This window comes from Pelophylax lessonae (assembly GCF_965119305.1).
Source record: "Pelophylax lessonae genome assembly, chromosome: 11".
Lineage (NCBI taxonomy): Eukaryota > Metazoa > Chordata > Amphibia > Anura > Ranidae > Pelophylax > Pelophylax lessonae.
The window spans coordinates 34,693,337-34,759,000 of NC_138778.1; the positions used below are offsets into that span (position 1 = coordinate 34,693,337).

General features: G+C 38.6%; 2 protein-coding genes across 2 annotated transcripts in view; both read left to right on the forward strand.

Moving 5' to 3' along the window:
* BPIFB2 (BPI fold containing family B member 2) overlaps positions 1-2,401 on the forward strand; it is a 45,004-nt gene extending 42,603 nt beyond the window's left edge. Inside the window, exon 16 of the mRNA XM_082272500.1 lies at positions 2,295-2,401. Coding sequence (XP_082128626.1) covers positions 2,295-2,336 — 42 coding nt within the window. The 3' untranslated portion in view covers positions 2,337-2,401. The remainder of the gene's footprint in view (positions 1-2,294) is intronic.
* Positions 2,402-24,702: 22,301 nt separating this feature from the next.
* BPIFB6 (BPI fold containing family B member 6) lies at positions 24,703-59,690 on the forward strand (the record flags this gene model as incomplete). The annotated part of the gene is made up of 15 exons (XM_082272501.1): positions 24,703-24,808; positions 27,034-27,148; positions 27,580-27,684; positions 27,766-27,912; positions 32,742-32,805; positions 34,004-34,064; positions 39,980-40,071; positions 42,656-42,832; positions 43,822-43,875; positions 48,352-48,513; positions 50,454-50,521; positions 53,549-53,591; positions 57,489-57,552; positions 58,502-58,587; positions 59,561-59,690. The coding sequence occupies 15 exons, from the start codon at positions 24,703-24,705 to the stop codon at positions 59,597-59,599; spliced, it is 1,383 nt and encodes a 460-aa protein (XP_082128627.1). The 3' UTR covers positions 59,600-59,690.
* Between the last annotated feature and the right edge of the window lie 5,974 nt (positions 59,691-65,664).

Sequence of the window (65,664 nt, forward strand, 5' to 3'; positions counted from 1 at the left end):
TTCTGTATATGTTCCTCTACTCTCTTTTTCAGTGTACGTTTGGTACGCCCAATGTACATAAGATTACATGGGCATATAAGTGCATAGACAACATACATTGTGTCACAAATGATTAGCAGATTAATATCATAGTCATAGATGGTGATTGAAAAGATTTACGTCTCCTCATGTTGGTTCTTGCATAGTAACATGCCTTACATCTCCCACATGCCAGAAAGACTTTCCTATCTGGAAAAAAGGTTGTCTTAGGAGGTCTAAGACCTTCTTGACAACCCTTTCCCCCACATTAGGAGCTCTCCTATATATCCAATATATATCTCCTCAAAACAGAATATTTCCTCAGGATAGTTCCTAATAAGGATGTATACAGTTTTCCTTATCAGGTCAATGACATATTAGAGGCATAAAAGGGGCAGGGAGGTTTTCCCCTTAGCCATCAGCATTGTTATCAGCAGTATCTCCATTGTGAACCCAATATTGCAGCGCTGCTTATACGCTAAATCAATAGGTTATAGATAAAACTGAAAAAATTAGTGCAAATATGTGAACTAGTGCAAATGTGCAAACATGTGCAAAGTATACTGTGCAAATCTCACAAAATCACGCAATAAATATACTCCAAATTCATAAATACAATATCAAATTCATATATATTAAATCATATAGTCCATATAAAGTGTCCATCAAGTGCAGATAAGGTGCTCCTGTGCTTCACTGTATGCATAAGTGGGGGTGATCCCCTCCCCTTGTGGTTTTCTACTTACCACAATACGCTCGGTATGAGGCATTCAGTAATATCCTGCAGTGTAGTCACAGCCTTTCTGGCAGCCTGGAATTCACACTTATGTAGGAGAGGTCCTTATTGCTGGTCCTTTAAACATATCCCGAGTCCCCTCATGGAAAAGAAAGGCCATCCATAGTGAAAGTACGTTTAAGTAAAATTTATTGTAGACAAAAGAAACTACTTACAAACATATTAAAACATAGGCAAATGGGTCACGGCTCGGTGGTTCGCTGCTCCCGCAGCGTGCGCTTCACCGCCCGGAAGTGACGTCAAGTCCGCTCAGCCAATCGCTAGACACGTTTCACCGTCCAATCACGGCGTCTTCTGTAGCTGACGTACTGAGCGTACTAGGATCATTTTATTCACACAAGCCACTCCTCCTTCCTTGCCTAGCCCCGATCAGCTGCAATCGCTGGCTGCTGTCTTTCCAGATATTTAATATCTCGTGGTTGTTAATTGCTTCATTTGAAATTAAAATAAATAAAAAGCTAAATAAATAAATAAACCGAATTAGCTACATAAATAGGACTTGCGGCCCATGTTAATTCAACTGAGGTGTTCCCACCATGGGACCTGGTGTTACTTTGGGGGAGGGAGCATGGGATCTCTTTAAGCAAGAACTTTCTTTATTGGAAACCCAGTGCACACTGTACTAATATTGAACTGATAAGTAGACTTAACAGTTCATTACCAAATAATAGACACGTGCAATTAATTTCGGTCCGAATATAAATTTGGACTCATTTTTGGTTATTCTGAGATTCGGGTGTATTTCATGAAATTAATTTAATTTAGTTTCATATATTCATTTTCTAACAAACTCCAAAATTTCAGAACAATTCCAATTCCAATCAATCTAACAATGATCAACCGATTCAAATTCTGTATGAAGATTAGAATAGCTGGTTGTTAAAGGAGCGTCTGGAAAGCCGGCTGCTACGTCCTAAACAACCGATGACTCATCAGTTTTCAGTGGGCTTCCCCGCTGACAGAAGAAATGTAAACAAAAGAATGCTGGCAATGAAAAATGCAGAAAAAAAATGGCGTGAGACCCTTATCCGAGCATGTAGCCTGGCAGACCCCCTCCTGAACCATATCAGGTCACATGCCCTCGACAGCGGGAATCAGTTGTTAAGGACACAGCAGCCAGCTTCCCGGCCCACTACCAGCTAGTCTTCACACAGAATTCAAATTGGTCAATCATTTTTCGACTGATCAGAATTCAAATCCTGACAAAAATTTCAAATTCATTAGAAAATGAATAAATAAAATGACGCTAAACAAAACGAAACAAAACAAATTCTGAAATGAATCAACAAAACAAATTTAGTAACATAATGAATCTATCTGAAACAAAACACATTTTTTCATTCTGCACATGTTTAACAAATAATCACTAGGCATACTCATCATCTCTAACTCCTAATACTTTTTAAAACCCCCCATAATACACAAGCATACTTATATTTTCTGAAAATAATTGATTTCTTTCTGTATTTGTTTTTTACAGGAATACGCAGTTGTGTCTTGCGATCTCCAGTATGTCAAGTAAAATCAAGCTGTGAAGTGTAGTCACTGTTTATGTGTATCAAAATCATGGATGAAGAGCCTTACATCAATAACCATTAATTAAAAAAATATATGTCTTTAATTTTTTTGCATATCTGCATTCTCAATAACTGATTTAATCATTTTTTAAATAAAACTACCTGCACTTGTTTTTTCCTCCTATTTCAATTTGAAAGTGTCATGTCTTTGTAGGTACTATGTGATTCTGGTGCCCTATGGTGATCATAGGATTCAGTAACCTAGGATCCCACACAGAACTTTCTACAAGATTATGTTTATATAATAAAGAAGTGAAAAAAGGTGACCACAGCTGATTTTTTTTTGGTTTTGATAAGCTTAGTAAAAGATAAAAAAAAAACCCACAGGCAAGAGATGAATGGTTATTAAAAAAGAATAGCGCACACATGCAAAAGAAATGACTATCAAATATGGAGACAATCCATAAATAAAAATGGGGATTTAGTCCCACCATATGGCCATATCGTGCTCAAGCCCACCACTGCGTCAAAGTACCCAATTATCAGTGGGTCCTACACTATCCATAAAAAAGGGGTGGATCCAGCCTCTCTAACCCTTGGAGACAACACTCCTTGCTGGGAAAGATGTGCTAATGCACTACAAGGGACTCCTCCTATATCTACTTGATAGTGGACACTGATAGAGTACAGGTGTGTGTGGGGGATGGGATGCTCAACCTCAGAAGTCTGGTCAGACCGAATACATAATAAACAAGCAACAAATTGGGGGAGCAAACCCTGAACATGTATATCTAAAGCCGGTGCAGCTATGGACCAAGCAACATGTATATTAAAAAAGAATAGCGCACACATGCAAAAGAAATGACTATCAAATATGGAGACAATCCATAAATAAAAAAAAATGTCCACTATCAAGTAGATATAGGAGGAGTCCCCTGTAGTGCATTAGCACATCTTTCCCACATCTTTCCCACATCTTTCCCAGCAAGGAGTGTTGTCTCCAAGGGTTAGAGAGGCTGGATTCACCCCTTTTTTATGGATAGTGTAGGACCCACTGATAATGGGGTACTTTGACGTAGTGGTGGGCTTGAGCACGATATGGCCATATGGTGGGACTAAATCCCCATTTTTATTTAAGGATTGTCTCCATATTTAATAGTCATTTCTTTTGCATGTGTGCGCTATTCTTTTTTAATATACATGTTGCTTGGTCCATAGCTGCACTGGCTTTAGATATACATGTTCAGGGTTTGCTCCCCCAATTTTTTGCTTGTTTATTATGTATTCGGTCTGACCAGACTTCTGAGGTTGAGCATCCCATCCCCCACACACACCTGTACTCCATCGGTGTCCACTATCAAGTAGATATAGGAGGAGTCCCCTGTAGTGCATTAGCACATCTTTCCCAGCAAGGAGTGTTGTCTCCAAGGGTTAGAGAGGCTGGATTCACCCCTTTTTTATGGATAGTGTAGGACCCACTGATAATGGGGTACTTTGACGTAGTGGTGGGCTTGAGCACGATATGGCCATATGGTGGGACTAAACCCCCATTTTTATTTATGGATTGTCTCCATATTTAATAGTCATTTCTTTTGCATGTGTGCGCTATTCTTTTTTAATATACATGTTGCTTGGTCCATAGCTGCACTGGCTTTAGATATACATGTTCAGGGTTTGCTCCCCCAATTTTTTGCTTGTTTAAGAGATGAATGGTGCCAAATTTGATTACAGTCAGATTCTAAGATGCTGCCTGTTGGTACATTGCGTCATCCACAGACACTCTGGCAGTTTGATCTCATCAGAATAACTGTTTCTTTAGTATTACATTTCCCAGATGACCGCAAAGTTCCCCAGAGATAAGGCAGTGTGTCAGCTGTGTTTGCTCAGAGCTCAGTCCAAATGGCCATATATGATTGTGTCATGGTCATTTTGCAGCACAATTGTGTGGCAGTCAAAAGTTCCATTACAAGCACAATTACTATGGGGGCAGAAATCTACTCATATAGGTTTCGATATCGACGCCTGGGACGCCAGGACGCTGCCGCTCTGCAGATTACCAACCCTGAAAGAACACAGGAACATGCCACAAAACTGAACACTCCAAAGGTGAACACCACCTGGTGGCCAAAACTAATACTACACTTAAACTGTTTCATTAGCATAACTAAAGAACCAGGACGGAGGATTACCCCATTACTGGCACTTTTTCAAGCGCCATACTAGCTAGACCAGTGCCCACCTTCAATTTCTGTGTGGAGATACAAGGACCAAGGACAAAGTTTTTATGGCAGCAACTCTTTCAAAAATACGGTGAAAAAATTTCCTTGACAAAGACGCAAAGCCGAAATGCGTAGGAACTAAGGATATCTCTCCCTACAGACTTCACGCCATGCAAGCGTGAAGAATAGAGAGACATACCTATTGTCACCTATCACATATGTCACCTCTTCTTTCTTATCTCTCACCAATCACAATGGGTCTATAACCCACACCCCATGTGATTATTGTACACATGTAATTGTTATTATTTTATTATTTATTTTTTTCTTTGAATAAAACGTTTACTTTATTTAAATTGACTCTATACTAGCCCATAAAGTCCCAAACCATTGGTCTGAGGTACCAAAACCACCCATATCAGGTTTCGATATCAACATCCCATATTGCATTAAAATTCTAATAGTATCTGAAAAGTGCCTCATCTGTACATGTTTGGCAGTCAGAACATTCAACAAAAGTAGCCATAGCACAAAAGAACCTCTGCATTCATAGGATTTCACTTCACATTTGCAGACTTGGGGCATGATTTACCAAAGGCATATACAGTAGATAAGGAACAGGTGCAGCGTTCACAACACGGAAACCACTATATAAATCTGGAAAGAAATCCAAAGGTGGGTGCTCTGGCTCCAAGGTCCTCCAAGCATCAGTAGTACTTGAATCGAATGATAGAGCCAGCAACTCGGAAATCCATATAAATTCTTTTATATTGCTTACATGGTGTAGAGTATAAAAAGGACTAACTAAGGGCAGGGTATGTATTTTGGGTTTGCTGGCTCTATTATTCGATTCATATACAGTAGACTTATCACTTTGCAAGAAAAGTTGCACTTAGCAAGGGAATTTGCCCCAGATGTTACTGAATGTGGTTAATTTTCACTTTGCAAAGAACACCCACAGGAAAATGAAAAAAAAAAAAAAAAAAAAAACCTTTCTTTTTGCTTGCAAATGATTGGGTAGTAGAAGTCAACAGAGGTTCACCTCATTCACTAAACTATGTCTATGTCTTTAGTAAATCAACACCTTGGTGTATGAATGGCCACGATATTTCTTCGACAGGTGGAAAGGTAGAAGATTGGAAGCCTTTTTGTTTTACAGTGGGGTTTATATAAAAAAATAACAACTGTGTACAGAAGATGATTTCTAATAAGTAGCTACAAAATTATGCTTTTTGCCCTATTTAATTGAAAACCTATTAAAGAGAACTACTCACAAGGGGGCTTAAGAAATGGTATGAATTATCATTAGGCTGAACCTTAGTCGGCACTAAAAACATAAGTTTGCAGTTCCACCCCCCCCCCCTTTTCTGACCCACATAGCAAGGGCAGAGGCGTAACTAGAACCTTCAGGGCCCCGATGCAAGAAACCATGAAGGGCCCCCCAGACCCCTGGCCGGGGCCCTTCCCTTCAAGCCCGGGGCTCTTCCCACTAATCCTGGGGCTCTTTACTCTCGTTGCATGGCATTTTATTACGGTCCCGCAGCAGGATCCTTTCACAAGTTTTGCAGTGGGCCCCCTTCCTGCAATCTTGGGGCCTCCCCACAGTGGTGCAATGCCAGGGCCCGGTCGCAAGTGTGACCTTTGAGATCCTGGAAGTTCACCCACTGCTTTGCTCCTGGGCCCCCTTGAGCATGGGGCCCGGTAGCAATTGCAACCCCTGCAACCCCTGTAGTTACGCCCCTGAGCAAGGGTTTAATGTTCGCTCCTCTTCACTGGTTATGCAGTCATGGCCTCTGATGTCCTCACGTACAACTGGGGACCACCCACATATCAGGAGTGGAGGAGAGAGCCAGTTACATGAATAACAAGGAATAAAATATTTCTGCTTATTCTATGCCCTTTAGCACAATCCTTTTATGAGTCTTAGGTCCATGACCCACTAGCAATTCTGCCAGCAATAGGATCTACAGTAGAAATGTCAACCATCACTGCTCCCACAGTAGTGATCAACATTCTGCATATTTATGTCAACAAAGTAGAAGTTTCTATTAAGAAAAATAGTGGCTGGGTGCAGGAGATAATGCCTGCTGCCAGGTTTCACCAGTAACAGGATCAGTCTTATGGTTTGTGTAGATGGGCTTTGATGGGCCAATGTAGCTTGCTTTTGACATCAGTTTAGGATACTTCTGAGATCTTTCAGTATTCAAGGGGTTTAAAAATGTATCATCATTATTCAATCTACTGTAAAATCATACAATGAAATACAGTCGTAGCACATCTCCCCTACCATACTTTAAAAAAACCAGCAAACAAAACGATTATGTATATATAAAACACATTTACATCAGGATTTTAAAATAAATAAATAAATACAATATAAAAAGCTGTTAAGACATTGTTGTTTCCCTTATCAGCAATCTAATATTATCCATTAGGCATTTTATTCAGCTTCAAGACTTACCCATCTATTCTATAGAAGGTAATAGGCAGAGTTTAGCAATCTTATGGCACAGATGACCTATCTACTACTTTAAATATTAATACTCCTATACCTCCTTCCTGATAACAGCAAATTTAAGGGCCTGGAGTTTGGATGGGTACCATAAGCCTTCTGAAGGCACCTCCATTCTCCACTATCTTTAACCACTTTACTGCTGCTCACTAGAGCTCTACTGCGGCAAAGTGGTTCGATAACGTCTGGCGACGTAGACCTACGTCGCCAGAAATACCCCTCCCTCGTCGGCGCGCGCGCTCCCACTGTATTCAGTCACAGCGGGAGTCGGGCCAGGGGAGGAGTGTCGGCGATCGCCGCTGCTCTTCCCCGATCGTCTGGGAATCGAGTCTGGAGATCTGCCTGCTTGTGTAAACAAAGCGGGCGGATCTCCTAAGTGCCAGGCAGTGTCAGATTGCAGGGTTCAGCATAGCTGAACCTGTGATCTGTCCCTGTGTCACTCAGTCACCTCCCCCCACACATGTCAGTAAGCACCAGGCATACATTAACCCCTCCCTCTCTAATAAAAATAACCTCTTCCCTGCCAGTGTCATTTTTACAGTAACAGTGCATATTTATAGCACCGATTACTGTAGTAATGTCACTGGTACCCCCAAAAGTGTCAAAAATGTCAGTCAAGGGTCCGATCTGTCCGCCGCAATGTCGCAGTCCCGCAAAAAAAACGCAGATCGCCGCCATTACTCGTTAAAAAAAAAACACCAAAAACGACAGAAATCTTTCCCTTAGTTAGTAAACGCAATAACTTTTGCGCAAACCAATAAAAATACGCTTATTGTGGTTTTTTTTTTTTTTTACCAGAAATATTTAGCAGAAAACAAATTTGCCTAAAATGATAAAAAATTTTGATTTTTACATTTTTTTGGGGAGAAGGTCATATAAAAATAAAGTGAAAAATAATGTTATTTTTTCAAAATTGTCGCTCTTTTTTTTGTTTAAAGCGCAAAAAGTAAAAATCGCACAGGTGATCAAATACCAGCAAAAGAAAGCTCTGTTTGTGGGAAAAAAAGGACATACATTTAGTTTGGGTACGGCGTTGCATGACCGCGCAATTGTCAGTTAAAGTCGCACAGTGCCGAATCGCAAAAAGTGGCCCAGACGTAAGACAGCAAAATCCTCCGGTGGTAAAGTGGTTAAAACTTGGTATTCTGACACCTGTGATGTCTTGTGGGGTGCTCACTACTCTCTGCAGGTCTATTACCTCCTGAGCTGTACGCATGCACTGTCATAATATAACATAGTAAGTCGATATATACTCTCTATCGCACCCATATAAAAACTAAGGAATACTTGTTCTGAAATTCAGCCCTCCCTAATTTCCTCATGAAATAAAGGGTGCTTTGCCTTACTTACAGTATCAAAGCGGCCATGTGTGATTGCCATGAAAGTTCATCTATGATACAGTGGGTACGGAAAGTATTCAGACCCCCTTAAATTTTTCACTCTTTGTTATATTGCAGCCATTTGCTAAAATCATTTAAGTTCATTCTTCTTCCTCATGAATGTACACATAGCACCCCATACTGACAGAAAAACACAGAATTGTTGACATTGTTGCAGATTTATTAAAAAAGAAAAACTGAAATATCACATGGTCCTAAGTATTCAGACCCTTTGCTGTGACACTCATATATTTAACTCAGGTGCTTTCCATTTCTTCTGATCATCCTTGAGATGGTTCTACACCTTCATTTGAGTCCAGCTGTGTTTGATTATACTGATTGGACTTGATTAGGAAAGCCACACACCTGTCTATATAAGACCTTCCAGATCACAATGCATGTCAGAGCAAATGAGAATCATGAGGTCAAAGGAACTGCCTGAAGAGCTCAGAGACAGAATTGTGGCAAGGCACAGATCTGGCCAAGGTTACAAAAAGATTTCTGCTGCACTTAAGGTTCCTAAGAGCACAGTGGCCTCCATAATCCTCAAATGGAAGACGTTTGGGAAACTCCTGTACTTAAAAAAAGTAGATGTAGCAGGATTTCCAGGCATTGGGCCTGATGTGGGTCTGCCATGGTTACCGTTAACACCAACAGCATATTTAGGCTGATTGCCCAAGTGTGAGATCTGAGACAGTGAACAGTCTTGCATCTTTGGTTTTTTGTTTTTATTTTATATGGGGATGGCAGAAGGGAATGAGTGGGATACTCCTCTGGCTCAACTAGGTACAAATTGGGACACTTGAGAAAAAAATGTAGTTTAGCGCTGTCTTGACGCCGGCTGAATGCCGACCAACGCTTGCTGGCGCTTGTAGATACTGACTTACTGTCACTGAACTGAAAACTGACTTCGGACACTCTGGTTAGCTCAAAAGTCCTTTACACTGCTTCCTCCAGTCCTTCCTGACTGAGGTAGACACTGCTGCAACTCTCAACACTGTAACACTGTACAGGGCCCAACCTCTGGCACCCTCTATACTCTTCAGGGTTAACACTGGCACCCTCTTTACTCTATTCCTACACCGGCTAGCTAGCTCCTGGATCCCTATGACCTTCTCCAGAGTGGTCCCCTCTGACTAGGCAGACCCCCAGGGACAGTTCACAGTACTTACGACTCAGAATGCTTTCCTGGAACTCGATCCCCCACAACTCTGCTGGTCCTCAGCACTCTGGATCCTTCCTGCAGCTCAGCTCAGCCCTGTATCCCCTCAGGCCAGCCGCCTGGGATACCCGATTCTTCCTGACAGGAGGAGAGACAGCCGTACCCTCCCTCCTGGGACTCTGCTTCCCACCAAAGACGCTGCGTCATGTGCTCCCCTCAAACTTATACCCTTCCCCAGAATGCTGTGTGGCATAATCTGCCCTCCTGGGATAGATACAAGCCTGGGTGTGCCATTGACCGGGTTTCCTCCACTGTCCAATGAGAGCTCTCATTGAGCACAGTGGGGAGACTCCCCGGTCTCAACAGCCCCACCTGGGAACCATGACAATCTAACTGAAAATCATGGCCCTGCTGATAAGCAGTCAAGGCCTACTAGACTTTATCTAGCACCTACCTTGTAGGGTGCTACATACAGAAAAGATCTTTGCGTCAATTTTAATTATTTGCATCTTATTTGAACAAGTTTCATTATGTAGCACATTGTGCATGGGTAGTTCTTTGGTAGACATGTGCAGAAAGGAAAGATGTGTTTATTTTCATTTCAGATAGATTGTTTTGTTACTAAATTTGTTTAGTTGATTATTTTCTGAATTTGTTTTGTTTAGTTTCGTTGTTTTGTTTAATTTAGTTTCATTTATACATTTTTGGAACGATTCGAATTCAGCTGTCAGTGGGCATCACCGATGAGAGCTAAAATGTAAACACAAGAATGCTGGCAATAGAATATTCTGAAAAAAACAGCATGGGGTTCCCCCAATCCATACCAGGCCCTTCGGGTCTGGCATGGATTTTAAAGGGGTACTCCACCCCAAAATTGAAAAAAAAAATGTTGTGCGGTCCCCCTTAAATCCAAACACGACCCTTATCTGAGCAGGCAGCCCAGCAGGCCATGAAAGGGGGGGATGAATGAGTGCCCCCTCCTGAACCATACGTCCACGTTGTTATTAAGATTCTACTGTTTTTACAACACTCTTACTTTTGTCCATATACGACTCCTTACCGGCTATGTGATGTTTCTTTTTCTGACATTTTGTCTGTATGACACACATGCATTCTTTTATATCAATATCCAGTACTCTGTAGTTACTGGTAATGTGTTTTGTGGTTGTACGTACTATAAATGCTCACATAAATAAATAATAAAGGGATTATAAAAAATAATTGACGTCACCAGAAACCAGAAGTCATTGGCTGGGATCCACGGACATGCTAAATAATAATGTATTATTATTTTTTTAATTTATCTTGGAATCAATATTTTACAATTTCTTGGCATGGTAATATATTTTTAACTCATTCTAATTATAATTTATTGTGTATGAAATCATGTCATTTTATGTATGCTTTTATGAATGGATAGGAATGTTTTTTGCATTATTTTTTGTCTGCAGTAGTTTTATTTTTTTTCATAATTTTTTTATACTTATGGCCACTTTTTCTTGTTTTTAATTTTATTTTTTAGCATATTCCACATAATTTGAGCTTTTACTGTTTCAATACTCTTTTGCCCTTTGCACACCACATTTATGGCATTTTGATATGTGTATGCCTTTAATTGTGTCAATTCCCAGTGCTAGGGTGTTTAAACTTTACTGTCATTCTCCACCTCGGTGGTGAGGTATAGTGATGTGCTATTACCCTTATTACACAAAAATTAATAGGTATTGAGTTTTAAACCATACATTAGGAAACAACTTCAATGTATAAAAGTGCAACCGTGCTTTCTCAAGTTCAGTCAAGATGTGCAAAATACGATGGATCCCAAAGTGCATATAATGTGCAGAGGATGATACTCAAGTATGTTACTCATACAAACATTTTTTTTTGTAACCACTTTACCACCGGAGGATTTTGCTCTCTTACGTCTGGGCCACTTTTTGCGATTCAGCGGTTTGAAAAAAAATCGGTTTGAAAAAAAATCGAGCGAAAAAAAAATCGGTTTGAAAAAAAATCGACCAAAAAAAATAGGTTTTGAAAAAAATCAGTTTGAAAAAAAAATTGGTTTTAAAAAAATCGACCGAAAAAAAAATCAGTTTAAAAAAAATCGACCGAAAAAAAAATCGGTTTTAAAAAATAAATCGGTTTAAAAAAAGTCGGTTTAAAAAAAAAAATCGGTTTTAAAAAAAATCGCTTTGAAAAAAATCGGGCGAATAAAAAATTGGTTTAAAAAAAAAATCGGTTTTAAGAAAAAAATCGACCGAAAAAAAAAATCGGTTTTAAAAAAAATCGACCGAAAAAAAATCGGTTTTAAAAAAAATCCACCGAAAAAAAATCGGTTTTAAAAAAAATCGACCGAAAAAAAATCAGTTTAAAAAAAATCGACCGAAGAAAAATCGGTTTTTAAAAAAAAATCGGTTTAAAAAAAATCAGTTTGAAAAAAAACGGGCGAAAAAAAAAATCAAATCGTTTTAAAAAAAAATGGTTTTAAAAAAAATCGACCGAAAAAAAATCGGTTTTAAAAAAATCGGTTTTAAAAAAAATCGGTTTTAAAAAAATCGGTTTTAGAAAAAATCGGTTTTAAAAAAAATCGGTTTTAAAAAAAATCGACCGAAAAAAAAATCGGTTTAAAAAAAAATCGGTTTTAAAAAAAAATCGGTTTAAATAAAATCGGTTTGAAAAAAAATGGGCGAAAAAAAATCAAATCGTTTTAAAAAAAAATGGTTTTAAAAAAAAATCGACCGAAAAAAAATCGGTTTTAAAAAAAATCGGTTTTAAAAAAAGAATCGATTTTAAAAAAAATCGACCGAAAAAAAATCGGTTTAAAAAAAATCGGTTTAAAAAAAAAATCGTTTTTTTAAAAAAAAATCGTTTTTTTAAAAAAAAATCGGTTTAAAAAAAAATCAGTTTTTAAAAAAATTGGTTTGTAAAAAAAATCGACCGAAAAAAAATCTGTTTTAAAAAAAATCTGTTTTTAAAAATATCGGTTTGTAAAATAAATCGGTTTGAAAAAAAAATCGGGCGAAAAAAAAATCGGTTTAAAAAAAAAATCGGTTTAAAAAAAAATCGGTTTAAAAAAAATCGGTTTAAAAGAAATCGGTTTTAAAAAAAATCAACCAAAAAAAAATTGGTTTTAAAAAAAAAATCGTTTTTAAAAAAAATTGACCGAAAAAAAAAATCGGTATGAAAAAAAATCGGTTTTAAAAAAAATCGTTTTTTAAAAAAAAATCGGTTTAAAAAAAAATCGGTTTAAAAAAAATCAGTTTTAAAAAAAATTGACCGAAAAAAAATCGGTTTTAAAAAAAATCAGTTTTTAAAAAAATTGGTTTGTAAAAAAAATCGACCGAAAAAAAATCTGTTTTAAAAAAAATCTGTTTTAAAAAAAATCTGTTTTTAAAAATATCGGTTTGTAAAATAAATCGGTTTGAAAAAAAAATCGGGCGAAAAAAAAATCGGTTTAAAAAAAAAATCGGTTTAAAAAAAAATCGGTTTAAAAAAAATCGGTTTTAAAAAAAATCAACCAAAAAAAAATTGGTTTTAAAAAAAAAATCGTTTTTAAAAAAAATTGACCGAAAAAAAAATCGGTATGAAAAAAAATCGGTTTTAAAAAAAATCGACCGAAAAAAAAAATCGGTTTAAAAAAAAAATCGGTTTAAAAAAAATCGGTTTAAAAAAAATCGGTTTAAAAAAAATCGGTTTAAAAAAAATCGGTTTTAAAAAAAATCGACCAAAAAAAAATTGGTTTTAAAAAAAAATCGTTTTTAAAAAAAATTGACCGAAAAAAAAAATCGGTATGAAAAAAAATCGGTTTTAAAAAAAATCGACCGAAAAAAAAAATCGGTTTTAAAAAAATCGACCGAAAAAAAAAATCGGTTTTAAAAAAAATCGACCGAAAAAAAATCATTTAAAAAAAAAATCGGTTTTAAAAAAAATGGACCGAAAAAAAATCGGTTTTAAAAAAAAATCGGTTTAAAAAAAAATCGGTTTTAAAAAAAATCGACCGAAAAAAAAAATCGGTTTGAAAAAAAAATCGGTTTTAAAAAAAATTGACCGAAAAAAAAATTGGTTTTAAAAAAAATCGACCGAAAAAAAAATCGGTTTTAAAAAAAATCGGTTTTAAATAAAAAATCGGTTTTAAAAAAAAAAAATCGGTTTAAAAAAAATAGACCGAAAAAAAAATCGGTTTGAAAAAAAAACGGTTTAAAAAAAAATCGATAGAAATTTTTTTTTTTTTTTAAAAATCGGTTTTAAAAAAATTGCCCGAAAAAAAAAAATCGGTTTTAAAAAAAATCGGTTTTAAATAAAAAATCGGTTTTAAAAAAAAAAAATCGGTTTAAAAAAAATAGACCGAAAAAAAAATCGGTTTGAAAAAAAAACGGTTTAAAAAAAAATCGATAGAAATTTTTTTTTTTTTTTAAAAATCGGTTTTAAAAAAATTGCCCGAAAAAAAAAAATCGGTTTTAAAAAAAATCGGTTTTTAAAAAAAATCGGTTTTAAAAAAAAATCGACCGAACAAAAATCGGTTTTAAAAAAAATTGACCGAAAAAAAAAATCGGTATTAAAAACAAATGACCGAAAAAAATCGGTTTTAAAAAAAATCGGTTTTAAAAAAAATCGGTTTGAAAAAAAATCGGTTTTAAAAAAAATCGACCGATTTTCGGTCGTTTTTTTTTTTAAACGATTTTTTTTCAAACCGATTTTTTTTAAAACCAATTTTTTTTTCGGTCAATTTTTTTTTTCAAACCGATTTTTTTTACAACCGATTTTTTTTAAAACCAATTTTTTTCAAACTGATTTTTTCTAAAACCGATTTTTTTTAAAACCGATTTTTTTTAAAACCGATTTTTTTTTCGGTCGATTTTTTTTAAAACCGATTTTTTTCAAACCGATTTTTTTAAAAAACGATTTTTTTTAAAACCGATTTTACCCCATTTCTGACCAGGACATATTTTGTGATTCGGCACTGCGTTACTTTAATGGACAATTGCGCGGTTGTGCGACGCTGTACCTAAATTAATTTGACGTCCTTTTTTCCCCACAAATAGAGCTTTTATTTGGTGGTATTTGATCACCTGTGCGATTTTTACTTTTTGCGCTATAAACAAAAAAAGAGCGACAATTTTGAAAAAAAAAAAACAATATTTTTCACATATTTTTATATGAAATGCCCCCCCCCCCCCCCCCCAAATGTAAAAATCAAAATTTTTTAACATTTTAGGCCAATTTGTTTTCTGCTACATATGTTTGGTAAAAAAAAATTGCAATAAGCGTATTTTGATTGGTTTGTGCAAAAGTTATCGCAGCTACTAACTACGGGACATTTATGTCATTTTTATTGTTTTTTTTTTTAACTAGTAATGGCGGCGATCTGTGATTTTTTTTTTGCGGGACTGCGACATTGCTGCAGACAGATCGGACCCTTGACTGACATTTTTGACACTTTTGGGGGTACCAGTGACATTACTACAGTAATCAGTGCTATAAATATGCACTGTTACTGTAAAAATGACACTGGCAGGGAAGGGGTTAACTTTTATTGGTGATTAAGGGGTTAATGTATGCCTGGTGCTTACTGACGTGTGTGGGGGGAGGTGACTGTGTGACACAGGGACAGATCGCAGGTTCAGCTATGCTGAATCCTGCAATCTGACCCTGCCTGTCACTTAGGAGATCCGCCCGCTTTGTTTACACAAGCAGGCGGATCTCCACACTCGATCCCCGATGATCGGGGAAGAGCAGCTGTGATCACCGCCTCTCTTCCCCTGGCCCGACTCCCGCTGTGACTGAAAACAGCGGGAGCGAGTCTCTGGCGGCGCGCGCGCGCCGCCGAGAGAGGGGAATGTCTGGTGACGTAGGTCTACGTCACCAGACAATAATGAGCCACTGTGCCGCAGTAGCAGCACAGTGAGCAGTGTTAAAGTGGTTAAGGTTCAAATAAACATGTGCATAAATTCATGAGAATTATGGCATTGTGCAATTGTGAGTGCAAAATTTGCAGATAACAATGAATTCAAAAGTGCTCAAAATGCAGAGTGCAATATATTCCAAGGTGCTCAAAAATATGAATTTGTGTGTTTTAAATAAATAATCAATTATATCATAATAGGAATACGAATTATAAAGGTGCAATATAATATTGTGACTTTTGTAAAATAAAATTAGTCCATAAATTGTTAAAATCAATCAAGGTGTGAAATCTCCTTTTTCCCAGTAAAGTGATCCATACTCACCAGAGCTATTCAGGCCCCCAGGACCTATAGAGCTGAAATAAAGCCTGTTTGGATCTGGATCCATTGGTGGGTGTATTAGGCCCCTTCAGATTGGTTTCACCCAAATGTACTAGGAACTTGGGGATATTAAGCAAATAATACTCTCATTGCACAGACATATTTATTAAAAAACTAGATTCAGAGTACAAATTAAGTGTGTTAACACTAACTTCTGTTCGCCTGTGTGTAGTAACCAGGAAACGCCGCTCACATAGCGTGCGTTTTAGCTGTGAACCACCTTGCCCAGAAGTGATGTAATCGGAAGTGATGCCTCACCACTGAATTTAAGCATACACTTAAATTGACAATGAAATTACCTGAAGTAACTATCCGAATCATAAGGGTAGGCGCGGTATTTCACATACATATTCTCCACCTCAGGACTTGAGAAGGGGACCATGCCCCGAAACATGTTGTCTTGGGTACCAGTGTCGTCTACTTCTCTTCCTGGTGCCCCCAAGTGTGTCAATGGATCCCGGCTGATGACTACTGGCTCCTGGAGACGTCACATCTGGTGACACACATCCTTGCCGTTGCCGGCAACCCCACCTTTTGCACTGGGAATCGGCACACTGGCTATCTTAGCATATTGCTAACTCCTTCTTTGTCATCATTGGAACAGTGCCATTTCCCTCTGTTTCATTGTTGGCTGTGGACACTGTACACCATGTAAGTATCTTACCATGGAATGCTTTTCTTGGTGTTATTTCATTTAATAGACTTGTTTTACCCTGGAAGCTACTGCCTTGTGTGAGTGATAGAGACACACCTAAACTATCCACACACATGGATTATTCAGAGTTCATTACTTTGAAAAAAAATCGGTTTTAAAAAAAATTGGTTTTTAAAAACATCGGTTTGAAAAAAAAATTGGTTTAAAAAAAAAATTGACCGAAAAAAAAATCAGTTTTAAAAAAAATCGAGCGAAAAAAAAATCGGTTTTAAAAAAATCGACCAAAAAAAAATCAGTTTTAAAAAAAAATCGACCGGAAAAAAAAATCAGTTTTAAAAAAAATCGACCGAAAAAAAATTGTTTTTTTAAAAAAAATCGACTGAAAAAAAATCGGTTTATAAAAAAATTGGTTTGAAAAAAATCGATTAAAAAAATCGGTTTATAAAAAAATCGGTTAAAAAATTGGTTAAAAAATCTGTTGAAAAAAAAAATCGGTTTAAAAAAAATCTTTTTTTTTTAAAAAACGTTTTTTCGGTCGATTTTTTTTAAACCGATTTTTTTTCGGTCGATTTTTTTTAAAACAATTTTTTTTCAAACCGATTTTTTTTCAAACCATTTTTTTCAGTCGATTTTTTTTCAAACTGATTTTTTTTTAAAACCAATTTTTTTCGGTCGATTTTTTTCAAACCAATTTTTTTTAAAACCGATTTTTTTTTTCGGTCGATTTTTTTTCAAACCAATTTTTTTTCAAACCGATTTTTTTTCACACCAATTTTTTTTTCAAACCGATTTTTTTTTCGGTCGGTTTTTTTTCAAACCGATTTTTTTTCAAACCGATTTTTTTTAAAAACGATTTTTTTTCACAGCCAACAAGTTTCATTGTTGGCTGTGGACACTGTAAACCATGTAAGTATCTTACCATGGAATGCTTTTCTTGGTGTTATTTCATTTAATAGACTTGTTTTACCCTGGAAGCTACTGCCTTGTGTGAGTGATAGAGACACACCTAAACTATCCACACACATGGATTATTCAGAGCTCATTACTTATTGTTACTATTTTTGGGAGTTCATTTGGCCGCTTTACTTGTGTTTAAAAACTGTATTAAATGCAGAGCTAAAGTCCACAAAAAGCATTCGGACATAACTATTCTCATACATTTGTATGGGAAGAGAAGAATTTCTGAAGTTAATAAAAGTCCATCTTCACTGATCCTTACACTTTAACTAGTAGTAGTAAAGGTGCAAAAGTCACCTTATGCCTGATAGTTGATACCATGACACTTTGATTTCACGCACTGCACATTCAGAATTTTGGAAAAAGTGTGGGAAGTCAGGTATATAGCAGCAAAAGCTTTCATCCAGACCACAAAAACAACACATTTCCACCAAGGTGAACCGCTTTTACCCACTGTTATATGGCCCAACTGACCAAACAAATTAAATCAACTTTACACCAAAATTGTGACACCAGTGAGGCTGTTGATGGTAGGGTGCCTTGGAACAATCAACTTTATAACAAAAGCTAGCTCAAATTGTCTTAAAAATGTACAATATATTGCCACCATCAAACTTCAGGAGACCTCTGATCCTTTTTTTTTAAAGTGTTTATTTTTAATTTTCAATATAACACACAAGAAGAATCCAACAGAAAAGCCATACATTATTTAGAGGCAGATGCATGTAAGAAAAAATAATTCAAGGAGCGGTACAAGGCCAATAAGTAACCAACAGGTTGAAATTAGAGGATTACATACTTTTAGGGATTTATTTTTGTTTACAAAATATTTTTATTGGAAAGTCATATTTGAACAATAAGAAGATCAATACAACCGTATAGAGATCAATGTAGCACAATAACAGCATACAAAAACAAATTTGCGTAGATTATACAAAGAATACATAACATTAAGCAGCCATGTAGTTTAAAAAAGACATGTCAAGTATATTAGATTATCTCCGTACACAGTGTAAACAACCAGAGTGTTAGAAATGAAAAAATGGAAACTGCTAACAGGCAAATTTATCCCAAACATCCCATTTAGTATGGAAAACCGACATACTTCCCTGAATTGAATGTAGTACCTTTTCTGACATTTTGATGTTTTCCATTCTGGAGACAACCTGTTTCCACTTTTAGGGATTTATAATGCACAATATTGGTAGGGCCATTATTGGTCAAATAAGTAGCACTACCCAATGTAGAATCCACATCATAAATGTAACCGGACAGCAATCCAAACTATCACGCCTACATACAACACGAAACAGACACACCACCCTCCACCCACCCTTTATCCCCACCAGGGGGATACGAGAAGATACCTTTCAGATGGCATTGTCAAGAGGACATTCGTTTCAACCAAATCCTATTTCTCATGCATTGAGATAATGGAGTGTCTATCCAAAAGGAATCCGGAATATCCAACCAGGACTGCCAGATCTAAGAGGACTTTTTAGGGCAAGCCCTACCCTTATATATAAACTTATAAAGTGGTATATTATTATACAGGATTTATATAGCGCCAACAGTTTGCGCAGCGCTTTACAGTGTGGGGGGGGGGGGGTATATCTCCAATCACCATACTTTAAAAATTTTGTACCCTAGGTGGCTCAGCATTTTTCCATCTCAACAGATTTAATTTCCTAGCATAGTATAATAACACACGAATTAAGGTTCTAGCATGTGTCCGATGAAAAAAGTCATTGAGGATACCCAACAGTCCAACTTCCGGGGTATGAGGCACAGGCAGATTAAGTGTGTTGTTAAAAAAAAGCAAAGATGTTCGTCCAATACTCCTTTATTTGAGGACAGGTCCAGAACATATGTAAAGGGTCGGGACCTCTGATCCTTGACACAATCTGAAACATCCCACCCGCAAGTAAGTTAGAGTAAATAAAGGGAATTATTTAAACCTATTTTATGTACCGTATTTTCCGGCGTATAAGACAACTGGGCGTATAAGACGACCCCCCTAATTTTCATCTACCGGTAATACTTATACTTAGGTTACCTTGGAGATATTATACTCGGCGTATAAGACGACCCACCATTTTTGGGTGATTTTTTTGAGGTTCAAAAATAGTCTTATACGCCAGAAAATACAGTAAGCCTGCACATATATAATATATTTAAACTGAAAATTTCAGATTGCTGCACAATTCAAGCTGGAAGTGATTCTAAACAGAGCTAAAATATGCCTGATTCAAAAGATAAGTAGTTTGTATATCAGCAAATTCGTCTCCTTGACCTTGAGACTCAATACAAACCCTCACTAGAAGGTGGGGTTAGTAGTAGGTAGAGCTCATGAACCAGTGTGGCCCAACAGGTTGGAAACTCTGGCCTGGCGCCCAAAATATAGTCAGTTACCCAAAGTGATCTTTAGTGTACTTTGTGGTCTTGTTATGTAAGAGGAAGGATATGATTATCCCTTATCGCCCGTAAATCTTCAGAAATCCTTAACAAGGTAATATGTACAAAGTCTGTCAATGGAACTTATGTAAGGACAGTACTCTTATTCTTATCCTCAATCTAACTTAGATGGAATTTTAAAATATTTTAGTCTACCAGATGGGATTATACATCAGTAAAACAAACAGAGCAGTGTGTGTTCAATCATTCATTTAAATCAAATGTAAACTATGACCTCATTTATATCTCCTGTCTACTAGATAGGTTTGGTTTTAGGTTATAATATTACGGTAAAGCAGTTTTACCCAATTGTTTATTTTATTTTATTTTTTTTGCATAATCTGCAAATTCTTTTTTCTTTTACTTTGCTGATAAAATACCTACAGCATCATTTAACATCATAACTGACACTTAGATAAGACTGAATAAATATAAGTTATAGAAAATATTTATTGCCCTCGGTCTCTGAATAATAAACTAAATTTATTTGTTGCATTCCTGATAAAAATCGCTGATCTCCGCCATTACTAATAAAAAAAATAAAAAGTCCAAAAGTCTATGCCGTAGTTTGTAAACGCTATAACTTTTGCGCAAAACAATTATTATACACTTTTTGGGATTTTTTTTACCAAAAATATGTAGCAGAATACAAATTTGCCTAAACTGATAAAAAATTAGATTTTTTTAAAAATGTTCTATTCGTAAAGTTTTATATCAGAAAATAGTAAAAAAATATTGGTGTTTTTTCAAAATTGACACTTTTTTTTTTTGCTTATAGCGCAAAAAACAAAAAACTGCAGAGGTGATCGAATACCACTAAAAGAAAGCTCTATTTGTGGGGAAAAAAAATGACATCAATTGTATTTGGGTACAGCGTCGCACGACCGCCCAATTGTCAGTAAATGCAACACAGTGCCGAATCGCAAAAAATGACCTGGTCATTAAGGGGGTAAAACCTTCCGGGGGGTTAAGTGGTTAAACTGTAACTTTTGTTCTTATCAGTAGAATTTTTATTAAAATGTTAAATAAATAAAAATGCAAGCTTGATGCATAAGTCTGACAACAATTTTTATCAGTGTGCTCTTTGGACTTTGGATGGCTGAAGTATTTTTTATTTTAGTAACTTATGCTTCATATTGTGGTTTGTATGCATTGAACAATTTATGAACATTATGCATGAAAATAGTGTCTGTCCATTACTTAAAGTGGTTCTTGACCCAAAAAATGAACTTTCTTTCTTCCCCACTCTGCTACATAATTTATTTCTCTTTTTTTTGTTTGCTTACTTTTTTTTTCATTGTTCAGGTTTTGGCCTGCCCCCATCTTCTGTTCTCACCTAGGTGAATGACGTGCGGTGCTCCTGGTACCTCCTAGGATATGTAACGTGCATATACCAGGAGGCACCGAGAGCACTGCATGGCATTCCATTCATCGTGGGAGGAGTGTGTGGGTCTAGCAGCATGTCATCAGGAGGGGTCCTGAATTAAAAAGAGATGGCAGCCTCCTGATGATGTCACAGGAGAAAATGGCAGTGCAGAACCTGAGCGGTGGCAACGGAGGAATGGCTCTTCACAGGACAAAGCTGGATCTGCTGGGTGGTTGGGTGAGTGAGTATCTGAATTGTGCACTAGCAATCATAAAGTAAGCAGGGACTACAAAAAATAAACGCGGATGGGGGGTGAAGTTCCTCTTTAAAGTATATCTAAATACAAATTCTGGGGGGGTTAGATCCCCTGTCAGTTTTTTTTATTGCTATCTCTATTTGCCACCAGAACAACACTAGAATCCTCCAATGGGGCATCTGTTCTATTTAAAACTAAGGGGGCATTTGTCTTAATATGGATATACGTAGTTAATCTAACTTCCTGGTATAATTTAAACCCACTCGCGCCAACCTAACTACAAAAATAATAATATTATTTATTAAAGAGCAGCTGCTGTTGCAAACCTACTGGTGAAACAATAAAGAACAGAGAGTAAATAATTCTATGTGGATAACAGCACTTGCTAAATTAAACATCTCATTGCAAAAATATATACATATAGGAAAACCACAATATCTGTGTGACATGAAAGTGTAAACATGCAATAATAAAAATAAAAAATAGTGCATCAAACAAATCAATAATAGTGGCAACATAAATTTATATTATGCCTGTTGTGAAGCTTCTGAAGATGTCATGCCTGATGGCGAAACGCGTCAAGTTGGAATGCACGTTGCAACGCAACTTCCTGTAGGTGAAACGCACACTGGTACTTGGTTGGTCCAGCTTGTACGGTTTCCACCAGGATATGCCAGGAGTCTCACATGAGATCCTTTTTTGCTAATTCTAGCATTCTGCCTCTATTCTTTTATGAGTTTGAATAAAATACATCAAACATTTTTACGCTATTGGGAGTCCACACTCCGCTCTTTTACCCCATCGATCTCAGTTTTTCTGAAACCTACAGCCATGGTCGAGAAGGGGAGTTAGCTGATGATCCTGTCCCTTGGATAAGGAGACCATTAAAGCCTACTAGATCCTATTGCCGTAAGGCAGGGAGGATCAACATCGTCTGGGGAGTGGGAATTTCTGTACTCACATTTTACACAGGGTGTATCTATATCTGGTTGAATCATCCTCCTCCTGGGATGCACTATTTTCATGACAGGAAGAGTGAACTGTCCTGTTTTGGAGTTGGAAGACTTTGTTTTTTGGTTTATTTTGTTGTTGCTGGCCTTTTATGAGCACTGTATCTTAGGCATAATATAATTTTCTGTTAGGCATTTTTATTGATTTGTTTGGTGCCCCATTTTTTTTTTTTTTTTTTTGCATGGTTTCACTTTCATGTCACACAGATGTGTGTGATATATTGTGAATTTCATATATGTATATATTTTTGCATTGAGATGTTTAACCACTTTAGCCCCGGAGGATTTGGCTGCTCAATAAACAGGCCCTATTTTGCGATTCGGCACTGCGTGACTTTAACGGACAATTGCGCGGTCATGCGACACTGTACCCAAAAGAAATTGACGTCCTTTTTTCCCCACAAACAGAGCTTTCTTTTGGTGGTATTTGATCACCTGTGTGATTTTTATTTTTTGCGCAGTAAACAAAAAAATAGCAACAATTTTGAAAAAATAACAAAATTTTTCAAATTTTTTTGAGTAATTTACTCTCTGTGGACTTGTTCTTCATAACTTCCTGGTATGTCTACATGGCAGGAAATGAAGGAAAATCTCTGCAGTGGGAACCATATAACAGAAAAAAATAACAGGTATTATATAAAAATATTTTGGCTTTAGATCTACTTTAAAATGTGCAAATGAGAGCAAAAGCCAAAAAGTAAAATTATATAAAATAAATCCAGCATAGAAGCTGTTTAACCTAATCTGCATTTTCTTTTGTTAAATTAACCTTTCTTAAGAAAATATAACGCCACAAACTTTTACAACTGCAACAAGAACGTTTTAATTTTTTGTTGCAGTCATAGTCTTGTTTCTGTGGACTCAACAGCAAATTAGGCATACAATGCAACACAAGAAAAAGGACAAAAAGTTGGGACTTTAAATGGAGCACCGAATATTGTGCCCCCCATCCCTGGTTACATGAATAAAGGAAGAGGTTTGGGACTTTGAATGAGGTGGAGACCAGAGCGCTAGGAGACATGGGTAATAAAAACATTTTATTACTGTAACCAACAATTGGCAAAGTACAATATATAAAATAGCAATTCATGTATAGACAGCATATTACAAACATTTGGGACATTTTTGGCCATGTTATACCCTGCAGACCGTTTACAGTACGGCAACAATGTAGCAACTTTGGACTGTGTGGCCAATACGAAGTGCCATAGTCCGCATACCCTTTATGCATATTTTGTGTACCTGCACATGCATCAGACTGACCCAAATGTTTGTAATATGCTGTCTATACATGAATTGCTATTTTATATGTTGTACTTTGTCATATGTTGGTTACAATAATAAAATGTTTTTATTACCCATGTCTCCTAGCGCTCTGGTCTCCACCTCATTCAAAGTCCCAAACCTGTTCCTTTATTCATACAATGCAACACAACAGCCGCTCACACTACAACACTGGGTAACTAATTGGGTCAACAAAGGATAACTTCACCTAAGGATTCTCATATATAATAGCTAACTAAGAGGGCAGGTCAAAGGGAGTTGGGGTGAAATTGGAACTTCCAGTGGGCTGGACAAAGAGCACTTATTTCAGTACATATCCTCTACTGTACATAATAACAAGCACAAGTTAAAAGTATAAGTAAGAGATTACCTATTTAATACCAGCTGTGAATTTACAACCATTTGTCACACAAATCACACATACTATATCGATACAGATTATAATATTACTTTGTAAATACATAGTACACTAAGAAATAATGTATTTTTCAAGGATATTCATCTAATCATTACATTGCCTTACCCCTTAATCCAAAGTTGTATATATCAGTGCACATTTCTAATTAAAAACATTTTAACTATTATTTACTCCATTTGGATCAACAAAACATGGATGACATTTTATAATAAACCTTTAAATTTGAATTTGTGGAAGCAATTCATTAGGATGCTAGTTCTCCTTTAAACAAATCATTTCATTGTGATGGGAACATGCAGTGTAAAATGATATCTCAAAGTTAATTTGAGGTTCCTTTACAGATGAAGTAGATCTGAAATACTTTTATCTTCTTCTTGATTCCTACTGCCTGTCCTTCGTGCGTGAAGACTGAAACATGGTGCAGCTTTACCACCTAGTGGCTTTCTTGGCATTTCTGGCATCTTGTCACCCCTTTGACTCCGGGGTCTACCTACAACTTGATGGCTGTGCTCTGGAAAACAGTAAGGAGTGCAAGAATTATGTCACTGTTCATGCTCTTGTATATTTTAGGTATAGTAGGTGCTTGTGAATGCTAGATGGTACCATTTAGAGAAAAAAAAAATGTTTGCTTTTGTTTTTTTATGCTTTTATTGCTTTATTGCTTTTATGAGGTCATAGCATTTTAGCAGTGTTCGTCAAAGTGGTCTATAAGGACCATTAACAAAACAGGATTTTGCACACTGGAGGCATTACCAAGCCCCTGGTTTTAGATAAGGGCAGGACATTATGCTAACCTGAAAAACAAATTACATCCCCAATTTCCTCATAAACCCCAAGTTTATTGAGGCTTGTTCCACAGGTTTCATCTTGTTTAGGAGCACACTGTGGAGGAAGCTTTTGCAAAGCAACTTCTTAGCAAAGAACTACTTAGCCCCAGTATGGGGAAGCTATACACAGACTTGAATGGACGTGCTCATTGTGATTTTTTAACTAGTGCTGATTAGATTGTTATAATTCCAATCCAAAAAGAGTTTTCAGAGTTTGAGAGGGGAGTTTAGTTGCCTCCATAACACATTGGCTATTTTTATGTGATGGTATTACAAACAATTAAAGGCATGTTGAACTCTCAATTTGTGTTTGGTGATCATGTATATGTCTACTCTTTAAGTTGCTTTGCATTTCCAGGGCCTCTTAAAACTTTCATTTTTAATTTTGGATAACATAAGTGAGGGTTATAGCCCCTTTCATATTTTTTGCTCTCTGTGTCCCATTAGAAGCATTTCCCGGCACTTCCTGTCCCTTAACCAAAACAGGAAGTAAGAGCAAATCCCTCAAAAAAAAAAGGAAAACCCTTGCTGTTACCAGGGTCAGCATAACTAGTATCCCCACTGGAAGGTTATCCCAATGTCCTTTTCAGGTGACAATCCCAAATGTATTATTTCTGATTATTTTCTGTGATCACAGTAGACAAGACAAATAGGGTGAATCTTCCTAACAGGGGCACAGACAGCAATAAAAACCTGATAGATTTTCCAATACCTCGCAACTCCATCTAAAACTGGAAAAAAAAGGTGTTGTCTAGATTTTGCCTAGAGATACACTTTAACATCCCCATATTGGAAGTTTGTCTTTAGAGGCTTAAGTAAAACTGCTTAAAGTTTCTTGAAAGCTTTACAAACATTGTACAAATGCCTGCTGTAAACAATGCTCTGATGCAAGTTAAAACCCCTGAAAAATTTTATGAATTTATTGAGATACGGTGATGATCTTTGTTCATGGTTGAACATCGGATCCTGCAGCTGTGTGTAAAAGTGTGTATCCCATTTTCTGCAGGTGACTGCTTTTGGTAAGAGTCTTTCATCCAGTGCCTTATTCACAGCTGCTGGATACTTCTTTGAGTGACTGCCTTCCAGTGTTGTGAGAATTAACATTAGCTGCTGTTACTGAGAAAAGTTGTTCCGCTTGCCCATCCCCTTTTGCCTTCTTTGCCATTTAGAGAGCTTGTACTAGTATTCTCCAACAATGCATCACATTCTATAAATGGAAGAGGAGAAGATACATTTACAAGATCTTCACTGCCCATTCATAGAACTATTTGCGTTGTGGGAGAAAAACATACAAATGGCAGAAAGGGTAAAAGGGGTGCCAGCGAAAAGTGCAACTTTTCTCAGTAGCAGGCAGTATTCGGCAGTCCTGAAGAATGAACTACATGGAAGATTATTACCAGAAGCAGCTGCCTGCAGGCAATGGGAAATACACTAATAAACATGACTAATGTGTTTAGTGATGTAACCCCAAATAAATAATACATGAGTTTAGTGATTGGATTTCCATTTATTAAGAGGTTCCACAATTTCTTGTTAATTAACCTGGCCCTTAAACCTAAAAAAACAAATAAATAAATAATTCTGTGAAGTTAAAGCCAGACTATTGCAAACTATGGTCTACTAAAAGCTTGCAGATAAAATAATTTTATATATTTCTATTGTTTGTTTGTGTTTTTCTGCGCTTGAAATATAGCACTGACTTAATCTTGAGTGTAAATCTGCTCTAGAAATTAAATATTGCATAATTTATATAGTCAATTTACCATCCTTTGTTATCTTTTGCCTGTGACAATACATTACTGACCACTTAGTAAATATGAGAGACTAGTAATATTTCCTGTGAATATATGTGTTTTGGAAAACTCAACAAAACTATTAAACAAGCAAAAAATATTAATGGAAAATGTCTACTTTTGCAGTTGTGACAGGAGTACTTTCAAATAAGGACTTCTTGATCAAGAAAATGTCAGAATCTCCAGCAACCAAGAAAGCTCTTGGCAAAAAGGGTAAAAGTCCAGTCAAGGGAATTACCAAGTAAGTTGGATCATTGCTATTTGCTATTTTTTCACCCCTCACAAACACACACATACTGTCCTAACACGTAACATGCTGAAAAAAAGATTATATGCAGGTTCTAGAAATGTGCCAAGACTTTGAGAGTTGGGTTTTGTGTCACCTGCCAACCAACCGATGGTTCTACCTGAGCTTGCTTCCTGCTGTGTAATCCTTCAGCAATGACTCAACAACCAAGCCCAAGTCAGTGGTGGCTAACTATACAGTATAGAAACTTCTGTAATCATTATATAATAATGTACTGTGGGGGCATGTTTCTGCAAATGTTAACATATTTGGGGTTTATTTGTGTGCATTTGACAATTCTGCTCATTTTCAAACTCGCACAAAATAACTCAACACCTCTGCAACAACTTCCTATATTTGTTCATGTTTGTCTTTTAAATCAACAGCATTAAAGTAGAAAAAATAGACTTCTCCAACATTGAACTTGACTTTCTTCCTGATCTTGGCATCCATATGTTTGTGACAAACAAAATAGACATTGGGGGGAAAAGGTGAGATGTGACTGGATCGCAAGATTGTCTGTGTATATTTCAAAAATTTTAAAACCGTGACCATTTACTATTGCTTAACAGTTTTCTGGGTGGAAGGACAGAGCTGAAATTGGAAATAAATATTTTTACAAATTCAACCCTAAAGAAGGAAAATGTAACGTGCCCAACATTACGAGTTACAGAGTGCAAAGTGGAAATACTTAATGTCAAAGCCAATCTACCAAAAGGGTAAGTAGAGGTAATTTTACTGCATAGGGGTGGGACCATGGCTTTGAGGGCATCAATATGTTGCTCAGTTTTCACAAACAGCCAGTGGGTGTATCACATGTGCTAATTGAGCATTATAGGAAGTATATTCAGTTAGAGAAGAGGCGAGCACTACGGGTACAGTCTGTATAGAAGCTACAAATAAAGAAATATGTGAGCCTCTATGTTCAATTATATTCCCAAAATGTTAACAGAATAAGGTTTTTAACCACTTCCCGACCACCCTCCGCCTTTTCACTGCGGCAGGGTGGCTCTCTTGCGCAAACCGCTGTAGATCTACATTGGTCGCGCGCGGGAAGCTAGGGGGAGAGCTTGAGCTGCCGGTAGCGTGTTCCCGCCCCCAAATCGGCCCAGGGGAAGCCGATGCATGGGTCAGGCGGCTCTGATTGCCGCCTGACACCCGCGATCGTTCCCCGCTGAGAGAGAAGGACAAAACATTTGAAGCATGATTCCACTAGTGTATGTTCAACTTAACCACTTGCCAACCGGGCTATAAATGATGGCTACAGTTCGGTCAGGTTATTCTGGGAGGGCGTACAGGGACATTCTCCTAGAATCACGCTTCCTGCGCACCTACTGGGGCACGCACAGGGAAGTGTCCCTGATTGTTGGGTTTTCCGCATCACAGATCGGGGTAAAGGGCATTGACCGTGGGCCTTTACCATGTGATCGATCCGTCGAATGACAGAGCAATCATTTGTCAACAAACTGGTGCATGTCCGGTTCAGCTCTCTCCTCTCCTCCCACGCTGTACACATCGATTGGTTGCATCATGCGAGGAGAGGAGGGAGACAGTGGCAGTGCTCACCTGTGCCTCATCTGTGCCTCATTTATGCCTATATGTGCCTCATCTGTGCCTCATTCTTTCCCATCTGTGCCTCATCCATGTCCATCTGTGCCTCATTCATGCCCATCTGTGTCTTATACGTGCCACTTTTATGCCCATCTGTGCCTCATTCATGCCCATCTGTGCCTCATCTGTGCCTCATTCATGGTCATCTGTGCCTCATCCATGCCTCATTCATGCCCATCTGTGCCTCATTCATGCCCACCTGTGCCTCACCCATGCCTCAGTTATGCCCATCCTTGCCACATCCAAGCCACATCTATGCCCAACCATGCCTCATCTGTGCCCATCCATGCCACATCATTGCTAATCTATGCATCATCCATGCCACATCAGTGCTCATCTGTGCCGCATCAGTACTCATCTGTGCCACATCCATGCCACATCAGTGCTCATCCATGCCACATCAGTGCTCATCTATGCCACATCAGTGCTCATCCATGCTACTTCAGTGCTCATCCATGCCACATCCATGCCACATCAGTGCTCATCTGTGCCACATCAATTTCACATCAGTGATCATCCGTGCCACATTGATGTAACATCAGTGCTCCTTATGCCATATACATGCCACATCAGTGGTCATCCGTGCCACATTAGTGCTCATCCATGCCACATCAGTGCTCATTTGTGCCACATCAGTGCTCATCCATGTCTCCTCCATGCCACATCAGTGCTCATCCGTGCCACATCACTGCTCATCCGTGCCACATTAACCTTCCTAGCGGTATTCCAGAGCGTGACTCGGGGTCACATTTCAGAGCCAAAAGCGGTAAACCCGAGCCACACTCGGGGTAGCGCTAGAAAGATCGCTGGATCCTGGAAGAGGTTTTACTTACCCTTTCTCCGGGATCCAGCGATGTATCCCGGCGGTGTGCGGCGGTGGATCTTCCTCCCGATCGTCTCCGTGCCCCGGCTTCCGTCTCCGGCGACGTGACGTCCGCCGGGGGGTGGAACCGGCGGCAAATTCAAATGTAAAACACACTGATACCATTCAAAATAAAATAAAATCACATTACATTGCCCCCCAGTGCCCTTTCCTGCAGTTTTACTGTACTTTTTATGTAAATATATGTATATATATATATATATATATATATATATATATATATATACATATATATATATATATATATATATACATATATATATATATATATATATATATATATATATATATATATATATATATATATAATTCTTGTGAATGAGCAGCCCAAACCAACTGTATATATTATACATACATACATATAAATATAAATATATATATATATATATATATATATATTATACAGTGGGTACGGAAAGTATTCAGACCCCCTTACATTTTTCACTCTTTGTTATATTGCAGCCATTTGCTAAAATCATTTAAGTTCATTCTTCTTCCTCATAATTGTACACATAGCACCCCATACTGACAGAAAAACACAGAATTGTTGACATTGTTGCAGATTTATTAAAAAAGAAAAACTGAAATATCACATGGTCCTAAGTATTCAGACCCTTTGCTCAGTATTTAGTAGAAGCCCCCTTTTGATCTAATACAGCCAGGAGTCTTTTTGGGAAAGATGCAACAAGTCTTTCACACCTGGATTTGGGGATCCTCTGCCATTCCTCCTTGCAGATCCTCTCCAGTTCTGTCAGGTTGGATGGTAAACTTATAATGTTGTTATGGTAATCTGATCAAGAGGGGGTTTGTCCTCCTGTGTGTAGTATATATTGTGTGTGAGTTTGTTCAATAAATGTTCCAGATCTTATACAAACTATTATCGGCTAGACTTGTATATTTTTGGCCATATTATCTGATATCTATGTTCAAGACTGGAGGAAGCGGTATTCTGACGGAAGCACACAAGCACATTGTGGGTCAGGTTCCATTACATGTGGTATCTCCATACTCAGGAGGACTAGGAGAATGCGGCTTTGATCGGGTCTTCGGCGGCCATGCAGGCTGGTTGCCCGGGTCTCCCAGTGGGATGGGAGACTAGGGCGAGCCGTGGACGGTGGCGGGAGGGGGGGACGTCCCCTCCCGATCCTTGTAATGACAGCAGAGTGGCTTCTCAGCTGCATCGGTTGTCATTACAAGACAACCAACTGTTGGCTATGGACACCGGTACCGGGGTAATGCATCTAGCTGCAGGCATCACTCCGGTACAAGCACTTTCCCGAAATATCGGCAATATCAGTCACCTTCGTGGCCAATTCCGACATATCGGGGAAAGTGCAGATCGGCCCTCGATATATCGACTTTGTCGATAATCGGTCAATCACTAATCACTCTTGCTCACTCCTGAGATTAATTTGGGATTATTTACTATAGACTATGGCAGTGGTTCTCAAATCCGGTCCTCGGGACCCACCAACAGGCCAGGTTTGCAAGATAACTAAATTACATCACAGGTGATCTCATTTGCTTCTCAGTGATTGCAGTATTCTAGTCTGCATCCCCCAAGGTAATACTTAAAATCTGGCCTGTTAGTGGGTCCCGAGGACCGGATTTGAGAACCACTGGACTATGGAATTTGTAGTGTACATTTCACAGTGCACATTCCATCAATTGACACGCACTGCTTATTCCAAACAGCAGGAAGTGAGTGGGAGAAGGTGAGGTTCAGGAGCTCAGGAAGGACATTACAAGAAGGCACAAAAACACAGGGAGAAAGAATTTCATGAAAAACAGATTACAGTGCCATTACGTAATGGACGTATATGGATTATTTTTCAGAACAAGGATGTCATTTAGTGTCACTTTAAGTGGTGGGAGATTTTTCTAATGGGGGCACAGAAGGCAGTGAAATCTCAAGAGAAGATCTATCCCTTTCCCACTCAATATACATTTTTTGATGAGTCATGGAAAATACTCAAAAGGCACTGTGTCGGTGTCATTGTACAGCAGTGCCAACACTGCAGCTCATAGGAACCGATAATGTACCTATATTGGGATTAAGATTTACTGCATAATACATAATGTGATGTGGCTGCAAAGCAGTAATGTAAAAGGAAAAAAACAACTGATCTGAGGTACGATCGCTACAGAAGTCCAGCCAGACTGGTAGCCAACCATTGTTAATTTTAAAGAAAAATCCCAAATTTTACATCTGAACTTGAAGAAGTAATAAAATTACTAAAAATGCATTTTGTGGGGGCCATTGACCCTACATTGTATGTGATGCTGTTAGCAGAGGGGATAGTAAAAAAACTGGTCAGAGACCAGCAAGAAGAGCAGCTTTGTGGGACCAGTTTTGCTGGAGGAGGAAAACTGTGGGATCCTTGGCTAAATAATGTTATATTTTAACTCATCCCCTAGACCACGGGTGTCAAACACAAGGCCCGCGGGCCGAATGTGGCCCTCCAGGCCATTTCATGTGGCCCTCGCACCTCTCCTGCAGCTACCCCCTCATCTCTGTCCCTACCTTGTCTCAGCAGTCGGCAGCAGAGAGGAGGACAGAACTCCTCATACAGATTCTGTACCTCTCTGTTTAGCTGCAGCACCACCTCATCTCTGCCTCCCCTGGTCTCAGCAAACTCCAGCCCCTCCCCTGCTCTTCCTCCAGACCCTGCATTTTCTTTTTCCCAGCTTCTTCCAGGAAGAAGCACAAGGTAAAGAGGGTACACTGTGATGTAAGGGAAGGTGGGGGACTTTTCACTTCTGATAGTGAGGGGGGGTGGGGTGCTCTGGACATCTAGTCTTACAGCTACAGCCGGCCCTTTGAGGGCAACCATAATGCTGGTGCGGCCCTCGATGAAATTGGGTTTGACACCCCTGCCCTAGACAAATCCAGCTTTAGACCCAGTATTAGCTGGGGGGGGTTACATATTTTTTTTTTACCTCTGGAAGCTTTCCCCTGGAATCATCTTGACCAGGAAAAGTGTTTTTAATGGCTGAACAAAGCATTCTTTTCGTAAAATTATAATATTAACTCTGCTTGTTTCTGTTTTACAGAATTTTGCCAAATGTGATGAATAATTTCTTAGATAAAAACCTCAAAACTATTTTGCCTACAACAGTAAGTGGTCTGAATATTAATGTATGCCTTATATATTGTATACAGCTGTTTACTATTAGAATGTATTATTGTTTTCAATAACATGAATTTGAGACTACAGTATTTTCAAAAAATCATTAAATCAAGTCAGGACTTATATTTAATAATATACAAATGCAGTTGGAGCCAAACTCCAGGCTCCTTGCTCCAACACCCTCTCAGTACTCAGTCTTTTTCTGCACCACCACGCTGAAGACATTTTTTTACAGATGTCCTTATGCCAGTCACATGATGCTACAAGGTCCCCCTTCCTCATTGCCTCTTCTTATTGATGAGCCTCAATGATGCACACAATGAATGTGTAAGGTCAACATGCCCCCTGCCGAGTCAGGCCTATAGGTTTGCAATCAGCAAAACTCATGTTCCCTGATGATTGGACGGCTCTAGCATTGAATCAGCAATAAGTGTAGGGACCACTGCTTCCACACAGAGAGCAAGGATCCTTCTCTACAGCATGCTGACAGCGGACAGACTTTGCTACTCTACTCTGCTACACATGGCTGTGGCTGCTTTCTAAATAGAGACAACTGTAAAAATGTGTAAACCTTTTACAATGATGCACCTGCAATGTCTTCAGTCAATGTAAACTAAAAGTTCAACCAGAAATACCTTTTATCAGTTAGTAGTAAAAATTATATAGCTAGCACGTTGATCCTTGCTATTGGATATACACATTTAAGCCAATACGTAGATCAAATTTTGTCCAATTCCTACTGAATCAGTTTAATTTCAAGACATGGGTGGACCTGTCAGAACCTCCCAGCTCAACAAAAGTCAATTTTAAATTCAACTGAGCTAGATGAAAAATTGTTGGCCCTGCAATGACTACATCCTTTCAGATGCAGTCACCATTCTGAAATTCAGGCAGCCGTTGGTGCTATGTCTGCCTGAATACAAGAGCTGGCAATGCAGATTCCCTCATTGACACTGTTTAGTGTGAATGAAGGGATCAACTAAATGAGAGCATGGATAGCCCTAAATACTTATATATTTTCACTATAAAGGGGCTACACTGATTTGGTGGGTCCCTTCCTTATAAAACACTGGCCTGATGCTTATAGATATACAAACAGAAAAATTGAGCATGGCAAGTTTAATAAACAGATCATAAAAAGAAAGGTCATAAATACATTTGTGATAGATTATTCTTATATTTCAGGCTTGTCCAGCAGTGGATTACATACTCACTGAAGTAAATAAAAGGTTATGCATACAAGAGGGTAAGTAATGATAGTGAGCAGTGAGATGGGAGTTGGATTCAGATGTAAGCTAAAGGCAATATGTTTTACGGATTTGGGTTGACACAGAAGACCATTATTCTCACAAAAGCCACAGAAATGGCAGCCTTATTAAAAGGGAGCCCTGACTGCTGGGTGCATAGCACTTTAAATAGATGTGCATGAAGGCAGGGGCCGCCGCACAGATGCCACTGCCCCGGCTGCATCTAGAACTATGCTTAAAGTGCCATCAAGCCCACTACAGTGAAATAATTGTGTGAGTTGACACCCTATTTAGCTAGGCCACCCCACTAGGCCTCAAACAAAAAGGAACAGTGACATTGTTCTGTTCCTACCTGTCCCGGCACTAGACTACAGAATCATGTGACGCTAAAAGTGCAGAACACTAACTATCCTCCACCAGTTCTCCAGCACAGCATGTTTGTCTTGCTCCAACCCATAGGCATGGGAATGAGATACCCATTACTAGCAAGGCCTCTCTTCTTCCATGGTCCAGGCCCTGTTCCTGGAATAGCTCTATACCACAGTGGCCCCACTGCTGAGAAGAGCATACCTAGGCAAACACCATACTACCAATCCAACTAAACGTTCTGACACAGGCCTCTATTACCCTTGTCCCAAACTGTCTGCTCTTCCTTCTACATCAATGTTAATAACTCAAATTTATTCACACTTCGTTCCTATATTTGCATACATTGTGAAGGCACTCTTGAACTCATCTTCATTAGATGACCAGACCAGACTAAAAAAATTGTTTTTCTGAGGTGCAATTCATGAGATTAGAACAGGATTGTTAAACAGTGATTCTCATTAAAACCGACTAGTGATCACATAAATCAAACAATGGACATTCAACTTCACTGTGGTATTGGCATTACTAATAGCTACAGTCTCTCTGAGGTAACTTAGAATGACATTGATGGAGGCAGTATGTCAACTTTGATTTTGGGCTGTACAATGATTCAGGCTGTATACCTTTGTATGCATACCTTGGGCTAAAATGTTTCCCATATATGTGGGTAGGTCCCTGTCCCATCAGAGGTGGACTCCTCCCTCAACTAATAATCGCATCATAGGATGTGTGGTCTTCCCATCTTTTCTATGAACCAAATTAAGCCCCTATGCCCAGTGGAACATTCTCCTATATACCCTCACAACAGAACGTGACCTTGCCTCCAGCCAATGCACCACTACATATAAATAAACCCACTGATACTGAGCATCAATACACACAAATAAAATGATTACAGCAACACCTTGCAGGTTTCTGTGCATTTTAATGCTGTTTAATGTTAAAGTAAAACTAAAAGCAACATTTTTTTTTTGATTTGGCACTCCTTGCTGCTAGAATGAATTTTACTCCCGCGTGCATGAGTTACATCATTCTCTCCCAGCCATTAAAGATGAACCTCAAAAAAACTGGAAGAAGATATCGGTACCAGCGAGGGAGCAAGGAGAGGCACATTTAGTTCCAATTTAATGAGCACAGAAAACTGATTAGATTTGTGTCCTCCTAAAAGTCAGAGGTAAACACAGCCTAATTTTCAGTCTTATCTAGCCAATTTCTGGTTGGTTGTTTTCTGTTAAGGCCCTTAAAGGAGTTGTAAAGTCAGAAGGTTTTTTTATCTTAATGCATTCTATGCATTTAGATAAAAAGCCTTCTGTCTGTAGACAGCACCCTCTAATACATACTTGAGCCCCATCTCTGTCTAGAGATGTCCACAAGTCCCTCGGCCATTCGAGACTCTCCCTCCTGATTGGCTGAGACGATTGGCTCCCGCGGCTGTCAATCAAAGTCAGCCAATCAGGAGAGAAGGGGGCAGGCCCGAACAGCAGCTCCGTGTCTGAATGGACACACAAAGCTGCAGCTCGGCTCGGGTGCCCCTATAGCAAGCTGCTTGCTGTGGGGGCACTTGACAGGAGGAAGCCCAAGAGGGACCCGAGAAGAGGAGGATCTGGGCTTGTCTGTGCAAAACCACTGCACAGAGCAGGTAAGTATAACATATTTGTTATTAAAAAAAATTGAGACTTTACCATCTAAGTTGCTTTTCTGGTGTTAAATGCTTGTTTTGCACTCATGGCAGACTTTAGTCTATAAGTTTATGGTTAAATTGTAACTGTTTTGTTACTTTTTTGTTACTCTACAATCTGCATTTACATGGTTTATTTGGGGAGGTAATAGACCAAGATTGCATAGCACAACTCTATCTCTCCATAAAACAAAAGGAGGGGTAGGTGCTCTGGACCTTTATTATTACCATGCTGCAGCAATCTTAACTAGGTTGGTAAATTGGTTTCACCACTCCCATACCAAGCAATAGGTTTTTATAGAAGAATTGATCGCTCCCTATGATCTTCAGGAACTATCTTGGATAGACTCATCTTTTGGTGGTCAACCCTAATTTTTACCCTTCCTTAAATCTAATCATGCGTTTGGGATAGATTGCAATTACGATTGGGACTCTCTCCCAAAGTGGGTCCAATGACTCCCTTGTTCTGCAATCCACAGTTTCCCCCTGCTGTGGTTTGGACACGCTTTTTGTTTTGGAATAAGGAGTCGCACCGCAGAGTATCCCAAATTCTCTACCAAGGAACTCTTCCACCTTTGTCAAATCTGATACCCATACAGCACCACTCAATTAAGTATTGATTGGAATAGCAGCAATTACTATGATTTCTTTCCTATTTTTCTTCAACAGAATTATTTACTGAGGAACTAGATACTTTTAGGTCTTTTTTGCAAGACGCTACACCTGGTCACGTCCTTTCAGTGGTATATAAGGTCCTCCTTACAAAACTTCATCCGGAATTTTCTTGAATACACAGTCAAATGGGCATTAGATTTGAAGACACAAATTACAAGAGAGGAGAGGGTAAAATCATTTACCCTTACCCACAGTCTGTCAATGGCGACTAAGGTGCACAAGACAAATTTTAAACTTCTCTCCCGGTGGTATCGGTATCAAATGTTACTTCATCGGATAAATCCAGACACCTCGGATATATGTTGGCATTGTCATTCTGCCAAGGGCTCTCTCTTGCATAATTGGTGGGAATGCCCAACTATCTACAACTTTTGCGATTTGATTTTGCGTTTTTTTTCTAATGTTACTGGGGCAACTGTTGCTGACACCACAATTTACTTTGTTATCTATTTTACCTGGTTCTTTCAAATGTCTTCTTAGACATTGGTTGACAGCAGCGAGATCAGTTATACTGCACCATTGGCGAACGTTCAATGCTCCCCCTTTCATTTACATTGAGAGGATGGAGTTCCTTTTGGCACATGAATTGGAAACATATGAACAATGTCAACAAATTAGGTTGTCTTGGAAGCTGTTCAGGGGAGTCATCAGAAATGCAAAATTTACAACTGAAAAGTTTAGGAAGAAAACTTTTATTACCTTTTCAGTTGTGTGTCATATCGGCTGGCAGGGAGGGGGATAACCCCAGCACAGGGAAAAGTTTCATTGTAACCAGCACCATAACTCTGCAGTGGCAACTCTGGATGTTTTTAAATCTCTGCTAAGGTTGATTGGGTTTTTAAAGTCGATTACTTTTTAAAGTCAACGTTTTTTGGAAACATCACACCTCTGAATTACATTATATGAGACTGAAGCCTGGACCAAATAGATCTTTTCACCTTTAACTACAAGCTTACCTGCCCCCTTCCACCTCCCACGCATTCCTATTGACACATAACAATGATGACCTGTCAAACTGGTCAATAAGGATGTTAAGGAAGCAACAGGCAAACAGACACTACCAAGAAGTGTGAAGCTTTATACAGTTGAATAGCCTATGATTCTGGAGTACTGAGGAGGATTTACAGATTTCTGAAGAAAGCCACAGTGTACAGGAAGCCTCCAGATTGCCTTATTGCATTGAATTTTACAATGACAGCAGCTGCAGATTGAAAAGGAAAGAATTTACAATGGTGCATTCTTCAGGGATCCCGTAGTTACTTAGGATACATTCTAACAAGTGGAGCGGTAATCTTACACAGGAGGAGCACCTTTAAAGTGGCTAAGGAGTGGAATATCTCTGGTGGTTGAAACCCGTTGGAGCAAATTAGATCTCTAAAATTTGAGATCCAATCCTTCTGGTAAGAGGCATGTGTTTATGTGGGGAAGGCACCTTGCTGAAGCACCAGTCTGTGAAGCACTGTTCATAATAGAGCATGAACAATTGGACTTTCACTTCTACCACTGTGGACTGGATTTGTTTATATTGATTTTTACCACTTATAATGTTTTTTAGGGGGATTTAGGGGATTCATAATTGAATTTTATTCCTTATTATAACAGGTTGCACACTAATTTCTTTTATATATTCCTTTGTCTTTATTGGACAAGACCCCAGTGAGAAAAGATGATATGGCATGTCCCAGCTCACCTGTCACAGATGAGGTGAGGTATCGCATACTAGTTTACAGAATCACCTGTAAAGATATTCCTGGCAGACCCACTGCTTTCTAATAAATACCTAGAGTTAGTCTGGACTGTGAGCTCAGACTCAGAAGTCAATAAGAATGAACTAGTTAAACAATTAAAGATGATTGAAGATGAAAGATTTCTCCCATGTTTTCTGGTCTTGTCCGAAAATAGTCTACTTCTGGAGTGAGGTTTTAGATTTAATTCATTTAGTCACGTCTCTTTCCATTAGACCTACAATGGAGGCCTGTAAATTGGGCATGGTTGAACCCTTGTCACCGACTGGAATGGAGCGCACTTTGATTGGCCTTCTTCTTTTCTATGCCAGATAATCTATTACCATGCAATGGAAACGACCTTTCCCGCCCTCCCTTTCTTTATGGAAACAGCTTGCAAATAAAAACCTAATACTATATAAAGATACATACACTCACAGGGGATGTCCGAAGAAATATGATAAAGTATGGTATAAGTGGCTAGCGGAACCTTCGGCAGTTTCCGATAAGTCCTCGGATGCTTGAGCTCATGGGTGGGTTTTTTTTTTGTTTTTTTTTTATGTCATTCCTTAGCTCTTTTATGTTTTTTTCGCTCATCTGTACTTGACCGAGTAATGTATGTATCATATAATTGTAGGTCCTTTTTGTTTGTTTGTTGAAGTTTTGTTATGTATTGTAGGTTGTTATGTTTTCTATCAATAAAAGAAGAAAAAAGATTATAAATAAAAAATAAGATGATTGAAGGGGTTCCTTTTCAGCCTTCCATGTCATTCAAAAAGTTATTTCCTGGTTAGAAAGTGAGGGTGTAATTTGGCAAGACCAAGTGTAGTATAATGTCGACCACTACTCAACCTGGGTGATCCTTGTGGTATATAGCCCCAGGGTTTCCATCCTTGGCAGGCAACCTGGAACCCAGCACCTCTTTTTGACCCTCTCTAACTGTTGACTACAGTCTCCACTCATTCTTAAGCAAAAGCTCACAACCAAAAGTAGTCCCCCATCAGTACAGAATGATTAGAATCCACACCAAGATCCTTTTAAAAGGTGGTAGAACATTCACTCATGCATGTACCCATGCAGAAGGTAGAACAGTGTCTTGAAATTCATCAAGGAATGCTCAAAAATTAGACCTCCACAATTTGAAAGTATGCCTAGTGTTCCTCGCCTAAGGGGAGCTCATACTGAGCTTGCACCAGATTACATCATTCCTGCTGGCAAAGTCCAGGTAGCAAAATAATCAGTCCACTGTTTCCTACCTTTGGAAGGTTTTCTAACAACCATCTCAGGGAGCCTCCTCCATTTTGTATAACCCATTATGCCAATGGGCAGGTGCCAGGAGGCTCAGGTGGGAAGAATAACCTTAAAGGGGCTGCTCCGCCTACAGGGGACTTGGCTCATGTCTGTGAGGTGTATACTATTTGTAGTGATGATTAAATGTATAATTAACTAATACTGTTTTTCTCTCCAGTTAGTTTGCCCATTGAAAATATTGGAAGCCTCCACTATGTATTAGCTCCAGTACCTAAAGTGACTGGAGAGCATGCTGAGATGGAATTACATGTAAGCCTAGCCTATATTTAACTTGTCATTATATTACCTACAGTGTGTGCTGATGTGGACCTCTGATATAGCTACATATATCCATGCAAGAGCAAACATATACTGCAAAAAAACAACCTTGTATTACAGATGTATACTGTAGTTCCAATTTAGGCGCATATACCTATTTTTTTTAGAAAAAAGGAGAACCTCTTTTTGCACCGAGGATGCTCACTTAATGCATTTCTATAGCTGGCCATACACACATTGATTTTATTTCATTCAGCCCACATGCTGAACAAAAAAAAAAAAATATATATATATATATATATATATATATATATATATATATATATAAAACCTGGTAGCTGTCAAAGCATTCAAACTGTATCTGTATCTGATGTGACTAACATTGAGTTATCAATGGTTGTTGGAGGGTGCCAACAGGGCCACCAACGGAGCAAATCTTGGCTGCTTAATCAGGAACCAGCTGCAATTTGCTTCATGTATGGCAGCTTAAAATACATTTCCCAGCATTCACTAGATACTCTTGAATGGTTCTGTGTTGCAAATGGAGCAGGGATGTAGAAGAATAGAAGAGATGTTCCAAAAAATATAATCTTAATAAAAGCATAACCCCAACAAGGGGAACATATAAAGCAGACAATATACCCAACACTGGAATGGAAATGGGGCTCCCCTAGTATACATTCATCATATTATTTTATAAGAAACATTTACATAATTGATGTACGCTGCTCACATATTACAGAGAAAACTATTTCTCATGCTATAATACTGAAATGTTTTGAATAATATATAACATGTTTTCTTCATTGTAGTCAGTGAAATACACTACCCAACTTTGTCCTGAAGATGTGTCTGCTCGAAATGCGTTGACAGTCTGGATTTGGAATTACATTTTGAGGCACCAGTATTTATTTGTATACTAGGTTTCCATTCCAATGTTGTTTTATTGTTTCACTTTAGATGTTCCCCTTCGGGTTATACTTTTATTAAGATTATAATTTATTGATTGTAATTAACCACTTCAGCTCCGGAAGGTTTTCGGCACTGCGTTATTTTAACAAAAAATTGCACGGTCATGCAAGGCTGTACCCAAATACAATTGATGTCCATTTTTCCCCCCACAAATAGAGCTTTCTTTTGGTGGTTTTCAATTACCTCTACAGATTTTAGATTTTGCGCTATAAACAAAAAAAGAGCGACAATTTTGAAAAAACACCATATTTTTTTACTTTCTGCTATAAAACATTCCCAATAAAAATAATTAAAAAGTACATTTTTTTTATCAGTTCAGGCCAATTTGTATTCTGCTACATATTTTTTGGTAAAAAAAAAAATCCCAATTTTTTTTTAATTGATTTGCGCAAAAGTTATAGCGTTTACAAACTACTGGATAGATTTTTGGACTTTTTATTTTTTTTGGTTTTTATTAGTAATGGCGGCGATCAGCGTTTTTTTAGCAAGACTGTGACATTGCGGTGGGCAGATCGGACCCCTAACTGACATTTTGATTCTTTTTGGGGACCAGTGACATTAATACAGTAATCAGTGCTAAGTAATATGCACTGTTACTGTATAAATGACACTGGCAGGGAAGGGGTTAACACTGGGGGTGATCAAAGGGGTTAATGTATGCCTGTTGGTGCTTACTCACTGTGGGGGGGGGGGGTCTGTGACAGGCACAGAGAGATCGGGGTTACGCCTAATCTCTCTGTGCCTGTGTGACAGGAGACACGCCTGCTTTGTTTACATAAGCAGGCGGGTCTTCTGTCAGTTTCTCTGACGATCGCTGGAGGCCGGCAGCAATCAATCGATGTGTCTAAACACAGCCGGAGCGTGGCTTCAGCGGCGCAAGCGCGCTGCCGAGACCGCGTACACAAAATCACATAGATCTACGTAATTTTGTGCAGCCGAGCCGCCCTGCTGCAGTATATTTGCATGGGGTGGTCAGCAAGCGTTTTTTTTTTGTCTCTGCCTCATGTTGTGCCGGTAAAGTCAGCCTGTTTTGGAACTTCTGTTCTTTTAGAATTTTTGGATGTGGCACAGTGGAAATCTTTTGTTCTTGATATTGAAACACTATAGAACAGCAAGAACTTTACCACAAAAACTGTTTTCTTTTTTTTAAAGGAGAAGTGTAGTCAAAGCTTATTTGGCTGTACTTATCCTTTGGATCACAGGAGTGCAGATCATTCTGCACTCCTGTGACCTGTTTTCAGCATACAGCAGGCTGAAGCCCGCTGTCGGCTGACGACACTGAGCTGGTCCAAGCTGGGGAAAGATTGTGACAATATGGTCAGGATACTCCCAAATGCCTGGACCGGCACCCAGCTCAGCCTCTCAGCAAGCCGTTGAGAGCCTGAGAAACTGACAGTCACCTCACCAGTTCTCTGCTCAGGGAGCTCTGAGAACCGAGCGGTCGCTGGTGTTTGATCGCTCGGTTCTCAGTCTTAGAGCCGGTGGGGGACAGATGCAGCATCAGACCGATGCTGAATCCACCTAGGCAAGTATGATTTTAGAAAAAACAAAAGATTCCCATACTTCTCTTTTAAACACTAAACTTATTTTTTTCCTTATGAAGGTTACTCTGCTTAGAGGAGAGGAAGTTGTTGATCCTCCAGAGAGCACCAAAGATACCTTGGTTCTACCATCCAATCCACAAACCACAACACTTGTTTTGAAAGCCAGCTTTCTTGGATATTTTTTTACTCTTCTTCAGCAAGAAGGAGTATTTAACTTCAAAGCAAAGGAAGACGATGTAAGAAACATGTGTTAGAAATCCTTAATTGTAAATTTACAAACTAGGTTTTTGTCACTGAAATACAGAGGCAATGCAGATTTTGTATTAACTACACAAGGAAATCAGAATAACTAAAGCCAAATTCCAGGCTTACCTTCAGCCTTGCAAAGGTGTACAGCCTCCTCTCCTGTACTGAAATAGCTTACTCTGATTTGAAAAAAGGTGTGCAAAGAGGGGTGGGATAAGAAACTGAGGACTCTGATAAAAAAGGATGAGGGAGGGTTGAGGGACTGATGTGAAAGGATGGGGGAGGGGGTCTGGGGACTCTGATGCGAAATGGGGGGAAGTAAGTACCCTTTTGTAGTAGTATGGGGGAGTAAGGATTCTAAAATGAAGCGCTGGGGAGTGAGGACTCTAATGTGAAGGTAGGAAGGGACACGGGGTCTCTATGATGATATGATAGGGTGAATCAAGGACTTTGATGTAAAATTCAGGGAAACCAAGTATTCTGCTGTGAAAGTTGAGGGAGTGAGAACTACTATGTGGATTGGGGCGGAGCTTTGATGTGAAGAGGAGGAAGAGGGGACTCGGATGTGAAGGGGGGAGGGGTAAGTGATGACTCGGCTGTGAAATGGGTTGAGTGAGGACTCTGATGTGACAGGGGATCCCACCGTTGGCTGGGATGCTTTGAGACTTTGTATAGTTTCAGAGGCTGTTGAGACTGAAAAAAGGTTGATATTGCACTAAACTCTTCTTCACCTTAGAATGAAATTGCAGCTCACTGGACTGCACTAAGCACTTACGTTGGGTCCAAGCCCAGGCATCATCCACTATATCTCTGTTTTCCCTTTAAGAAAAATGCAGGAGTTTAAATATATATGAAATATAGACAATATATTCATTAATAATGCACTATTATGGTTCTTGTAAATTTGTCTTATTTATTCTACTTAAAAAAATTGCATTTTATGTGATAAAAAGTCTAAGAATCCTTCCTTGTTTCATAGATTACAAATGCTGGGGCAATTTCTACCTCTGTTTTAAGGGACATCATTCCTGAGGTTAGTGTACTTTGACTATGTGTATGCATATATCCCCCCCCCCAACATTATTATTGTTATTAATATTAATATAATTATTATTATTGTGATTATTAATATTTTCGGTGATAGACCCATTGTCACATAGGGACAGTGCCTGATTACCAAATAGGCAGAGTAGGCTCTGACCTGTGGGCACAGTGTTGGACCCCAGGGCAAAGAATCAAAATAATATTGATTTGATTGTGAAAGAAATATAATAAAGCTTTTTTAAATTGTTTATAAAAATGAATCAACTCAAAGAAACAAAAACTTTACATTAAAGACTCTTTAGAGAAAATATCGTATTAATGTAATGTACCCAATAACAATTTAATGAACATAAACCGTAGACATCAGGTTCACATTACAGTTTGTCTCTTAAAAGCTCATCTTTTTTCAGCTTTGTTTGTAAAGAAAATGGGTGCAACCAATGTGCATTTAATGTACAGTAGTGATGGTCATCTCCATCTAGCATCCAAAGTGCACACCACTTAGTTCAATGTTATCCCATTAGAGTGCATGCTCAAGAAACCTCCAGAAACCTGTAAGGGGGGTCCCAAGGTTTTGACTGCCTAGGGGCCTCCGCAAGGTTTAATTCATCTATTTGTAGAAAATGAAGGGATAAATCCCTTTTAGGGCTATTTGTAGTCTATCTTTTTCCCAGTGGGGTAATTTTATTTCACTTAGTATCTTGGAGATCCGAAAGGAAAAGAGAACAAATATCCTAACAAATGAGGGTAATTCTAGTCATAGACAGTTGTCAAGAGGACATTTGTCACAATGTTATTCTTGTGGCAACTCAATTGCCATCATTGTCTGTCTCAGTGACAATGGTCACCAGAACACATGTAGTCTACCCAGCTGGAACATGCTTGGCAGTAAAAAAAAAAAAAAAACAGAGGGTCTAACACTTTGACACTCTATCCAAAATTAAAAAAAAACATGCTTTTACATACACTAAAAATATACCTAAAGTATAACTACGGCATAAGCAAAACAATTATTCTTGATTCAGTTTTGGAAAGATCAGGGAAAGGTTGGACCCTTTTTATATTGCTAATTGTGTCCGCATTGGTAGGATTCACCCCTGTATTTGACAGTTGCCACCGATAAAGAAAGTGAGGGGTTATCCAACATTTTTGAGCTGTCCCCAGAACAGGAGGTAAGGAGAAATCTTTCAATGCAGACACCTGGCCAAGAAATAACTATCTATGGATCACCATATACACTATATTACAGTCTGAATTTACAATCTCTGTGAGATCTACCAACAAGATTTCAGTGCAAGGGCCTGCCTAGGTCGGCCCTCATATTACATAGATCTACCAACAAGATTTCAGTGCAAGGGCCTGCCTAGGTCGACCCTCATATTACACAGATTTGGTAGATCTAAAGTTTCATGGATGGTAAGGTTAAATAAAGACACCAGTCCATCTAAGAGTTTTTTTTAAACTGTTGACACTTCTCACTGACACCACTTTTTAGGGAAGGGGGTTTCACATCCTCCTTACTGCTCCAACAGTAAAGAACCCCCTACGCAGTTTAAGGTTGGATGGCTTCTCCTTCAATTTCATTGAGTGGCCAAGCTCCCTCAAAAAGAATAGTTTCCTCCCTATAGAAGAATAACCATTGAGGTATTTGTATATCGCTATCATATAGCTCCTCTCTCTGTCCCTTCAAGTTTGTACAGTCAGACAGCAACATGACATAGTCTATCAAGGGAATTTTCCTAATTTGTGAGATTTACTCCAATGGGGAATAGGATAATGATTCTCATATATAACTGGAGCAGAGCATTATTAGTACATATACTGTGGCAGGCCAGCACGTGTAGGCAAAATCACGCTGCTCCTCCCTCCCCATGAACTCTATGTCCACCGGATCCCAGTACTTGGGGGATCACATGATCACAATATTAGCAATTTTACAACAAATGTCAACAAATTCATTCATGCCAGCTGTGTTGACTATGCTGTGATTGGCCCACAGCTATCACATGATAAATAAACACACTAAACCTGCGCTTCTGTGGATAAATGAGAGCAGCAGCTAGCACAAAACACTGGTGGGGGTAAAACACAATATAAAACAGAATGCAGCACTTCAGAATAATGTTTTTATTTTAATCAGAAGCACTGCATTTTGTATTATATAGTTATCACATGATACCTGGGCCAATAACAGCACCCTATACCATGTGATTAGCTGTATCCAATCGCAGATCACTAGTGATCACAGCTGTCATGAATGGTTAATGCTTTCATGACTGTTCAAAACAAACAGTAAAAATAAAAATCTCTGATCATCCCCCCCCCCCCCCCCCCCAGAGTAGTATAGTGCTACTATGGTGACACAGAACTACTCTGATGAAAGTATGTTAAAAAAATAAAAAAAAAATGTTTAAAAAAATATATTTATTTATTTAATTATTTTAACATACTGTCACCAGTCAGTGTTCCTAATCACTGCCACATCAGTTATATGATGACACTGTACTGCACCGATGAAAGTATGTAACTAAAAAAAAAAAGTTATTCAATTTCTTCATTTTCAAAAAAATTGTGACAAAAAATTACAACTTCAGAAGTCAAGACAGCAAAGTATGAGTGTGCCTGCTACCATTAAATAGGCCATTTGGGCGCCAACTGCAATAACTATTGCGTGCGCACATCGCGCATGCACATGCGCACTGGCGAATGCCCATTCCCCGCTAAACGGGCAGACAGGCGTTCGTGCATGCGCACTCCAGTGTGCCTTTGCAGTGCCATGGAGGAATGCCTAGTGCGTTCCTGACACCAAGCTTCTTTATATAAATTGGTACTGATCCTTTCAACTCAGGCAGAGCAACATGAAAGGACATAACGCTCCATACAGTGTAGTAAGCAGTCACTAATTTTATTGAAATAAATATATAGTGACTCACATTTCGGTAGAGTACATCAAGCATAAGATCGATAATGTGTCCTCCGGTGAATCCGCTGGCCGCACTTCTGGGTTCGCCTATCCTATACGTCTCATTGCGTATCGACATGGTAGCGTGACTTCCTCAGGGGATAATTGTAGTTAAATGTAGTAAAATGTTATCATTGTAGTTAAAATACATTTTGGTTCAAATTAACAAAATGTTATTTTATTTGATGTTTTATGACAGAAAGTAGAAAATATTGCATTTTTTTTTTTTTCAAAATTTTCAGTCTTTTTTAACCACTTCTGGACCGGAAGATTTTCCCCCTTAATGACCAGGCCATATTTTACGATTCAGCACTGCGTTCCTTTAACGGACAATTGCGAGGACGTGCTACGCTGTACCCAAATAAAATTGATGTCCTTTTTTTCCCACAAGTAGAGTTTTCTTTTGGTGGTTTTTGATCTCCTCTGTGATTTTTATTTTTTGCACTATAAACAAAAAAAAGCAACAATTCTGAAAAAAAAAAAAAACAACATTCCCAAAAATAAAAAATTTAAAATAATTTATTTTTACATTTTAGGCCAATTTGTTTTCTGCTACATATTTTTGGTAAAAAAAAAAAAAAAAAAAATCACAATAAGCATATTTTGATTGGTTTGCCCAAAAGTTATCGTGTCTGCTAACTAAGGGAAAGATTTATGTCATTTTTATTGTTTTTTTTTTTTAGTAATGGCGGCGATCTGCGATTTTTAGCGGGACTCTGACATTGCGGCGGACAGATCAGACCCCTAACTTACATTTTTGACACTGTTGGGGGGACCGGTGACATTACTACAGTAATCAGTGCTAAAAATATGCACTGTTACTATAATAATGACACTGGCAGGGAAGGGGTTAACACATTTGGTGATCAAGGGGTTAAATGTAAGCCTAGGGGAGTGTTTCTGACTGTATGGGGGCTGGGCTTGTGAAATGATCACAAAGACCTGTGATCCTGTATAGAAGGATCACAGGAGCTCTGTGATCATTCCAGAGAGAATAACTGTCAGCTGTGTATACAACAGCCGACCGTCCTTCTCTCTCAGCGGGGGGGAGGGGGGGTTGATCACAGGGGCCAGGCGGCAATCTGAGCCACCTGCCCCGTGCATTGGAGTCCCAGCTGTTGAGTGAGGGCGGGAGCCGACGCGACCGACGCAGCCCTACGTCGTTTCGCGCAGGAAAGCCAGCCTGCGGCAGTAAATACCTGGTGGGCGGTCCAGAAGCGGTAATTTATATCACAAAACAAAAACCGCAGTGGTGATCAAATACCTCTAATTTTGTGAATAAAAATGTAATTTGCGTATAGTATTGCATGACCGCGCAATTGCCAGTTAAAGTAGTGCAGTGCTGAATAGCAAAAAATGGCCTGGTCATGAAGGGGGTAAAACTTTCCGGAGCTCAAGTGGTTAAATGACAGTGTAAATCACTCAGTATCCACACTACACTGTATTACACTTACATACAGTATACAGTATAACACTTATTTATATACTTTTTATGTCTTGCAGCTTCCACCAGAACTTCAAGATTACCAGATAAATATTTATGTGAAAAAAACACCTTTAGTTACCATTAGCACTTCTAAAGCACTACTTCATCTTTACTCCACCATGGAAGTAATGGCATCCAGTGCAGACTCTGAGCCTTTAACCTTGTTTGTAATTGATCTGGTAAGCAGTCTGTTCAGATTAAAAATTGTAAATTATATCTCTAAAAAGAGTGACATCAGAATACTTAATGTGACTGAATGCAGACGGATTGGGGAACATTATTTTTTTGGTAAGCAGCACCCAACCATAGTGTAAATCAAGGAACGGCCGGTCAATAATGGGTGCAGGGGCACTCCCCTAAAGTTTTGACAAATAGGAAAGCGATTATTAGAACGATTTATTTAAAAAAAATGATAATATGACTAACATTTTTTAACATCATAAAGTTAAAAAATGTCAGTCATATTATGACTTATTTAAAAATAAATTGTTCTATGTGTGTGCAGTGCACTGAGGGGAGCCAGACTAATAGAAGTCTATTAGGTCCGTCAAAGTTTAACAAGCATGTGATTAGAGCCAGAGGCTATAATTGGCTTGTTTTACATTGTGCTTGAGGCGCAAAGCACTGCGCCCCAAACCCTCCCACTTTTGATTTTTTGATTTTTTGGCTCACTTCCGGTTTCGCATCCTGGCCAATCAGGAGGCTGAACATGGAACATGGAATCCGTCAGGTATTGGAAGCCAAGGCAGTCCAGGATGGAGGCTCTGTTTGCAGGTAAGGAACTGGAGGAGTCTGCGCCCCCCCCAAAAAAATGTCATCACCAACCGCCACTGGTGTAAATGTCTCTGCCCAAGATTAGCTGGGAGTATGTAGATTGGCTGGGACCAGTGCCAGCATTAAAGGGCTCCAGGCAATGCAGTGCACTGGGGCCCTGCCTACACAATCACCCGCAAGAATAAAAATGCAAATTATAAATAAGCTATATTTATTGGTACAGCAGTGGCAGGCTAATACCAGCTTCCAAGTTCGGCGGCTGGGTCCGGGGAACACACACACGGACGGGAGTCAGACCCGACTGTCCTGTGTGTTTCTGTTCCCATGGAGGCGGACAGGCATTCCTGCAGTTGAGGGCTCCCCCTCCACGACCCAAGTGGCCTGATAGCAGCACAGGGCCAACAGGCACTTGTCACCTACTAAGTTAGGCAGCGGGATGCACACGGGAATCGGGACTAATAATTGGCTGGGGCTGGGTCGCTGGGCAGGTGGGGCCCCCAGGCAACTGCCCAGCGTGCCCATTCGGTAAAATGGCCCTGGATGGGATAGGTTTTCTTTCTGTCCAATTGCTAAGGCTTTTCACTACAAGGGGCCTGGCATCCACAACACTTCACCTCTCCAGAGCAAAAGAATGCATGCTCATGCAATGCCCACTTGTACAGCCTTCAGCTAGAAGATCTAGCAAAATCCTGCAATTGAAATGTTATTCTTTGTTGACACCTCAAACAAGATTAGGAAAGTTAGACCGGTATAGATGGATTCTGTTTTTTTTTCTATAGGAGTACTGCACCTTGAACTTAGAGCATTTTTCCTCTGAAGCCTACCCGATTCCCTTGCCATATGTGGCCCATGAGCCTGGTCATACAATGTGTTTACACTTTACATCATTACACAAATGCTGTTCACTGCTCACGTCTTGTGAACCCTTTAAATGGCTGGTATATATAATCCAGCAGATATTTTTTTTGGATGCGGCCAAACATGCTTTTAGGTTTTTGATTGACTGGGCATGGGTTCAACTGCACATTTGTTTAGATTTACCCACAAAACATGAAGTGTAAATCTCCCATAAGGACATTGGGACAACTGTCTAAGAGGGGACACTGTTGTGTCCCTGGGACAGGAAGGGAAATTTCTTCAATAATATACAAACATAAAAAAAATAAAACTTTAGCAGTTTAACTGTTCTCTACTTTGTCCAAAACTAAAAACAATGTTTTGGCCATAAATACACTAACATTCATTTTGGATATTATGTAAACTTAATGGCACAAACAAATGTCCCAACCACAGTCTGCAAATGTCATTACATTGTCTTCTAATTTATTTTTGTTTTCATTTTCAGCATATGAATTTTAAAATCCAGTCATCCGTCCAGGAAAACAGCTTACATTCGATGTTCACACTTGACAAGTAAGATCTAATCTGCTTATTGATTTACAAGACTAGGTTGTTTAATATTTTAAATCGATTGTAATACACTACTATTGGGCTGGCCATAGACTAGGCCAGTGATGGTGAACCTTGGCACCCCAGATGTTTTGGAACTACATTTCCCATGATGCTCATGCACTCTGCAGTGCAGTTGAGCATCATGGGAAATGTAGTTCCAAAACATCTGGGGTGGCAAGGTTCGCTGTCACTGCACTAGGCTATATCTGCCAAAGATGCAAAGGATTCGACCATCACATAGCATAAAATACACTTTGGTGTGCCACTGGGGATATTTGCATGTTTGGCTTATGTGTTCATTAACTGAATAATGGGAAACTCTATCTCCTCCTGGTGCTGTTGCCTATGTATCCTGACGGTCAGTTCTCACTTGTAAATCAGACTATCGGAATTGTGCTTGGAATACTGTTCATTGACTTCAAGCGGTTGTATACTTAAAAAAAAATAAATAAAAAAAAAAAAAAACCCTGCAAGACAATTGCATAATGAGCTCGTATGCATCGGACCCCCGGACACCGCTGTGGGAGGTGACATGATCCCTTGGTGTCTCTTCCGGGTTTGGCGGCTCCGGCGCTGTAATTGTCCGGAGCCGCGATGACGTCACTCCCGCGCATGTGCGCGGGAGTCATTTTCCGGCAAGCTCCCGGCAAGGAACTCTGAAGGTCCGCTGGATCTTCAGAGCGCATGCGCCGCTCGCAGGAGCGGCTGCATGCAGTGCAGATATTAATTGTACCTACAGGTAAGCCTTATTATAGGCTTACCTGTAGTTAAAACTCGGAAAAAGCGGTATACTACCGCTTTCATTAATAAATACTAAGAAACAATGTTATTGTTTCATTCATCTGCAGATCAATGAAATTCATTATTAATAAATCATAAGAAATGAATCATTAATAAATACTAAGAAACAATGTTATTGTTTCATTCATCTACAGATCAACGGAATGGAAATTCATCTGCATATGATGTCGGTTACAATAAACCCCCTATCAGCTGTTTTTTTTTTCTCCTTATTAAATCCCTCAATAGCTTTTAGCTACCTTTAATTTACTAGTTTCGTCCCTTACTGTTTTTTTTTCTAAATATTTCTATTTGTTTGGCTATTATATATTATATTTAAACATTTTACATTTTCATTATTTTGTTTATTTGCTTTTTTAGAGTTGAATTTAAAAAATGTAAACAAATAAAAAGCAAAAATGTTCATTTATCAGAATTGAAATGTTAGCGTCATTTTCAAATGGCACCAACTTTATAAAAAAATGTACTATATACTTTTTTATGTAATGTAACACTGGATTTTTTTTTTAAATAAAACTGGCCAAAGTAGAAAAAAAAAACACCTTTTTTTATGTTATGTATTTTTGTATATAGGCTGCATACTATATACTTTTTTTTTTTATATAATGTAGCACTGCTTTTTCTTTTTAAACAAAAATTTGTCCAAGTAGAAAAAAGTTTTGCTATGTATTTTGTATATAGGCTGCATAGAAAATAAACTAGCTGTAACACAATGGCTGAAGTAGAAAGCTTTGTTTGATCCCCCCCACAAAAAAACAAAAAACAAAAAAAACAAACAAAAAACAAGTATATACTGTATTACTTACTGTAGTTATCTTAAGCAGACTTGTATAAAGTACTCGAAATTTCTACTTGAGTAAGGCTCCTTTCACACGGCCGCTCCGTGTGAAAGGTCCGCTGCGGGACTTTTTTTTTTTTTTTTCCACGGAGCGGATGACATTTCTGTCATCCGCTCCGTGTGCCCGCATATCATCCCATCCGTTTGCGGATGATATGCGGACATAATGTATGTCTATGGCACTGCGGATGTCAGCGGATGACACCGCTGACATCCGATTTTCCTTCCTTTCCGTTTTTTACACGGAAGGAAAAATAGGGTTCTGTTCCGTTCATAAAAACGGAACAGAACTGACAGGAGGAAAATCGGGTGTCAGCGGATGGTATTCCGCTGACACCCGCAGTGCCATTCACTTACATTGATGTCCGCAAATCATCCGCAAAAAAATAGGATGATTTGCGGACACACGGAAAGCAGCTGAGCGGCCGTGTGAAAGGACCCTTAAAGTACAAGTGCTCGATCAAAAAATTACTTGAGTAGAAGTGGAAGTGCTCGCAGAAAAAGTTACTTAAGTAGAAGTACTAAAGTATTCAACATTTTTTTTACTTAAGTATTGCAAGTAGTTTTTTCAAAAAATTTGCTACTTAAGTACTAAAAGTAAAAAGTACCAGTAGTTTTGAAAAAAAATTTCTACTCAAGTACTGAAAGTAGAAGTACAAGTACTGTGTTATGTAGTTATTAAAGAAAGAAGTCAAAAGTATGAACATCATATTGTTTTTATTATTTCAAATGATTTATTCAAATGATTAACCTGTGTTTGTTAGTAGTTTCTTGATGCACTTTAAGCGCTGTAGCACCATTTATTTGTTTGTTTCATATTTTCTTTTTATTGGAAAGATTTGGTATAGCAGCTTTTATTATACACAGCCTTTATTTTCGTATGCGCTGATTTACAAATGACATTATACACATTTTTTTGAGCTTTATGCAACCTGCCATCTACTGTTCTGGCAGTGGTAATTTTTTTAAAAGTAACGAGTAACTATGCAGCACAAAAAAAAAATACTTGAGTAGAAGTATCGAAATCATCGAAAAAATGTAGTGAAGTAAAAGTAGAAGTAGGAGAAAAAGATTCTACTCTAGGAAAGTACAGATACCGCATTTCGGTACTTAAGTACAGTACTTAAGTAGTTCTACTTCGTTACTATACATCTCTGATCTTAAGTAATGAGATAAGTTATTGCAATGCTGAATCAGTAGCTCCATAGCAGGAATGTCAAAATTGCTTTGGTACATAAGAAGTATACAGGTGTAAGAGCTGGACTAGTTCATATACAGTATGTTTATTTACTATGCTTAATTTAAACTGTATGTGTTTTAATGTAATGCTGCTATTTTCATATTTTAAGGACATTTCTGTCTGTGAATGCCTCATCTGTTGGAGATTTTGAGGTAATTTAGCTAAAGAGCAATACCAGCCACAATGTTTATTAAGGTTTGTCCATAAGTTTCAAATGGAAACTTGGCATGCACTGAAACTTGTTTATTATTTGATGTTAATAGGGACTTTCTTTTCTTTATTTTAGCTTATACTGTTTTTTTGCACCAAGGATTTCTCTAAAAAGAGGGCCTTTGTCTCATGAGTAATATTTTAGAGTTTTCATGTATTTGAGGAATATATTGTTTTTTATTGTGTGTGTCATATGACCTGTTTTAGGGTAAGGTGAATTTTTTTTCGGATACCATGCTTCCCTAAAAAAAGTGGCTTTTGTTTCAGAGGTGATATTTTAGGCTTCTTTCGCACATGCGGACCGTTTGTCCGTTTTTTATCCGTCCGTTGATGACAGCAAAAAGTAAACAAAAGGAAAAGAAATTGGACGAGGGGGGTGTTATGTGTACTGCAGACAAGAAGTAGCTGTCATTCGGCCCCGCCACTAAAGTATAAAAGGGGCGGAGTGACTCCGCCCCTTTTATGCTATTGTGGCGGAGCCGAATGACAGCTCCTTCTCTGCGCTATAATGTAAAGTAAAAAAAAGAGCCGGAAATTACATATCAAGCCAACAATGACAGTCAGCACCGGAAAGTGAGTGAGCCTGTCTGAACAGACTGCCCCCTGACTGTATATACTGCTCTTCTCTCCTGCCCTTCTTCTTGCACACATTGCCACCCCCCCCCCCACCCCCACAAAGAGGACCTGACACTTACATGTTATCACATAGGGGACTATTGGGTCCCTACAGTATGTGATAGCAATAAAATCATAGGTAAAAATAAAAACATGAAAATAATGCTTGGGGGTTTAAGTAATTTTCAGGACTAAAATTATTTTTCAATCATGTAAACCAAAAATTTGAAATAGAAAAAATGGCTCCTGGGACTCAGGTGGTTAAGTGGATGTAAAGAACTAATGTAAAAACTGATAAAAACTGATGAATAACTGATGAAAAAACTGATGTAAACGTATACATTTTTTCTTCAAAAAAAGTCACTGAAGCCCCTTTCATACAGGTGCCTCCATGTAGTGGGGGATCGCTCCGCTGTATAGAGCGGACACGGACATAGTCCCACTCTCCTCTATGGGAAAATCGGATGGAAATGAACCGCCTGTCCATTTTCATCCTATCCTATCTGATCCAGCGGACGGATAGAAATTAGGACCATTCGTCTGGTTATGGCAAGCAGGATTGGATCGAATAGCAGCGGTTGTCAGCTGACATGTGTCCATAGAGGAGGCTGCAAGGTCTGATCAGGTCCACCTGAAACTGACAGGTGGACCTGATCAAACAGCCCATGTGAAAGGGTTATTAGAGTTATTTTTTTTATGTTGATAGGGCCCTGTTAAGTTTGGTTTGCTCAAAGTGTAACTTTCACTTATTACTGGCCATGTTGGTGCTGCCTTTTGTTCCAGGCATGCCGCTGCATCATTTGAATGAAAAACAAAACAAAAATAAGAGCAAAAAAAGAGTATGCATGTAAATCACCTCACATTACGACACTTACATTCACCGAATCTCCATATCACCACGGATAGAATAAAGTTAGGCATGCTCTGGTTAGGCCTATTATCCCTGAATAAAAGGTACATGAATTGAGTGCAAGCACTGACACTTTTGGTGCTGTGTCCTGATGGAATTCAAAAGAGTGTCTACGACTCCTTTATGAATTCCCACATAAATATGTTTTCAACTTTCCATAATCCCAAAAAACGGTACAGCGCTAAAAAGGTGCATGTCAATTGTTTGCGCCGATATATTCACTTTTGCACTATGTTTTCAACTTGCCTTCAAGTGTATCTAAATCAAAATGTTTTATTTGTTTTGGTGGTGGTGTGGTCCCATTGTTTGGTCTTCAATGCTGTCTGCGTGCCAGCTGGGGAGATTTACTCTCTCTAATTGTACTGGTGAACATTATCAATAGAACTGAATGTGGGTTAAAATTTTAAATTTTAACCTGTCACCAAAACCAGAATAGAAGAGAAATCTTTCAGTGCGGACACTTGTTCAGATGACAACTTTCTCAAAGAGGATACTTCTCATCTTATAGAGATGTAATCTATTTTCTGTATTTATATCTCCCATCTACCCAGTAAAACATATCTGGCAAAAATATTTAACCACTTCCTACTCTTACCAAAGCTTTGGCTTTGGATATTTTTAAATGCTAGACTATTTTTTAATGCTGGACTTGAATAAGTCTACTACAAATCTCTATATTCACTGGAGCTACGGTAGGCTTTAAAGAGATTTCCCGTTGCTTCCTATCCTGGTGACAATGGTTTTAGCAAACAGGAAGTGAGGGGAACTCTCTAACAGTCACAGGAAGAGAGGGAAACTCTTTAACCACTTGCCGACTGCCACACGACTATTTACGTCCGCAGTCAGCCCCTCACAGGCAGAGTAACGTAGGGCTACGTCGCTAACCTGTGAGGGTGACAGCGGGAGAGAAAGGCAGGCGGCTAGTGTAAACAAAGCCACCTGTCAGTTCTCCCTGTGTAAGAATGATGATCAAATGGTTCTACTATGTAGGACCGTGGATCACTGTTCTTACACATCAAGCCACAGCCAATCACAGTTAGAAGCACGCCTCTAGGACACACTTAACCCCTCCCTCTCCAATACAGTTAACTCCTTCACTGCCAGTGTAATTTTTACAGTAACAGTGCATATATATAGCACTGATTACTGTAGTAATGTCACTGGTAACCCCAAAAGTGTAAAAAATGTCAGTCAAGGGTCCGATCTGTCTGCCCCAATGTCGCAGTCCCGCAAAAAAATTGCAGATCGCCGCCATTACGCGCTAAAAAAAAAAACAACAAAAATGACAAAAATCTTTCCCTTTGTTAGTAAAAGCAATAACTTTTGCGCAAACCAATCAAAATACGCTTTTTGCAATTTTTTTTACCAAACATATGGTAAAAAAAAAATTGGCCTAAAATTTTAAAAAATTTTGATTTTTACATTTTTTTTTTGGGAATTTCATATAAAAAAATGTGAAAAATATTGTTATTTTTGCAAAATTGACGCTCTTTTTTTGTTTATAGTGCATGATCAAAAAATCGCATAGGTGATCAAATACCACCAAAAGAAAGCTATGTTTGTGGGAAAAAAAGGACACCAAATTCGTTTAGGTACAGCGTCGCACAACCGCGCAATTGTCCGTTAAAGTCACGCAGTGCCGAATCGCAAAATAGGCCCTGGTCAGGAAAAATGTGAAAAATATTGTTATTTTTGCAAAATTGACGCTCTTTTTTTGTTTATAGCGCATGATCAAAAAATCGCATAGGTGATCAAATACCACCAAAAGAAAGCTCTGTTTGTGGGAAAAAAAGGACACCAAATTCATTTAGGTACAGCGTCGCACGACCGCGCAATTGTCCGTTAAAGTCACGCAGTGCCGAATCGCAAAATAGGCACTGGTAAGGAAGGGGGTAAAATCTTCCGGGGCTTAAGTGGTTAACAGCCACAGGAAGTGAAGGTAACTCTCTGACAGTCACAGAGCATAGCAGTTTCCATCAAGAATCCCTGCCAACTATCAGCTTTTGATTTTTGTTTTTGTTCTAATTATCACTGACAAAGAAAATGAGAGGGAATCCTTTAACAGGGCCCCAGATAGCAGTAAAACCCAGCAAGTGTCCTAACCTTTCCCCATTCTATCCAAAATTTTAAAAAAAATTTTAGATGTAGAAATTCTTTATAGTAAATGTCTGCTCTAATTTCTATAAAATGAATAGGTTAAATCTCAGCGTGTATAGTTACTTTTCCCAACTGAAATATTGTCAGGGTACATGATTATAATAGATAAAGAAAATCATTACTTTGTTATAAAATGCACATCTTATATTTATTTTAGGTTCAGGACTTGAATGACTTTATCAACTCTTTCCTCAAAGAAGTCTACAGTCCCGTAATAAATGGTAAGATGCCTTTTTAATGGTGATCGACCGATATCGGTTTTTCGCTGCCAATACCGATACTGATATTTTGGCCATTGCATATCGGTATCAGCCGATATGGGGCGATATTTTCTCACATTTAAAAAAAAAATTAAATTTTTTTTACTTGACAGGTACTCTTGTGGGGGATCTGGGGGTCTAAAAGATCCCAAACCCCTCCTCTGCAAAGTCTGACTGTTTTGAACGCTGTCATTTTTTTTAAATCTGGCGCCGAGTACCCGGACGTGATGTCATGATATCACTTCCGGGTTTTTGCATGGAGACCCGATCAGAGCCGAATGAGGCTTTGATCGGGTCCTCAGCGGCTGTGCAGGCTGGTTGCCCGGGTCTCTCGGTGGGACGGGAGACCCGGACGAGCCACTCCCGCTCCTTGTAATGACAGCCGAGCATCGGCTATGGACACCAATATCGGGGTGATGCCTCTAGCTGCAGGCATCACTCCGGTACAAGCACTTTCCGAAATATCGGCCAATATCGGGGAAAGTGCATATCGGCCCTCGATATATCAGCTTTGCTGATAATCGGCCGATCCCTACTTTTTAATGTCAATTTTGGATAAAGAATAAAAATACTTGAGCTCCCTTAGTTTTTACTGCTGTCTGGGTCCTCACTGAGGAGATTCACCCCCCCCCCCCTTTTTGTTTTGTCCTGGTATGATTATGATAGGCATGGTCAACTCAAAAAACGCTTTAGTGTAGTCACCAGAACAGGAAGTAAAGAGATGTCTTTTGTTAGAAATCTCTCTAATGGACACAGACAACAAAAAGCAAAGTGATATGGGTTTTAACCTTTCTCTACACATTCCAAAACTAAATAAAAAAGCTTTTGGCTATACAAAAACTTTCCTTTTTACTCCAAGTAACAGCAGAAAAATGACTTTTGTTGAAAATTGTTTGGTATTTTCTTTTAGGTTTGACGCAAACAGCTATTCCTCTCCCCGACATAAAAAACATGCTGGATATGGACTTTTCTAATGCAGAAATTGAAATAGATAAGGTAAAGTGCATTTTATACTGAATGGGTCCATGGGGAATGGAATTCCTTAGTCAATGAAATATTTATTGAGGATCATTGCCTGATAATAGAGAGTTATACGATAGAATAGATGAGTTAGGATACAGTAGAACAATGTAAAGTAATTCTTGGTTTGTGGGAAGAATGGTTATAAGGTGAGGACTCTGAGTTGGGGATTTGACCATGCCATCCGAATAAATAATGAAGTGAATATCATTGGCTATTTGCAATAATTAACGCAGCACCAAAGGTAAATGAATATAAATAAATAAATAAATAACCAGTACCGATTAAGTCCGAGAGTGAGGTGAGCTGCTATTGAGCACGCATTGAGGAACACGGAGCACTTGTGTGTGGATTGGAGCACCAGCACTTTGTATTTATCGTTTGCACAGCACAAGAAGGATTATTCCTTTTACAAGTTTTACATCTATTTACTTTGGACTTTTTACACATCTAATAATTATTTATAATTATTTATTTATTTATTTCACATATTGATCGTAATTTGCACATTTATTAGTGGTAGCACAATTTTTTGGGATTATCAGTGTTTCACACCTGAATATTGTGAATTAAGCGGTACTGGTTTTATTTATTTATATTCATTTACCTTTGGCGCTGCATTCATTTGTTATTTAGTATGACCAAAAAAAATTAAAACTCGTCTTTAATATCACTTTAAATTAATGGTAGAATGATACTAGCTAGGAATTAAAATAACATTCAGGATATGCCTGGTTGCTGGTATGTCTAAAGGATTTAGAAATACATTGAAAATAAATACTATATCAATTCATTAATTCATTTGAAATAAATTTTATTTTTCATACATTTGAAGCATTGCCATCTGCCACCATAGTTCTACTCTCCGGTAGTTTACCCGCAGGTCCATATTATTCACAGGTAAGCCATGCTACATTTAGACTTAAAATATGTTTCTTTCTTTTTCTAGGACCTACTTCTTCTATCACTCAATATCTGCAATGCATGAATTACTACAAATGACCAACAAACATTTAAGAAACAGAAATCATGAAACGAAGAACATTTTTAAAATCCCAATCTTCTATATTGGATATCAGACTATGAGATCCTAGGTGACATCATTATTTTAAATTACCAATAAAAAAAAGTATGTTCCATAGAATAAGAAAGAATTACACTGTCATTATGCTTCCCTTTCCCTGCAATTTTCATAAATGTCTTTATATCTATAGCACTTGGTTGACTTTATGTTTACCATTAATCTTGTAAATTACCAAATGCAATAAAAAATTATCAATCAATGTATTCTTTTTTTGGTGTGTGTGTGTGTGTTTGTGTGATCAGTTTTAACACATTTTACATTTTTGGGGCATGATTCTGACATTATGACTGAATCCATACACATGGCTGAATTTTATCTAATTTGTCCTAATTTTTTCAATAATGGTGCAATTTGGTAAATATAAATGAGGACATCATGTATTTCTAAACCCAAGAACTAAAACTGTATTTTATGTAGCTTACCAGTCTTCAGATGTATTGGCTACATTGGTTTTCTTTTTTTAACTACTTTAAGACCGGAAGGATTTGCCCCCTTAATGACCAGGCCCTATTTTGCGATTCGGCACTGCGTTACTTTAACAATTGCGCTGTTGTGCGACACTGTACCCAAATAAAATTGAAGTCCCTTTTTTCCCACAAATAGACCTTTTTTTTTGGTGGTATTTGGTCACCTGTGTGATTTAAATTTCTTGCGCTATACACAAAAAAAGAGCGACAATTTTGAAAAAAACAAAAAAAACAATATTTTTCACATTCTGCTGTATGACATTCTCAAAAAAAAAAAAAAAAACATTTAAAAATCAAAATTTTTTAACATTTTAGGTCAATTTGTTTTCTGCTACATATTTTTGGTAAAAAAAATTGCAATAAGCGTATTTTGATTGGTTTGCGCAAAAGTTATCGCGTCTACTAACTACGGGAAAGATTTATGTCATTTTTAATGTTTTTTTTGTTTTTTTTACTAGTAATGGCGGCGATCTGCGATTTTTTGCAGGGCTGCGACATTGTGGTGGACAGATCGGACCCCTAACTAACATTTTTGACACTTTTGGGGGTACCAGTGACATTACGACAGTAATCAGTGCTAATAAATATGCACTGTTACTTTAATAATGACACTGGCAGGGAAGGGGTTAACAGTATAGGAGATCAAGGGGTTAAGTGTGACCCTAGGGGAGTGATTCTAACTGTGGGGGGGCGTGGCTTCTGAGATGACCACAGAGACATGTGATCCTATATAGAAGGATCACAGGCGCTCTGTGATCATTTCAGGGAGAAGGACAGTCAGCTGTGTTTACAACGTCCGACTGTCCTCTCTCTGTGGAGAGCGATCGCGGGTGTCAGGCGGCAATCGGAGCCACCTGACATCCGCATCGGCTTCCCCACTGACAATCGGTGGCGGGAGCGCGCCATCGGCGGCGCGCGCTCGCCCCCTAGCTCCTCCCAGGTGAGCAACGTAGATCTACGTTGCTTTGCCTGTACGAGCCAGCCTGCCGCAGTAAATATACAGGAGATGGTCGGCAACTGGTTAAGGTTGGTTTTTTTTTTGCAAGTACAAGTAGTACAAACATTGTTGATACTGCTAGAAATTTAGAGTCCTATTATCTTCTAGTGAAATTAACTAAAATATAAAACAATATTATCAGCCTATCAGCCTTCCCAGCTATCATCTACAAAATACCTCCCTATGTAATATAAATAGGGAGGGGGTGCTTTCATTCAAATAAAGGGAGCAGCCTAGGGCAGCAATGCTGGTCTTTCATGGATTCTGTATAGTAAGTAAGTGTTGTCACCCTACTGGCAGCATCACCAGGTGAAAAAAAAAAGGAAAAAAGGAAACCAAATCAGCCACCACTTCTAAAGTGTGGCTGCAACATATTACACTTTTTTGTTTTTTGGGGTTTAGAATGTGCTGTGTCAAATGTGCTGTAATTGTTTGCAGGGAGAAACAAGTGATTATTCCATACCTTTCGAAATGGAATAAAAAAGCAATAACACAGCATAATGGTGTAGCTTTAACTGTGCTAATTAACATATAGATGAAATAGCTGCCAGCACATCAACCGACATAAAGTTGTCACATAGATATTACAATAAAAAGTGCAGCACTAAAAAATGATTGAAACAATCCAGTGACAGTGTATCAAAAAACATAAGTGAAAAGGGATACAAATACAATAGTGAAAAGTCCCAAGTGCTGAAAAGTGAACCATCCCAAACTTACATAAGTAATCCAACCAGGTTAACTGGTATAGGTGATCAAACTAGGTACCAAATCCAACACCACCACCACAAATAAAGAGATAAAAAAAACAATAAAAATGAAATAAATCTTTGCCGTAGTTAGTAAACGCAATAACTTTTGTGCAAACCAATCATATGTAGCAGAAAATAAATTGGCCTAAAATGTTAAAAAATTTAGATTTTTACATTTTGGGGGGGGGGGGGGGAATGTTATATCGCAGAATGTGAAAAATATTATTTTTTTTTTTCAAAATTGTCGCTCTTTGTTCAAAAATTAGAAATCACACAGGTGATCAAATACCACCAAAAGAAAGCTCTATTTGTGGGGAAGAAATGACGTAAATTTTGTTTGGGTACAGCGTTGCACAAATGCGCAATCGTCCGTCAAGGTAACACAGTGCCGAATCGCAAAATATGGCCTGGTCAGGAAGGAGGTAAAATCTTCCGGTCTTAAAGTGGATAAAAATACACTCTTTGAGAATTTTTATGTCAAAGACATGTAGCTAAATACATTTTGGCTTAAATATATGACAAAAAATTGAATATATTGGATATTTTTTAACAGTCAAAGTAAAAAATGTCAATTTTTCACAAAATCTTCGCTATTTTTTTATTATTATCGCATAAAACAAAAAGCACAGAGGTGATCAAATACCACCAAAAGAAAGCTCAGTTTGTGGGAAGAAAAGGACGTAAATTTCGTTTGGATACAGCATTGCATGACCACACACTTGTCAGTTAAAGTCACGCAGTGCCAAGTTGAAAAAAGTGGCCTGGTCATTAAGCAGGAAAATCCTCCAGGGGGTAAAGTGTTTAAAAAAGGCCTTTTATGTCACTTCCTTACTGCAGCATGTACCAATATTGCTAAACACTGGCACAAACCAACACCCCTCCATTAACCACTTGATGCTGGAGCCTCCTGGCCCTTTAAGGGGTTTTAGATGCTGGGAGGCGGGTTGAGGTTTGTGATCATTTACTTGCCGTGACTGGCTGTCTTAGCGGTCACATGAATGGAATGCTCTGCAAGAAGAGAGGGGGAGCTTTCTGTTAGCCGCTGGTAACTGTGCGCATGGTGCAAAGTTTCTGTACAGGTCTGTTTACCTTTTCATCCAGAAAAGTAGGGCTACAATGCATATCACATGTAAGTAATGTCCTGTTCATTCTCTCACTGAAGCAGAGCCAAAGCATGTAGCACTCTGCATAGTATGTATTGTTATTTACCTTTTGTAGTAATGCATGTGAATTTGAGGTCAGTGCACATCTTTTCTGGCCTGTCTGATGAAGTGTGCACCTTGTCCCAGAAGGACATAATTTCTGTGTCTATTGCTGTCCTTGTTGCATATTGAGTTGCATGCTAAGCATAAAAATATTCAACATATGCTCACTTAGTCCTGCAATGATGCCTTGTTGACCATCTGAATATGTTGACAGCATTCTGTGCACATGATGTTTAATTTTGTGAATAGGAAAGGGCATGCTGACTCCTCCACAAACTTTGGAATTCTATCTGTTATAGGTTTTTTCTTTGCCACTTTACTTAGAATCTTTCTCAATGGGGTTTATTTACTAAAGCTAGAGAGGGGAAAATGAGTCACATCTCTGCAGAGAAACCAATCAGCTTCAAACATCAGCTTGTTTAATTAAGCTTTAGCAATAAAACTTGGAAGCTGATTGGTTTCTCTGCAGAATTATGACTAATTTTGCCCTCTCTAGCTTTAGTAAATAAACCCCAACGTGTCTTACAGGATTCGAAATTAACACAAAGTGGCGTTCTCCCAGAGACCATTTTCAAATAGATTTGAAGGAGAAGGCAGAGAGTGCGAGAGGTTACGTAGCTTCAAAAAAGAAAAAATCAGTCTTCTTTGAAATGTTGTCCTTCCTATGGAAAGCCTTGGAAGTTAGACCGTAAGTGACATTTGGATGTTCCATCTGGAAAACGAAAAAAAATAGGTCTCCCCATGGTAAGGTTTTGTGACCAAATTTTCCCTCTTTTTTTTTTTTTTTTTTTTAGAACATCTCAGAGAGTGGGGAGAACGCTGAAGAAAACCTTAATGAGAGAGAAGCAGTGCAGGGAAGTGAGCAAGCCATTACTCAAGAGGGAGAAGGCCAGTCCCAGTGTGTGGAGGAGACAGCATGTCCGAATGCACATCCAAGCCCTTCGCAAATATCCCTACATGTAAGCATGGACAAGATGATCTCCTTTAAAAGACAGAAGAGAAAGGATCCATCCTGTGATCTGAATAACTCAAATGTGTTCTTCTTGAGGACAATTTATGATATGCTACAAAAAACTCCAGCAGAGAGGCTGGTGGAGATACATATGGGTATATTTAATTAATCTCACCACCCTGTATCATGCAATCCCAAAATTCTCCTTCTCATGTTTGCATCCTCTCTCCTAAAACTTTCTCTCCTTTACCCCTCTTCTCCACCCCACAGCTTGTATATATCACCCTCACTCCTATCCTCACCTTTATACTGCACCCATCAACTCCTGCTGATTCTGAACCCACACACCAATAAAACCTACAGGACACTGAGATGTGCCCCCCGTCATAAATCATACTCCCATATCACCTCCCTCACCCTTCTGCTTCTCCTAACCTCTGGAGATATTTCCCCAAATCCTGGACCCCCATCATTTACCTTTGGCAAACATACCCGTCACCCCCTATCCTCTGACACCAGCCGAAATCCACACAATCTGGTTTCTATTCCTCTTCTGCCTAGAGCCAACCTCCCCTTCTCCTGCGCCCTCTGGAATGCACGCTCTGTTTGCAACAAACTCACCTCTGTCCATGACCTATTTATCACAAACTCCTTCAACCTGATTGCAATTACCGAGACCTGGCTTCAAGACCCTGACTCTCCTTCTCCTGTTGCCCTCTCCCATGGTGGCCTCCTGTGGACTCACTCTCCCAGGCCTAGTGGACGGAAAGGAGGTGGGGTTGGAATTCTGCTTTCCCCTCAAAGCACTTTTCAGGTTATTTATCCACCCCCTTCTCTGTCTCTCTCCTCATTTGAAGCTCACTGTATTCGTCTATTTTCTCCAGTTTCGTTGAGAATTGCTGTGACCTATCAGCCTCCTGAACAGGTATCAGCCTTCCTTGATGACTTCTCTGCCTGGCTACCCTACTTTCTCTCTTCTGAAATTCCCACAATCATTCTTGGAGACTTCAACATCCCTGTTAATCTTAACACTCCTGCTACTTCTAAACTTTTGAGCTTAACCTCCTCTTTTGACCTAAAACAATGGACACATGCTTCTACACACTCTAATGGCAACAGCCTTGACCTCATAAAATGTATGGGTGGTTCCTGCGCTATCTGAGGTGGTGTATATTTTCCTTCTTACTGCAGCCCCACGGTGCTGGTACCAGAAACCAGTTTATATAAGTAAAAATAATTTGTATTTGTGGCGCACTTCAGAAGTGAAAATACAAGTGCCTTATAAACTATTGTGAATCAGTATATAATCCTTGAATAAAACTGTGTTCATTATTTAGCTGAAAAATAGTGAGTCACTTAAAATTATACCGTGATTACATATAATACAAAATAAATAATAAAATGGTTCCAATATGTCTCTATATCTATCAAAAAGTGCTGGGTGCTTATGTTCCAAATAAAATGAATAACTATCCAATTGACTCAATATAAATATTTCTTCAAAATCAATCAAAGGTGCTCTGTGCTTTCTTCAATAAAAATTAATACAATACTGTGTTTCATAATGTCCATATACATCAATCCAAACGGTAAGGT